Raw genomic sequence first — 69,831 nt, forward strand, 5'->3', positions numbered from 1 at the left:
GACGACCAGCGGATACCTTCCTGGATGCAGGATAGAGTTCGGATGGTCGGTCCGATCGAAGGTTATGGCAGACTCCGACCACCAGAGGAAGAGAGGTGTGGCCGACTAGGGCATGTAGACTTGGCGACATGTGACCTTCTGACGACGTTTGGAGTCGTAGGCCGTTGAGCCTCCAAAGATCATGAGACAGCCATCCGACGTTGGAAAGCCGTCGTCCTTCTCCTCGGCGTCGTCGGTAGTGGGGGTAGGTTCCTTCCCCTGCTCCCCCTTATTGGTGCTCCTGGCCAAGAACTTGCACATAAGGCCGTAGTCCTTGAGCAGATGCTTTATGGGGAAGGCATGGTTTGGGCATGGCCCCTCGAGCATTTTCTCAAAGTGGTTCGGAGCACCCTCCGTGGGCTTCCGACCACCCTTGCGGTCAGCAGCAGCCACGAGTGGGTCCTCGCGCTGTTGCTTCTTGTTTTTTCTTTTGGTGGAATGATTGGAGGTGCCTTCGTTGGCACCCTCGTCTCACCTTGCCTTGCTGTTGGAGTGGTCGAAGATTGCTCCGACCACCTCTTCTTCTGAGGCATGGCTGGTGACTATGTCCAGGAGCTCCTTGGTGGTCCGCGAGCCCTTGCATCCTAGCTTATGGACCAAAGACTCATAGGTCATCCCGGATAGGAAGGCTCTTATCACGTCGGCGTTGACGACGTTAGGGAGCTCATTGCACTGTCGGGAGAAGTGCCGGATGTACCCGCGGAGGGTTTTGCCGGCCTTTTGGTGATAGTTCTTGAGGTCCTAGGGGTTTCCAGGACATTTGTATGTGCCCTAGAAGTTCCCCACAAAGATCTCCCTTAAGTCCACCCAACCCTAGATGGCGTCGGATGAAAGGTGCTCCAACCACGCTCGTGCTGAATCAGCAAGGAACAGTGGAAGGTTGCGGATAATGAAATCATCATTATCCGCACCGTTGGCTTGACAGGCAAGCCGATAGTCTTCAAGCCAAAGTCTAGGGTTTGTCTCCCCAGAGTACTTAGGGATGTTGGTTGGTGGCTGATACCTTGGTGGGAACACAGCGTTGAGGATGTGATGGCCGAAGGCCTGAGGGCCTAGCAGGCCGAGGCTTGGGCTCCGGTCCTCGCCACTGTCGTAGCGTCCGTCGTGTCGAGGATGATAGCCGTAGCGGGCTCCTTCCCCCGGGTCACCGTGGGCGTGTCTACGGGCGTCGAGGGTGCTGCGTGCGTTGTGGTTATGGCCGAGACGTTGATGTACTGGGACTACAGCGCGCTGCCCGCCGCTCTATGGTGCTTGGTGGCCGGACGCATCCCTAGCGGGACACACCGAGGGGGTACGCTAGCTGGCATTAGGCTCGTGTCGTCGAGACATCGAGCTCTCCGCCTGCTATGCTGTAGCACGCTCATGTAGCGTGCGAATCTCACGGTGGACCCAGCGATCCTCGGGCGTCGCGGCCTCTGGAAGGCCCTGAAGTAGGGCCGTCGCGGTGGCGATGTTCTGTCTCGCACGAGCAAAGCGGGGAAGGGTTTCATCATCGGCGATGATCCTTTGGTTCACATCATGGGCCACGGCGCGTGCGTACCCTCCATCTCCGTGGCGCCTGATCTCCTCGTCGATCTTCTTGTATTCCCAAACAAGCTGCTGTCCGGTTTCATCTATTTCCCGTTTTTGGGCTTCCAGCTGCTCCACCCCTACATGAGGTGGGGCTACTGCTCCCCCTTTGGCTCCATCACCGAGGTTGCCTGCCAGGGTGACCTCCTCCTCGGAGGCGCTTTCGACATGTCTCTCGGAGGTTTCTGCCATGAAGCATTCCCGAGAGGGATGATGGCTCCCCCGATCGGAGTCAGAACCAGAGTCCGACCCCGCGCCCTCCACGAGGAGGCCGTGGAGGGATTCAGTAATGCTTTTGATCATCCCCACGAACTCGCTGTTTGTGGGAAACGGGATCGCGCGCTGGGCCACAAGGTGGCTTACGGTCGCCGTGGTGTTGCAGAGACCGAACAAAAACGCCATCAAGGCGCGCCGTGTGGAGCATTCTGGAGAGAGGGTGATGCGGTGCGAGGCCTCTCTGGACAGCTGGGGTCCAAGGGAGACGCTCGGCTAGCCCTCAAGCCTCCAGTAGCTGAAGTTGGCTGATGGGGGAGACTGGACGGCCGCGTGGGCCAGCGCCAACTCTCCTCCCAGTGTGACAATGAAGTCTAGGTCACCAAAACGCACGTGTGCACCTGGGACCCAGCTGATTGCATGGTTAGCCATCTAAGGCCTAATTTGGAACGCATAAAGGCCCTTACCTGGCGCGCCAACTGTCGGTGTTTCGAACAAACACTGGCTAGTGAATTTATAATTGATGCGCGCTAGGCCCGGATGGTGCGCTAAAGGACACAAGGTTTATACTGGTTCGGGCTAAATGTCCCTACGTCCAGTCAGTTGCTGCTTGTGTTATTAGCACTAAAAAAAGGTTCGTAGCAGGGGGTACAAACGACCGAGAGAGGGACTGGTCCCAAGTCTCTGATGGAATGATCGAAAAGGTTGCCAAGAGCTTAGTCGCTGCTTAGCTGTGTATGAAGTGTCGTGTGTGTTCAACTTATCCGTCCAGAGTTGGTCCCCTTGTTGGAGGAAGCACCTCCCCTTTTATAGATGAAGGGGGAGGCTTTACAAGTGAGAGGGAAAGGGTGCGTATGCTACCGAGCCTTGTTGTTCACGTCTACCAAGCCTTGTTGCCCATACCGGTGGATACCAGATAATGGTAGGCGTCTACAACACTATCGATGCCACTGTAGAATGTCAGGATGGCTACAGAATACTGCTCCGCGTAGGGTATGGTCTCTGGTATAGTGGTTTCGACTTATGAGCCTTGCCCTGCCTTCTTCCGCACGCCTTCTGGTTCCTACGAGCCCCGGTCGAAGGGACGCGGGGTCGGAGTCAAAAGTAGCGCTTTGGGCAAGGCCTTCCGATCGGATAGGGCATCCGGAGGCAGAAGCGAATGCTCCGATCTGGTGGGCCCAAGGGGTCATGGAGAGGGCACCGCTCCTTTGGGACCACGACATAGTGACAGTACACCCGTCATTGTAGAGGGCGCGAGTCTCTTCCTGGACCATAGTGGTTGTCGTATGTCTATGTCGGGTTCCGTATTTGAGGGCTGAAGGCGGCACCTACAATACTTTTGGACGCTGCAATGCCGGAATGGTCTAAAGCGTCCATCCCGTTATACCCTGGCGGTACTTTTCCTATCGTGGCGCAGGGCATGGTCCTTGGTACGGTGTTTGACTCGAGTGTCATGTCGTACCCTGTGCTCATCCTTATGATGGAGCAGGGTGTACTTGTAGGGTGAAGCGGAGTCTACCCTCGGCCGTCGGGCGAGGCGGAGCCTAGCCCTCGGGGGTCGGGCGAGGCGGAGCCAGTCCTCGGGGGTCGGTGAGGCGGAGCCAGCCCTCGGGGGCCGAGCGAGGCGGAGCCAATCTTTCGTCGTTCGGGCAAGAAGCGTAGTAGCGCTCTTGTCTGACCAGAAGCGCCAACGTTCAATGTTTATTAGTTCCACCTCATTGGGTACCCTAGTATTAGGCCCCCGACACATTGAAAACAGGGAATTGCACTTACAGGCCCTAAAGACAAATCTAGCCAAAGCACAGAACCGTATGAAGTTGTTGGCAGATCAGAAGAGGCAGGATTATCATTTCTCGGTTGGCGATCAAGTGTTGCTGAAACTCTAGCCATACACACAATCCTCAGTGGCTAACAGACCCTTTCCAAAACTCGCTTACAAGTACTTTGGACCATATACAGTACATGAGCGCATTGGAAATGTGGCCTATCGGCTTGAATTGCCAGAAGGATCTTTAATTCATCCTGTTTTTCACATTTCTCAGCTAAAGCCTTTCATTGCAGACTATACTCCTGTGTATGATACACTTCCAGTCACTACTAACTTGGAAGCTGTAGCGGCAAAGCCTGAAGCAATTCTGGAGCGTCGGTTGGTCAAGAAAGGCAATACGGCGATTCCTCAAGTCAAGGTCACCTGGACCGGTCTACCATCATCAGCTACGACTTGAGAAGATTACAATGTGCTCAAGAAGAGATTCCCAGATGCGCTGGCTTGGGGACAAGCGGTAGCTCAGGGGGGAGATGTCGTGCCAGGTGACATACAGTGAGCAGGGAAGCCGTGTTATGTAAACAGTTAGCGTAAAAGTATATTTACGTTTTCCAGTGAGACACTGTCGTGTGGGTCCTGATGGTCTGTAAGAGCACATAAGTGCTGCACCGTTTACTGTAACGAGGGAGACATTCATCAGAAATCAAAACACAACCAAGACAGAGGGGTTTACCCTGCCGACGTTCTCGTCACTGGTTCTTCTTGCGTGCTCACGTCGACGACGATCGCCGGCGAAGGGTGTGACAAGCCCCGTCAGTTGGGACGATGGATCTTTGAACGCACATTAATTTTTTTGAACGCACGGATCGAGCCGTTCTTGTTGAAGTGGAAACCGTAGTGGGCTTGGGCCGCACGATTGGCTCTGGTGCGCACATTGCTTTCGTCTCCTCACGTGATGTCACGCGATCATGGTTGGGTTCGGCTGTTGTACATGCACTGCTCTCGGTCTCAGTTTCTCACAAGTAGGCAGTTGGTTTTAACGGTGCTACGTCTCGAATTTTTTTATTTATATTTTCTGTTTCTTTTCAAATTTATATTTTTTATATGGATTTTGCAAATCTATACTTACACCGACGTGTACTCCAGTAGCCTTTTGACATCACCAAACAAACCAACGCTTTGAAAGCTTACCGTGTTTCTTTGGTGATACATTTGAGCATCTTAAATTGCAATCTATTACAATCTGTTTGGATTGCGGCATCGCTCTATCCACAATTTGTTCATCCATCGTGGAACGGAGCCAGGTCATGTAGCGTTTTTTGAGGAATCAACCAGTCCGTCAAATTAAGCTACCGGAGAAGATTATGAAGGATGGGTTGATGATAGATCGCTCCAACTCATGATGCAAACCAAACAACTATTCTAGGTTGGGATATAGGCTCAGATGATCCTGACAAGTGATTTTAGTTTATGCAAACGCAGGGCTCTGAGGCTTCTACATTGGCACATTGACTCAGCTGTGTTTCTTTTCACTTTTTTTTTTTAGCGTGCAACTGTGTTTTTATTTAATTTATCAGTCCGCAACTATGTAAGTGTTAGGTACACTGAAACCTGATCGATGATGCTATAGCAGGGTTACGAATGGCCATTTGTGCGTTGACCAGTGACGAGCAGTGAACATTCTGGACGAGCACGATGGGGTTGGGCAGAAACCCACCCGGGCCGGCAACCAACACACAAAAAGGAAATAGAAAAGACAGGAGGGGCCCACCAGTCAGTGTCCCCCTAGGCCAGGACGCGTCGACGACCGACATCCCCTAACAAAATCTCCTCCTCCCCACCCTCGGAATTCGGGCCGCGCTCCACTAATCCCCTCATCTCGGTCGCTAATGGCGTGCTGATCTGCCACCGTCGCATATAGCAGCAGGAGTGCAGGACGCGCTTTATTCCCCTGTGCGTGAGCTTCAGCGAAGTTAATCCCATTCCCGTGCCCGTGCCGTGCCGTCCCTATCGCGCCGGATCGCCACCCGCTGGCTGCCCCTCCACCCCCACCCCACTCCGCCCCACCTCCGCGCCTCAGATCCACCCCCAATCCGGCAACCCTAGCACCGGGTTCCTCCTCCTCGTCTCCGACCGCCGCCGCGCCGCCTCCATTGCCAGAGGTACCGCCTCGCGCTAGAAGGGATTCCGATCTACGGCCGACGCGGGGCCTTGCGGGCTGCGGATGCATCCCGTGCCGCTGCATTGTGGGAGATTTCCCATTTTATTTCGAATTTTTGTGGCCAATAATCTGAGCGACGCTGTGTTCGTGTGACCAGGTGATCGAGGGGGAGAGAGATAGAGCTTGGGTGGTCGGATTAGGGAGAGAGGGAGGGGAGGATGTCCAGAAGGTCGGTGAACCCGAGCCGGCGGGTGTCGGACGGGAGTCTGCCGTCCGTCGGCGGCCTGTTCCACCCCAAGTCACGCTCGCCTCCCGTGCTCACCTTTGCCCTCGTCGTCCTGGTAATTCTAGCTCTCTGTCTGTTACCCGACTGCTACTGCTGCTAGTTGTAATTTTCCGGATGCTGATGGTGTTATGTGCTCATGTTTGCAGGGTGTCATCCTTCTCATCGCCTACTTCAACAGCGGCTCAGGTCGGTTAAAGATTCTCGGTTAGACTCGCTCACTCAATTTTCCTGATTAATGTTGGATTATGAAAAGTCTGTGCTTGCTACTTGGCGATAGAACATGGCTTGTGACATGTACAAATCAAATTATTTGCTGTAGGGTGGCGAAAGATTTTGTAACTTTTTAAATCAAATTCATCAATTGTTTTGTAGTCAGTACATGGTCTGATAGTGGGGACACGCCAAGCATGCACAATTGCTATTTGGTTGTTAAAAAAGTAATAAATGCATATGTATTATTATGCAATTTTGAAAGCAAACTGACTTGAGTTAGTATGTATTGAATTGACAGCTATGAATTATGACCGTTCTATGTTATTGGCATGTACTGGTTTGTTCCAAAAGACCAAACTAAAGCCAATCAGTGTTTCCTTGTACTTCTAGTTTGACTCTTTCTTTAATGGCCAGGTGTAACTGTTACAAGCAGAGAGGCTGTGACCAGGTCTGAAGGTATATTTTCCCCCCTCCCTTCCACTTCTCTTTTTGGGTGTCAAATCACCTGCTGATGTTATTTCTTTAGTCATCCAAATTTCTGATTTCTCTCTTAAACTTGCTCTTCAACATGTCATTAGACTTGCAGCCTGAAATATTTTTTTTTTGTTCTCTCTGATTACAAGGTTGCACTTGCTATTGTAGTTTGCAATTAAGACGCTCAACTAGTTTTAACAATATATCTTATTCGTGGCTATGTTATTGTTATCTTAGCATTGTTTAGTAGTGCAGTTACCCTAAAATCTCACAGACACAATCTGTATGCTTATCCTTAAGAGCAATATCCTATTGAGACCCTGCATTTATGTTGTTCTGCCTCCGCTTTTGCTGCAGTTGTGTCCTATTTCGGCTGTAGCTGATTTGATGTTTGGTATTCTTCAGTAGGCTATGAAATATCTAGCGCGTGTTTAGTTCCCACCCCAAATTTCAAAAAAGTGCTACAGTAGCCATCACATCGAATCTTGCGGTACATGCATGGAGCATTAAATGTAGACGGAAAAAAAACTAATTGCACAGTTTGGTTGGAAATTGCGAGACGAACGTTTTGAGCCTAATTAGTCCATGATTGAACACTATTTGCCAAATAAAAACGAAAGTGCTACAGTAGCCAAATTTTCAACTTTCACCCAACTAACCACGCGCCTAGTAATGCATTTAATGCTAGTAACAGTAATCAACCTCATGATAAATAGGATCCCCCCCCCCCTCCTCTGAACACTGAAACTCTGCTTTGCCACTATGATTTGGTTCTCTGATTCTTGGTAACTAAACAAAACAGATTTCTTTTTTTTCACCTTTTCTTTTCTCCCATTTGATCAGGAAGATTAGTACCTAATTTTCTACATTAGGTGCATGATTTGTGAAATTGGTTATGAGCGTAATACAAGTCAAACTGCAAGTTGAGTTGCCCAATATTGCAGTGGATAGTAGAATGATTATTTAATTGCTTTATTCATCTTCACATTTTTGTTTCCCAACACGATGATGAGGGAAGTTTGTTCTCCTCTTAATCTCAGACTTTCCATCTACATCTGCAACCAGGTTCTTGCACATCAGAAGTTATGCGGGCACTTCCATATCTTAAAAAGGCATATGGCAATGCCATGCAAAAGGTTCTCCATGTAGGCCCTGATAGCTGTACAGTAGTTTCTAATTTGTTGAAAGAAGGAAAAGTTGAAGCTTGGGGAGTGGAGCCTTATGATTTGGAGGATACTGACAGTACTTGCAAAAGCCTCGTGCGCAAGGGCTTTGTCCGTATGTCTGATATTAAGTTCCCCCTTCCATACCGTCCAGATTCTTTTAATCTTGTTGTTGTGTCAGATGCTTTAGATTATCTGACCCCAAGGTATCTGAACAAAACGCTTCCGGATTTAGCAAGGGTTTCCACAGATGGCCTTGTTATTTTTGCTGGTATGTGTTTTTTCTTGAAATGTTTACTGCCTCCTCTTTTTCTGGGAAAACCCTCATTTGACCTACACATACCAATTGTTGTACCTTTGTGTGGTAAATACCTTTTTTTTTAATAAGTGGCCATCCATTCTTTTTTACTATCGGCAATAAAACACTACTGATTGATTATATTTCTTTGGTTGCTGTTATATTTGAAACAAACCATCTTTTACTTGAAATATTCTTGATGCTGTTTTTCCACGTGTCTTTCTTTAACTGTATTAAGAACTCCATGTATCTTAGCTGTGTGTCTTGAACTAATTGGATTTTCTTTCCAAGTGGAAACAATAAAAAGAAAACATATGGTTGAACCTTAAAGAAGTATGTGTTTCTATCTTAAGATAACAGATTTAAATATGTGATAGCACAACATCAGATGATACAAGGATGAACCTTAAAAGTACTATGTGTTTCTGTCTTAAGATGTCAGATTTAAATCTGGGGTAGTGCAACATCAGATGATACTAACGTCTTGGAGATCAAAGTGTTATCAACTTTTAAGGTGTGGTCTCTGGAGTAGGTAGTTAGGTACATGATTGAACTCTTGTGGTGGGTACTGGAGCTGAAACTTTTCTGCTCAAACAGATCTATATTCCTTTTTGAGTAGTCATTCAAAGTTGGCAATCTGCTAGTAATATCCACCTAGGCCCTGAATAATGCTCTACTCCTGTACTCTTTTTTATACCATTATTTACCAAATGTTTAAACATAACTTTTTGTGGTATACGTGGATGGTCTAGATCATCTGAGAAATGTTTGTTTCATTTCTTTACAGGCAATCCGGGTCAGCAGAAAGCTAAGGTCTCAGAACTACCAAAATTTGGAAGACCGGTATGCATAGATGGTTTCTATTGATAGCATGCAAATTTGTTTTGCATATGACTTAACTACAAGATGTCCAATTTACTAAGCCAAACTTATTGTTCTACGTATTTCCTGTTCATGATACAGCAACACTGTATAAACACTGATGGTCTAGAAATTACTGCTCTAGTAATATTGTTTATATGGCATATTTCAGCATGGATGTTTGACATCTCAAAATTAGATTAGATCTATTATATTGACTAAGGATGTATTATGACGTAATTTGATACACATGTTACCTATTGCCAAGTCTGTTAGTGTCATTGAATATTGATTGCAGGTATTGTTTAGAGCCTTTTGCTTTAGCAGTTTTGTCGTGTTATGGTTTTATTTTATTTTTTGTTGGTTCCACACCGTAGTAGGATACTGTTAGTGCTATTGATGGTTGGTGACTTGGTGTTGATCAGAGACTGTTGGTTGTGCTATTTTTTTGTCTAATCCAAGTATGTCTGTTCCACACCATAATGGAATATACTATGCATACTGAAGGCCATAATCTTTTTGGGTGAAGATTTTTCATGACCGGCAAATTAGATTCATTCACTGAAAAAATCTACCTTGTTTGTCTTCAGGCAAAATTGCGGAGTTCTTCATGGTGGACACGATACTTTGTCCAGACTGGCTTGACAGAGAACGAAGGGCCACTGAAGAAATTTGAAGAGGCTACATCCAAGAACAAATACAAACCAGACTGTCAGATCTTCCACCTAAGTTCGCCAAGGTGATGCGCATCCACAGCACCTGGGATTGTTGTCACACCAGTTTTGTAAGCAACATCTTTGCTTACCCCCCGTTGACTTGCTCATCTTTCATGTGGAGGAATCGTCACACAAACAGAGACAGCCACCAGCAATAGGTTAGCTTATGTAGAGAGAGAGAGGCTTCGACACTTGTTGCTAGAAATTCATTCTGGAAACTAAATTATGTGTTACCAATGATTGCAAATTGGAGCCCGCTGGGTTATATATATGTAAGGACTTTACGCTGTTGTACTACTCTGCTATCCATGGTGTGTCAGGTGTTCACCGAGCCTGTAGCAGTTTTGTTTTTATTTGGCAATTAGTGTCTAATTATGGACTAATTAGGTTCGAAAGTTTCGTCTCGCGATTTCTCACCTAACTGTGCAATTAGTTTTTTTTTCGTCTACATTTAGTACTCTATGCATGTGCCGCAAGATTCGATGTGATGGGTACTGCACAAAAAATTTTGGGAACTAAATAGGCCCTAAGTTCTTGATGATCCAGGAGGGGGCTATTTGGCCACTAGCTCCTTGTCTGCACCTAGATAGACTTAGTAGGATGTCATTTTCAGTAAGCTGGATGATGCTTCAAGTTGACCCATTCTTTCAGATACGAGAGAAAGATGGTCTACCAAATTCCGGATTAAACCTCAATTTGTTGGCCCAATGATAAGTTTTATGGTGAAGTTTCAATCGCAAGTTTCACCTAACGGACAAAGGAACGGATACATGAATGCATAACAAACATCACTAGAATTTGTCCTAACGTCAGGTAATTTGTCCCTTGTCCGTCCCCAACCTGAATATATGTGATGCATACATATATGTATGCATCTTTTTCTGTGGCCCTCCTTTTATTTCTTCAGCGAGAAGCCCATTGGTGCGGTTGTTTAGGCTGCGTTTAGTTCGTGAAATGAAAATTTTTGGATGTCACATCAGATATTTTGGGATGTCGGAAGAGGTTTTCGGATACTAATAAAAAAAACTAATTATATAGCTCGTCTGAAAACTACGAGACGAATTTATTAAGCCTAATTAATTCATCATTAGCGCATGTTAGTTACTGTAGCACTTATGGCTAATCATGGACTAATTAGTCTTAAAACATTCGTCTCGCGATTTCCAACAAACTGTGTAATTAGTTTTTTTCGTCTATATTTAATACTCCATGCATATGCCGTAAGATTCGATGTAATAATTTAGGGTAAAAATTTTTAGAAACTAAACCGGGCCTTGTATACGGAGGATTGGATTGGTCTTCCTCGTCTGTCCTCTCCCCAAGACCAGAATCTGAAACCCAGAGCAACACCGGATTTGCCACCAGCAGGGAGCAGGCAGCAGGTACCAAAAAAAAAAAATCATTTGTCCCCACCAACTGAGCTGTTCCCACAACCAATATTCCAGGCTACTGCCTAAACTACTCCATCCTGTATCCCTGTGCCTCCTGATAAATATCAGTTTCCTGACCTTCAGCTTCAGCTCGTCCAGGCACATATTATCCATTCCTCTTCTTCCAGATGCTCTGATTGACCATTTCCCTCGTGTTCGCTTCAACTTATCAGCCGGTTTATCAGCTAGAATTTATAGTATTTTTCTCTCATAACAAAACAATTTCAGCAAACCGACTTTAATATCAGCCGAACATATCTTAGGCTGTATTCAATCCGGTTGTTCTCCCATACTTCCTCTGATCGAATTGATTAGTCAAAAAAGTCCAGAGCACATCTCTGTCTCGCTAACGCTAATCAATCGCCTTTATAAACCCCTCGCAGAGTCGAAGCTGCACTTGCACCAGGCCAACCAAACACAGGGGGGAACAGAACAGTAGTCGTTGGCCTGTTGCCTTGGTTTTGGAGTTGTTTGGTGAGCCACAGAGCGGAATCATGGAGGGCCTGCTGCCGTTCCTGTACCGGGCCATCCTCCACCTCGCCAACGGCGGGCAGACGCCCATCGGCAACCCCTTCCGCAACGAGTCGCCGCCGGAGTCGCCAGCGCCCTACTACGTCCGCCTTGCCGGCGCCGACGTGCCGGGCTTCCTCTCCTCCGCGGCGCGCGGCTACTACGATCGCTGGTGAGCCCGATCAAATCATCGGCCGGCTGATGGGTCCGATACGATACGAGGCGTGCGAAGAAGAAGAATTCTCGTGAGCTCCTTCCTTTAGTTGCGTGCTGAGTATGTGAGTCCTCGTTGATTCTCCTCCCTCTTCTTCTTGGCTTCTTGGAGATTCTCCCCCATCCTTTGCTCTTTGGAATAAAGGCATGGTGGATGGATGGATGAGGTCCAGCCGTCCAGGGGGCCTTTGTGAAGTTTGCTCCTCTGCATCTTGTATATACGTGATCAGTTGGGTGCTTGCCAAATTGCAGGCTCTCAGCCATGGCGAATATGAAACTGCTACTGATATGTACATGTTTGATTGTTTGTGATAGCAATTTGCAATATATCAGATCAATTAGCCAAGGCTTTGTGAAGTTCTTGTCCTCCTGTGTATGATCTTCTGCTACTGATTGGTCCTTTTAATCCGAGGCCTACTTTTCTTTTCTTTTTTGTCGCGGGGGAATTGGGGGAGGAGAGTTTTCCCCACCTGAATTTTGTTTGCCCCTCGCGGTCCGCGGTAATGTTTACAAGATGTTTACATTTCTATAATTGCTTTGTAAGGTAATTTTCTTTTTCTTGTTCTGCAAATCGATATATCATTTGATCAGAAGTTTTTTTTAGAACAAAGACCTTTGGTTCTGCTTATATTGAAAGCAAAACGGGTACTGCTAGGGTTCCAGCTTACGATAACAGTGTGAACTTCATAGCCACTCAAAACCTCTCATCCTCCCAGAGAAAGCAAAATACCAGAAAGAACTACAGAAAACAACAACAACAATAACAACGTAGCCTTTCAGTCCCAAATAAATTGGGGTAGGCTAGAGTTGAAATCCATCAAGAGCCCCAAGTCACGGTTCATGCATTTTAATAGTTGCTTTCCAAGTACTCCTATTTAAATATAGATCTCTGGGTATATTTCAAGCTTTCAAATCTTTTTTTATTGCCTCTCTCATGTCAATTTCGGTCTTCCTTTACCTCTACTCATATTATTAGCTTGGCTTAGGACTCCATAATGCACTGGTGCCTCTGGAGGTCTCATTTGGACAAACCTCAACCGATATTGGACAAGCTTTTCTTCAATTGGTGCTACCTCTAGGCGATCACGTATATCATCGTTCTAAACTCGGTACATTCTTGTGTGACCGCAAATCCATCGCAACATACGCATTTCTGCAACATTCAGTTGTTGAACTTGTCAAATATTTGTAGGTCAACATTCTGCTCCGTACAACATAGCCGGTCTAATCGTCGTTCTATAAAACTTGCCTTTTAGCTTTTGTGGTACCCTCTTGTCACAGAGAATGTCAGAAGCTTGTCGCCACTTGATCAACCCTGCTTTGATTCTATGGCTAACGTCCGCATCAATATCTCCATCCCTCTGTAGCATCGATCCCAAATACCGAAAGGTACTCTTCTTAGGCACTAATGGACCTTCCAAACTCACGTCTCCCTCCTTATGTACAACTCCGTCAAAGTTGCATCTCATGTATTCGGTTTTAGTTCTGCTCAATCTAAAACATTTAGACTCAAGGGTCTGCCGCCATAACTCTAGTTTCTTATTTACTCTGGCCTGACTTTCGTCCACTAACACTATATCATCAGCGAACAACATACACCAAGGGATATCCCCTTGTATGTTCCTGGTAACCTCATCTATTACCAAGGCAAAGAGATACGGGCTTAAGGCTGACCCTTGATGAAGTCTAATTTTAATCGGGAAGTAATCTGTATTACCATCGTTTGTTCGAACACTAGTCATAATATTGTTGTACATGTCCTTGATGAGGGTCACGTACTTTAATGGGACTTTATGTTTGTTCAAAGATCACTACATAATATTTCTTGGTATCTTGTCATAAGCCTTCTTCAAGTCAATGAAAACCAAGTGGAGGTCCTTCTTCTGCTCTCTAAACCGCTCCATAACCTGTCTTATTAAGAAGATCGCTTTTGTGGTTGGCCTTCCGGGCATGAAACCAAATTGGTTTGTTGATACTGCGTCGTTCCTCGCAGGCACTGCTCGATGACTCTCTCCCATAGCTTTATAGTGTGGCTCATCAACTTAATTCTCCGATAATTAGTATAACTTTGGATATCTCACTTGTTCTTGTAGATTGGTACCAATACGTTTCTTCTCCACTCCTCAGGCATCTTGTTCGATCGAAAGATATTGTTGAACATCTTGGTTAGCCATACTATAGCTATATCCCCGAGACATCTCCACACCTTGATTGGGATACCATCAGGGCCCATCGCTTTGCCCCCTTTCATCATTTTTAAGGCTTCTCTGACCTCCGATTCTTGAATCCTCCGCACAAAGCGCCTGTTAGTGTCAATTTGGGTTTCATCTCCATTAAAGTGGCTAAGTTTTTATATTGGCTCGTCACACCTAACATAACCCTCCTCCTTTATCAGAGCTTATGACCTGCTATACTGGGACACCAAAGACACCCCATCATAGGTGGAGTTACATAAAACAAAAACATAAAAAGAGAGCCTGCCACGCTCGCCTAACATGGAACAGCAACGTTAGTAGCTCTTGATCACCACGCTCGTAGTCCCTCCTAAAGTTTCAGCAGCGTGTCCTCTAACTCCATCTGGTCCTTGACCTTGAGCATCTTCTTCCACTGTTTTCAGAAGTGCCAGAACTTTATAAGCAATGGATTTAGGAGATTTGATTAACTTGCTATTGAACACCCAATCATTCCTGTCTTCCAAATACACCAGGCAACACTAGCCAAAATGAAAAAAATCACGCTCTTAGATCTCTCAACCTCTCCCGAGTTAAGCATATCCTGAAAGTTAGTCATCGAAATAGGTCTTTGCCCCCATCTTAAACTAACTCTAATCCAGACCCAAATGACCTGGGTTATATGGCAATTATAGAAAAGATGATCTCTAGTTTCCAACCGTCCACAATATTTACAAAATTCTGAATGCTTGCTTTTCCTTATCTTCGGTTGCTCTCCTGTCTGAACCCTGTCATGCCACAGCATCCACATGAAAACTTTGATCTTCAAAGGCAATTTAACCTCCCACAAATCTCTCATTCTTGTATCCACCTTTCCAGGGTTGACCATCAGTCTATATAAGGATTTACTAGAGAATTTACCTGAAGGTTCCAGAGTCCAAATTACGAGTCGCGGTCTCCTCGCATTGCCCAGGCGAGGGTACGACTTGCCACTGACACCCTTTTCCAGACCCTGCATAGAGCAGGCGCTCTCTGCACTGGGTATGCCCTTTTGTTCCAGAGCCCAAATTAACCTGTCATCCTCTTCTGTAATCTGCACAGCCTCTAACACCTCTTACATCTCACTTAGTTCAGCTATTTCCTCAGGGCCTAGATTCCTTCTAAGATCCAGCTCCCAGCCTACCTCAAACATCTTAGCCTCACTGAGCTCCTCCTAGATAACCTCTTAAAGCTTATTGGTAACCCAAGGTACTTCACTGGGAAGTTGCCAATTTTGCAAATGAAAGCACTAGCAATTCTTATTGTGTCCTCTCCTATTCCAATTGTGAAAACCTCAGACTTATGATAGTTGATCTTCGTACCAGAGATCTCCTCATAACAGAATAAGAGGAACTTAAGATTAGCAATATTGCTCTCTGTGTTTTGAATGAAAAGCACCGTATGATCTCCTCATAACAGAATAAGAGGAACTTAAGATTAGCAATATTGCTCTCTGTGTTTTGAATGAAAAGCACCGTATCATCCGCATATTGCAAATGTGTAAGCCCACCTTGTACCAGGTGAGGGGTGACCCCACTTATGACACCTCCGTTCGCGTGCTCTTAAACCCGGTTTGATCCGCTTCTTTTTTCATCCGGAGCAGTGTTTTTCTCTCACAAATTCTTCCAGCATTCTTCCAAACCATTCAAATTTCTCCAGAATTCCTCCAAACGAACAGTCCTAAGGGCTCTTCTTGTCTGAGCCCCTTATAGCTTCTAAAGTACTGACCCAGCTCACCATTAAGGTTTACCGCAACTCTCACCCCCACAAACAGATTTCAAAACCCACTCAATCCACCTCTCATCAAATCCTTTGTTTCTCAACACCTCTTCCAGAAACCTCCAACTGACTTTATCATAGGCTTTCTCAAAGTCCAGTTTCAGATTAATACCACTGTGTTTATTTCTTGCCATCTCTCGTGCAGAACTTCATGTATCACAACAACCCCATCTAAAATGTATCTACCAGGGACAAAAGCAGACATTTGATCAGAAGTTCGCACTTCAGAGCATATCATTTGAAAAGTAAACCAGCATGGATTGTGCCTGATGGAAGCTGCTGGCAGCACTACACGAAAAAGAAGAGAAAGAGAAAGAAACATCCCGTCGATTCCAACTCCAGATACATGGTTCCCATATAAAACCTTTTGAAGACCCAGATCATTTTCCTTAATAAGGACCAAAAGCTCAACTTTCAGAAGTCGAATTCCCATACGAAAGTTGTTCACTTTCTTGAAAGATTCTCAACAATTTTTTTGGCTTTCGAGTTACACTAATTCAGTTCTTCTACCAAATTTACAAACACCGTCTCACTGACGTGTTTGTACTGTCACTTCTCACTGACGTGTGGGCCACACAAACCGGCAGCCCATGCGCATTCTGCTTCTGCCCAAGCAATAAAGCCGTCCAATCCAAAACCCAAAGCAAACCCCTGCTCGGCTTCTACTCCCTCTTCCTCGTCTTATCCCCTCCTGCGTCACTCACCTACACCGCCATGGCCTTCGTCTCCGCAACCGCCGCCGCCTCCGCCTCCGCCACCCTCTTCCTCTCCGTCCTGTCCCCAGATCGCAGCGTTGGCGCGTGCGTCTGCCCGCGGCGCCGGCAGCCGTTCTCAGCTCCGCTTCACGCGGCGAAGGGCCCCAACTTGGCGCCGGTGGTGTTGGAGAGCAAGGCTAAGGGAAAGAAGAAGAAGGGGTCCGGCGCCGGAAACCTCGCCGGAGCCCTCGACGTCGAGATCAGGGAGGCGCAAGAGTACCTCGACAGCGACGAGCAGGTGACTGTGGGCCCCTCGTGCTTTGCGACTTGAATTGTTCAGTTTCCGTCGAATTATGTGGTAAACGTAAGTAGTGGGGATTTCGCGAGTAGAAGAATTGTATTGGGCCGTATTACGGTATTAGAGAGAAATTTGTGATGGAGAGAGATGGCAACTTTACTGAAATTTGTCATGTGTTATGAATGTCTGCGAATGATAGGTAGGAATTTATCGCTTCTGCTCACTGAGCTCAATACTCGTGCTAGCTACTAATTTACCACTACTTTGAAGATCCATCTATAATTTGGTGTGTTAGGAAAGAGCTCAATTCACAACAGGACCTAACAGCCTTTTTTTGTGGGTAATCTGACCACTTAATGCTGGCATAAACGGTTTGATTAATAATAACACCGAGAGTTTTCTAGTGACTTATGTACTATACAAATGGAGGAGGTTTATCTCCTGAAAGGAAATTTTAATACCTTGGTGGTAGTGGATTAAACAATTTCGTGTTCTTACATGGATAATATTTCCATCTGCACAACTCGGTATCAAAATTCTGCAGTCGTGGTATCTATATTCTGTTAGTGGAAATCATACTGCAAATATGCTATATGAGTCAGTCAGTGTTCAGAGCTGTTTTGTTCCTTGCATCTGTTATTCACTGTGTTCAATCATCCAGATTCCTGACTTTCTTGCATTTGTTTTTTCTCGGATGTTGACATGAATATCCACTGAAGAGTCTAATTATATAAGTAAACCATCTTGTCTTAGGTATTTTCTTTTCCTGTGTTTCATGAACATATACATGACCAATAAAGCATGCTGCTGGTACTTCTTTGAATGAGACTGGCTCGATACCATGTTGCCTCTTCATTGTATAATGCAAAAGAAGCCCGCATATATTTTTTTTATCATTCTTCTTCTGAACAGCTGCAATCATTCAGCTGATGTCAAATCACCCAATCATTCTAATGATTTTTAGGGACTGTGACTTCACAATTAGTGGGACCAAAGACCAATGATTGAATTTGTTGAGAATTCGGCTTCAAGTTTTGAACTACTTTGAGGCTCCACGTGAGAGCAATGTTCAAACTGACATTGAGGTTGACTGCTTATCGGGTGATGCACAGTCCTGAAAAGACTTTGGGCAGATGTTACTTTCTGCAACATTTGACATTTAACATAAAATTCTCTTTTCTGGTTCCACCCTACTTTGGGTCCTTGATTTTGCAAATATATAAGGTTGTTAGCTTAGCTATATTCATTTTTTCCTTCTTTTGTCAGGAACCTGTTCCAGACAACTTCCCATTTGAAATAATTGATGAAGATGGTATGAGCGTGGTTATTTTGAGAAGGGACTACAAGGATGAGAAGATTGAGGTTACTGTCAGCATGCCTAATTTAGAAGGAGGCCCTGAATTTGATGATGAGGATGGTGAGGGCGATGGTGAGAGTTCTGCCAAGGATGATGAAGAAGCAAAAGAAGATGATGAGAGTGCCGGAGATAGCAGCATTTCTCTTAAGGTGGTAGTTTCCACAGACTCTGGCCCAAAGCTTGAGTTCACATGCACAGCCTTTCGTGAGGAGATCACCATTGATGATATGCTAATAGTAGAGAGAACAGACGATGATGGAGAAGAGAAGTTCCCTTATGAGGGCCCTGAGTTCACGTAAGCAATATCAGTTTTTGCGTGCATTTAAGTCCTGTAATAATGAAATGCAAGATACTAATCCACTCATTTACTGGTTTGTTTGTATTGCAGCGAGCTCCCTGTGAATGTTCAGAAAGGCCTGTTCAAATACTTGGAGCAAAGGGGGGTAACGCTGTCGGCTACCAACTATATGCACAACTACATGGTGACTAAGCAGGCTCAGGAGTACATCCGGTGGATGACTAAGCTGAAGGATTTCGTCAAGCAATGAGGAACGACAGTTTTGGTAGAGCCTAGCCTTAGCATGTGTTACAGGCTTACAGCCTTACAGGAATACTATGATTACACGAAATTGGTTGCACTCCAAAAAGGAGAATCGTATCTGCCTCAATGTATTTGTATCAGCTGGCAAAACAGGAGCAAGTAGATTTCCAGTAATGTTTAGTGGTGGCAGTTAGGTATTACGATACATATCTGTCTTCCTGTTAGGCGTGTGCTCTGAAGAGCTTTATCCTTTAGTGTCTACGCTAGTTGGTTTTACCTGTTTTCTTGTTGTTTAGCAAGGGTTGCTGTTGCTGTAATGCGTGAGTGTTAACTGGTATCCCCAGTTGTAAAACTCTTAGGCCCTGTTTGGTTGGGCTTTTGGCTTTGGCTTTTGGCCCCAAAAGCCAAAAGCCCAACCAAAGGGGCTGTTTTTGGAGGGTGCTTTTTCAGAAGCAGCTGCTTTTCCGTAGTTCATTTTTGAAAGCTGGTTTGACCCTGCTTTTGGCTTTTGGCTTTCTGCTTTTCGAAATTGGTGGAATAAAAAGCTCTTCCATAGTTGTTTCAAGAGAGATAAAGATAAAAGGTATATTTTATACTTGTTTAACCAAACAGCTTTCAGCTTTTCTACAGCCCACAGCAGTTTTTCCACAGCTCACAGTCCACAGCAGCTTTTTCCCACGGCCACAGCTCAACCAAACAGGGCCTTATATGCTTTCTTAAAAGCAGATGTAATCTCCTTTCCCAAAAAAAAAAACTAGATGTATGTTGGTCCTGTTCGCTTGTTTTATGAGCCGTACTATTTTAACGAACGAATGGTGTTTTTCTCTCACGACAAATCAGTGAACAGTACTTTTAGCCGGGACTTTTCAGCCAAGCGAACAGACCGTTGTCGAATTCTGGTGGCTGCGACAGTGCGATGAGCCTGTCGTTGTGCAGAAATGAGGGCATTCTAAATCTTGCTTAAGATATCTGTTTTGTTTGAATAGTGTGGTGAGCTTGAGCATATACTTACTTCTGGTTTCCGAGGTCATACAAGTTCGAAATCCAGTCAAATTCGTTGTTCAAAAACCTGTACACGTACACATGATAACTGTGACGACTTCTTTGATTGGCACTTGACAGAAACCAGACATACTTTGGACTCTCAAAACTTCAATTTATTCTTAGTTTTTTTTTAAAAAAAACTGATTTTTTAAGATGCTAAAACAAATCTGAAACATCAGTTCTTTCTTGTTTCCCAAGAAGTACAGCCTGGGCGTAAATCATGGAATGGGAGACTAGACATCAAACCGACAGATGGGTCCCACCACCGCTTCTTCTTAAGCCACCCCGCGCCTTTACAAAACTCCCGGCTCCTGACCCCTAAAACCCAGAAAACCCTAGTAGGCCTTCACACGCCGCCACCGCCGCCTCCTCCTCCTTCGCCATGGCCCTCTTCGCCGCCGCCCGCCGCGCCGCGGCCTCCTCCGTGCCCATCCTCCTCCGCGCCTCCGCCTCCTCGGGGTCCCACCGCAGCGCCGCCCTGCACCGGCCCCTCGCTGCCGCCGTGGCGCGGCCGAAGCCCCGCGCGATGCCGTTCTCCTCGGCGCCCGCGACGAGACCCAGCTCCGACGCCGAGCTACTCAGCGTCATCCACTCCGAGATCAAGTACGCCGAGGACTGCGACGACCACGACAGGGTAAACGAGCAGATTCCCCTATCTATAATGTGTGCATGTCTATTTTGCGATCTTAGAGTAAAAATCAATCCTTGTTTGTTGCACCCAGATCCATTGTCACTGTAAATTCAGACACGCGACCGGGCATATTATGACCTGTTATTAGGTAGATTATTTGATGACCTGTCATTTATTCTGTTGCACCTGCTGTGAATTGGAATCTGATGGGTCCTCCAAAACGGAGGACCTTAGGTAGTATTGTTGTGTTTCTATTTTTGGTCAAATCTATATGCTCATTCTGTGATTGGTAGCGTTGATCCTGTACTCCTGTTTCCACTTTATTCAATGCTCGTAATTCTTCTGCACTGAGGCAGAATTTGGGCTGTGACATGCCAGTTTCCATCTTCAAATTGTGATACTTTTGGCACACATAATCTGTTATTCTTAAATGCCCTTATGATTTTAATTTATTTCGATGCCTTTGTTTATTCAGTGACTATATAAATATAATATACCCATCCTATAGTGTTTTGTACACTTGGGCAGTTGGACCTCGTCCTAAGAAAGTTTTTTTTCCTGTAGCTTCACTGCCTTGAGTGCCTGGTTTCTTTAGATTCATCTGCCGCTTGTCCTTTGTTAATTTGTTGTTATACTGGGTTTCTGTTTAGGGAAGCTGATGCATGCTTGCCACTACTTGGAGTGGTTGTGTATCAGTATGAGCAGTGTGGTTGGCCTTGTGGTTCCAATCTAAGCATCCATGCGACCATGGCGGCTGAATTAGTATTACTCTCTGGTTGCAAGGGAGCAGAAAAATAGATAAATTAGATGCCACTTTACCCATTTACAATACTCTCCTTTTCAAATTGTAAGTCATTTGGCTTTTCTAGGTACACTGCTTTTGCTATGCATCTATCTATATGCTATGTCTAGATACATAACAAAAACTATGTAGCTATAAAACCAAAATTGATTTACAATTTGGAATAGAGGGAGTACTTTAGAATGCTTAGAATATTTTTATTTTTGTTTGATTTGATACTATTTGTTATTTCTAATAGCTACATGGTAGGATAGAAGAGGAGTCAGCCTTTGTAATGCAATGCCTTACTGGTTTAATTCAGCCATATATGATTTCTGGTAATCAAAGATGAAATGGAGTTTGATGTGTGAGCCATCCTGTGTGAATACAACATGATGGCAAACATGTTGGGGATCAATCAGCCTGTTCTTATCTTGTGTAGAGAACATTGTCTTGTCTGCCTGTTCATTTTAGTAGATTTGTTTTGTGGTTAGGCTCTCATCAGTTCATTTCAAAACAGGTTGAGGAGATTCCAGATAACTTCCCTTTCAAAATCAGCGACGAGAAGGGGACGAATGTAGTTACCCTTAAAAGAACATATCAGGGTGAGCAGATTGAGGTCGTGGCTCACATGCCCAGCCTCGTCACTGGAGATGAGCCTGATCATGACCGTGATGGTGAGGACGAGGGTGAGGACAAGGAGGGAGATGACAATGAGGAAGACGAAGGCCAGAAGCCCGAACAGTCCAGCGTTCCTCTCACAGTCACTATCTCCAAGGGTGATGGCCCGGTCCTTGAATTCACCTGCACTGCCTATCCTGACGAGGTCCTCATCGACTCCTTGTCCGTGACACAGCCCTCAGGGGATGATGAACATGACATGATTGCATATGGGGGTCCTGATTTCAAGTAAGAAGAAATACCTAAGCCAACTCATTTTTCGTTTTTTGAGTGTTCAAATGCTTTAGCAAATCGTTTTATGGCGCTGACAATCTACATTTTCTTGGATGTGCAGTGACCTTGATGAGAACCTGCAGAGGGCATTCCACAAGTACCTGGAGCTGCGTGGCATTTCACCAATGACCACAAACTTCTTGCACGAGTACATGATCAACAAGGACAGCCGTGAGTACCTGCTCTGGCTGAGGAAGCTGAAGGATTACTTCAAGCAGTAGAGATCTACACCATCGCTATCAATTCCCAGGCATCAAATGTTCTTTGCACATTGAAATTAGAGCTCAGGATTAATTTTAGATAAATATGAAAGATGCTTGTGCACTTACATGAACTTCTTAAGTTCGTTTTTTTGGCTATGGTTTTAGTGGTATGATAACGACCGGTTCATCTGCAAGTTGGAACCAGTATGTTTTGGAAAGGTTAAGTAGGATTGGAAGTCCAGTTTCTCAGCTGTCTCTAATGTCAGACATGAAATCTTGGTGAGGGGGTGGTGCCCGCGTGATTGAAACCGTGTGATTGCCGAGCAGAACTCAGCACGTAATGCGAATGCGTGTTCACTTTGTGGGCTCGTACATTTGTGAGTGATTCAGGTGAATTTGCGTGACCTGAAAACGTCAATACCGTGCTGGCCTAATGCTTGTCCAATGCATGCGTTGGCAACTTCTACTAGTTGATTAATACGCCCTCTATTTTTGAAAAATAATGAAACAAGTACCAAGTCTTCTACAACTTAAAAAAATAAAACATGAATATTTTTTAGGCGCAACATTTTTTTTGATGTAACATTTATTTTGGTTCGTCCGTATGTTCATGCCTGCAATCCCGCACCCGTCGCTCTCTGGGTCTGTCTTCCCCTGCGATCACCGCGAGTCCACGCCGCACAAAAGGAAACCGCTCCTGTGATTCCTCCGCCTGCCTCCCCATCGTCGCCCACCCGCAGCTGGCCGCGCCGCCGCCGCACCCGCCCGCAGCTCGCCGCGACGCAGCCCACGCCCGCCCGGAGCTGGCCGTGACGCCGGCCGCGCCCACCCTCCTTGCGAGTCCAAAGCTCCCCACGACGGCACGGCCCCGTGGCCGGATCCAGATCGGAGGTACTCCCCACTTCCCCTGCTTCTTCGCGTCACAAGCGACCCCGGACCCCTCACCGGATTGGATCTCGCGCTTCGTCGGTGCCGGTGCCGGAGATGATGTCGTCATCGTCGGATGCGGCCGTGGCGCTGGAGCTGCAGGAGTCCGAGTGGGAGGAGCTGCGGCGTGAGGCGCGCAAGCTGGAGGGCGACCTCGACGTGAAGCTCTCCTACGCGCGCCTCGCCCGCGACGAGTTGGACGCCCTGGGTGTCGGGTTCCGCCACCTGGTCATGCGCACCGACGTCGTCGCCACGCTTGGCACCGGCCGCCCGCCCATTGTCGTGCTCCGGGCCGACATGGACGCGCTGCCCATCCAGGTATGTGCCTGCGTGGTGCGTGTGCCAACATGTACGTGTTGCTCGTGCTACTCATCATTGAACTAATCTTTTCGATTTCTCTCTTCGTCTGATTCAAATCCGTTTCCAAAATTTTAGGCGTGCTAACAAAAGATTATTACTACATAGTACCATAAATTATTCCAAGCGTGACAAATTATTAATTTCCTGACGATTCATCCGCGGAGGTGCTTGTTTAATTTTGCCAATTTGTTTTCTTGTCCGTGATAGCATTTTTACTTCAAACATGGTGGCCGTATCTTTTAATCTGTGTGCTTATAAGCCAAGAATGGAAAGACACCGCCCATTGCAGTAGTTGTTTGCATTGTTTCTTGTGTAGGATGAGCAGGGAGATTAGGTTTAGTGTATCTAAACCTGGGAACTGCCATGGAGTTGGGTTTTTGACAAATTTATTAATCTGCGAGATACGGAATTGCATGCCCTTTTAATTCTTCCCATTCTGTTCATTTCCAGGAGCCCAATTGAGCCTACAGTGCACTTGTATTGTCTTTTCGGCACCTCTGTGACATGAGCATGGCCTACTGCGCCTGTATTATCTTTTCGGCATAAAAAAAAGAAAAACATGACGCATTAAGTGAGATGTGATCTCTATTTGCTGTTTTGGAGGCCAAGATATCATACCATGCACTTGTATTTTCCGTGTCTTATTCTGTGGTCAGTATCGTAGTTACTGTAATTTTAACCAAGGATCTATTTCTCATCTTATTTCAGCGAGCAGTACTCTAGTGAGTTATCAAAGCCATCGGCATACTGTGCTCATGCTCTTCATGCAAAGGCCGAAAAGTGAGTTTTCTCCTCTTCTTCAAAATCACCACATATTTATCCGAGCTTTGAGGATTGAACCAATAGAACATGAGTTGCAGGTTGTTTCACCTTACTACTTTGAGGTAAATGCTGGGAGTACCAAAAAATCACCCATCCGACTACTTTTTGCTGGAAAATGGAAATAGTCTGCATGATGTATTGAGGGCATGGACAAATGCTACATTAGACATGTTGTGGTCTGCAATACGGAAGGTACAAAATGCTACATTAGACATGTTGCGGTCTGCAATACGGAAGGCAAAAGGCCCAGCACCTCAAAAGAGAACATTCAGATGCAAAGCCTGCAAAAGTTTGTTATTCCTCCCCTCATCCATACCTTGCTCAGCTTGCTTAATTGCTTTATCTTGCACACTCCGCATTGGGAAATTTGCTTTGTTTTGTGATTCGTGTCTTGAGTCCATGGGGCTGAGAATAATAGCAGGTAACCTTTGTAACAGATATGTCCATTCCATTTTTATTAAATTGAAATATTTTTTGTTGTTTGATTTATATTACCAGATATCGCTGTAGTGTTAGCATGGGCGATATACTATACATTTTCCAAATTTCCTGACCATGTGGCCGCATAGAGTGTTCCGTTTTTTAAATTTATTGTTTGGTATGATCTTGCAGAAACTGACTTTATTTGTACAGTTCCATAAATCCATTCACATGTTAGATAATAGTAGAACAATTTTGTAGCACCATTTTCCATGTCTATCATCACTGCACTTTTCAACTGAGCACCTAGACTTGACACAACTTTGATAACAAGTATGCCACTTTGAGTTATGATAATTACTATGTTAATTTACGAGATTATATATATATATATATATATATATATATAGAGAGAGAGAGAGAGAGAGAGAGCTTGAAACTTGAAGAGCTTGAATTGAATCCATAGTTCAATTTGATGCAGTGATGCAGTTGTCAGTGGAGGATTTTGAGAATAAAATTCAAGTAAACTCTGCTTCTCCTGACCGCTGCCATTGGCATTTCCCCCTTCTGCTTCCCAGTTGTGAGAGCCCAGAGTTTGTTTTCTTGTGCTTTGAAAAAAATGATGCTTTCACCTGGTTTTAGTCGAGAAGTTGATCCCTCTATCTCTCCATGCAGGTCTTTGGTCCGAACATTTGTGCTTTCCTTAATATACGCGTGCCTCTGCTGGCCCACCCTGTTCGACGGCGGCACGATGGTATTTTGTTTTTAGAAATTTCCAACAACAGGAATGCTTTAGATGATAATTTGGAAAAATAAAAAGTTGGATCAGTTATGTCTTTCGATGTTTGATGCCTTCAATAATGTTTGTTCTGGGAGTATCTTTTTGTCTGCGATGGTCTTACTAAAACTAGTTATTTGAGTAGGAATTTTGGATCGAGAAGAACAAGGGAGGTTTACATATTCTCTACCTGGGTTGACCGGATAATGCATTCCATATTTAGCTATCAGTTTTCCTTATAACATGTTTTGTACATAGGCCAGAGGCTCATCTTTAGCAGATAACACTGATAACCGTCTAATATAAAGACGACAATTCCATTTGGCACTAATGCTTCATATCAGTATATGAGGATGAAAGGAGATTTTGGACGAAAGTGTCTGTGGACTATTGTCCTTACAGTAGTAGGGTAACAGGTTCAATTGTTTGTTGTTATATCTTGCATGAGTATTTTTTTTTGGAATTATTGCTCAAGATATGGAAGTGTCAGTTTTCTGCTTGTTCTATACACCCTTGCAGTTATTAACTTGCACTGGTAGGATTGTGCCTCTTCCCCTGTAACTCAGAACAAGACGAGAAAGTGCTGACATCATTTCTTCTTCTTGCTCGACACATTCAGGTACTGGAGGTTTCGCAACAGGTCATTGGAGTTCAGGAACACCTTGTTTGGCTGTGGCTGAAATCGTGTGAGAGATCTCCTTACACCTTCAATCTGCTTCAGGGCAAGGAAGCCAGGGTTGTTTGCTATGGGCTTCACCAATCAGCTCGGCACTCTTAGGCTCTCCCTGTTCATAACAATCTTTCTAGGACACTAGATGATTCCCCATGGTCTTGCAATCACACAATTAGCAATGTACTCAGTTCTAAGTCCCCCAGGTTAATTATGATTTAGCATTTTTGCAGCGCTTTGGTTGCTGGTGCCTGTTGGTCCTTATATTCTAAGCCTCCTAGCAAGGAAATTAAAGCCAGAACAACATCTTGGGCGGGGAACACATGATCTGTTTTTTCCTTGGAAAGTGTTTTGAGATATTGTATGCTTTCATAATCAAAGATGGATGCATATCTGAGTTAAAAGATGTATGCATATCTGGCGGCTAAAAGCTAGACTTTTGGCCAAACCAACAAGGAATCTGTACTGGAATCATCGTTAGTACCTGTTTACAGATGTTTGAATTGCTTTGATTCTATTTTGGTTTGGCTGTGGATTTATTTTATTAGAGCTTTATCTCTCGACCATATATGAGATGGATACTTCTTTTTATCCCCTTCAAATGCACAGTTCCACTAAAAGAATGCATTGGTACTCTATTTCTTCAGTAATAGTCAGCTAATGTTTGATTTTCAGTAAAAATTGACATAATCTGCTCATGTTTGATTCCTTGCCGGTTGTTATTATTTTTAATTCCTTAATCACCCGTGCCTCTTCATCTCTTGTGTCTTCGTTTGGTTGTTTTCATAAGCATATCTGAAATGCCGTTACGGCGTACTGTATGCTTTGTTACCGATGCATTTTTTTTTAATGTTTGATTTGTACTATCAAAGGTCGCCATTGCATTAGCACGAGTATTTAATTTTACAGTATTATTATTTTATTGTGCGATCCATGTATTTTTAGTATAAAAGTTTAGTTGTCCTATACCAACGTACGGACACACTACTTACTACAGTATACGAACAAAAAAAAAAGGTAGGGATCGGAGGAGATAGGAAAAACGCCTCGTGAAGATCTACCAGTAGAAGTCGATAACAGTGTTGAAATTTTTTACGAAAGGGATGGAAACAGGAGACGGCGTGCTTCACGTTACCGTCCTTTTTTCTTATCCTCCACATCCATCACGAAAGGGATGGAAACACACGTTACCGTACTTTTTTCTTATTCTCCACATCCATCACGAAAGGGATGGAAACAGAAGGAGACGGCGTGCTTCACGTTACCGTACTTTTTTCTTATTCTCCACATCCATCTCCCTGCACTAGGAAAGGTAGCCGGGCCTTGTTTAGATTGCTTAAAGTTCTAAGTTTTTTCACTCTCTTTTCATCATATCGAATCTAGGATACATGCATGTAGCAGTAAATGTAGATAAAAAAATAACTAATTACACAGTTTAATTGTAAATTACGAGATGAATCTTTTGAGCCTAGTTAGTCCATGATTGGACAATAATTGTCAAATACAAACGAAAGTGCTACAGTGCCAAAATTTTCTAACTCTTGCAATCTAAACAAGGCCCCGATTCAGAAACGAGGGCACCGTTTAGTTCGGCCGAAACTTTGCATTTGCACGTGTTTGATGTGATGGCAAACACTGTAGTACTTTCGTTTGTATTTGTGAATTATTGTCTAAACATTGACTAATTAGGCTCAAAAGATTCGTCTCGCAAAGTTCAACCAAACTGTGCCTTTAGTTTTTTATTTCATCTATATTTAGTACTCCATATATGTACCATAATTTTGATGTAATAAGGAATCTTCTTTTTGCGTATTGTGAGTTTGGGGAACTAAACAGGGCGTGATCGTCGTGGAGTGCCAACGTGGTTACGTTACCCACAGGCCACAGACACCACACAGCCGGCCGGCAACATCATGGCGAGGATTCTCCGGGTTGTGGCGCCGCTCCTCCTCCTCCTGCTCCCCACTGGCCTCCGGGAGCTCCTCTCGCCCACGACGACGATCGACCACCAGCCGTCGGAGGGTGCTGCCAACGGCGGCGGAACAACGACCGGCGGCGGCGAGGTCCTCCTCCACCCGCTGGTGCTGGTTCCCGGGCTGACCTGCAGCGAGCTAGAGGCGCGGCTCACGGACGCCTACCGCCCCTCCGTGCCGCGGTGCGGCGCGATGAAGGGGAAGGGCTGGTTCGGGCTCTGGGCCAACTGCTCCGACCTGCCCGCGCACCACTACGTGCAGTGCTTCATCGAGCAGATGACCCTCGTCTACGACCCCGCCGCCAACGACTACCGGAACCTCCCCGGCGTCGAGACGCGCGTGCGCGGCTTCGGCTCCTCCCGAGGCTTCCAGAGGAACCCGGAGCACACAACCTGGTGCTTTGAGGTCCTTAGACACGAGCTCGAAAAGGCCGGGTACCGCGACGGCGACACCCTGTTCGCCGCCCAGTACGACCTCCGCTACGCCCCGCCGGTGCCCGGCCAGTCATCGGAGGTCTTCTCGCGCTACTTCCGGCGGCTGACGAGGCTCATCGAGGACGCGAACCAGAAGAACGAGAACAAGAAGGTGATCCTCTTCGGGCACAGCTTCGGGGGGATGGTGGCGCTGGAGTTCGTGCGGAGCACGCCCATGTCGTGGCGAGACAGGTACATCAAGCACCTCATCCTCGTCGCTCCGGTGCCGGCGGAAGGGCTCGTGCAGACGCTGCACTACTTCGTCTCCGGGTCCGACCTGATGTACATCCCCACGGTCGCCCAGCTCGCGCTGACTCTGAGGCCCATGTGGAGGAGCTTCGAGTCCTCCATCGTCAACATCCCGTCCCCGGCGGTGTTCGGGGACAGGCCGCTCGTGGTCACCGCGCGGAGGAACTACTCCGCCTACGACGTGGAGGACCTCCTGGCCGACATCGGCTTCGGCGCCGGCGTGGAGCCTTTCACGAGACGAGCGGTCCCGAAGATGAGCTCCTTCCAGGCCCCCATGGTGCCGACGACGTGCATCAACGGAGTGGGCAATAACGACACGCCGGAGCAGCTGGTTTACTGGGACGGCGACTTCGACGCGGAACCCGAGATAGTGTATGGCGACGGAGACAATGCCATCAATTTGATCAGCATGTTGGCGTTCGACGAGAAGATGCGTCGGCAGCCGGAGCAGAACAAGCTGTACAAGTCCATCAAACTTCATGGGGCTGAGCACGGTACTATTGTGACAGAGGACTGGGCGCTCAAGCGGGTCATGCAAGAAATCCTCGAAGCCAATCGTATTTGATTAATTTACTTATTTATTATAGTATAAGACTCAAGTGATTTTTTAAATGCATTTGTTCCTTAATAATGTCGACTTATATGAACATTTAAGTATATCAGATGATACTGTGTGCATTGCTGCGGTAATTTTATAACGCTATTAAGAAGCATGGTTCATGGATTGAGAAATAGCAAAAGCACAATCCGCACACATGTTAATTTGAATCTTCATGGGAACAAACTGAATTTATCTCTTACTCTCTGCAACTAAAAAGAACGAGGAGGAGCTCCCCTCGCTCCGCCCTTCTCTCCCGCAGACCCCGGTCTCGATCCCTCTCCACTGCGCCTCTCCCCTCGCTCTGCCCTTGCGCTCGTCACGCCGTCGCCCTCGCCCGCGCCGTCGCTCTCGCCGCAGGAAATTGGGCCGGGGCGCCTATCTGCACCGCCGCACGTCGCCGACGCCGCCGTGCCCCGTTCCGCTCTGCCGCGCCGCCGCCACAAGGCCGAGCCACCGCCGCAAGGCCATCCTCGACCTATGCCGCCACCTTCGCCCATGCCCGACCCGCACCTGTCATTCCCTTCTCCTAGGACGGAGCACTGAGGAGGAGAAGATGCCGTCGCCGCACGCAAGGTACTCAGGTCTACATCGGGCCCTTCGTCGGCGACGAGCACCCAATAGGTATGCCCACTCTTCTCTTACCTCCGCCTCCTCTTCCTCGCGGCCCTCCTGACGCTCGCCCGCTCCCTACCGCCGCCACGTCTCGGCGTCCGCCGCGGTAGGCCTCAACGACACCATAGCTCCTCTGCTACCCCGCTCCCACTCCGATCCATGACATCTGATGGTGTCCTTTATCTGAAGTTCTGAACAGGGGGTGATTTTCTTGTGGATTCCGGCGGATTCGTGCGGGGATACGGTGGGCGTCCGTGTCCTTTAGCTCGAGCACCGGCTTGTGCGCCGGCGTGGACATCGACACCTGCACCGAGCTTGTGCGCCCCATCGCCAGGATGACACCTGGGATTGGCGGCTTCAGCGGCCTCCTCGCCTTGGATAATCACGGGCATCACTTCATTGCTTTATCCTCTATTTTTGGTAAAAAAAAAATTAAAGAATGGTCGTGGTGAAGACTTAAGCCCTTGTTGTGTGATTTAAGTATAAATTAAATATTGATTTTAGCTTGTGAAACATGCAAATTTAATGTTCTTGTTTGCTGGAAACATGTCTATGCAACAATTGTAGAAGTATGCACCATGTAGTTGGTTGGTTTATTTGCTGCTTCTCACTCGATGCAGCGATAATATCAATTCCGTGATCCTTGGGCTGCACTTTCTGAAACATTGCTTTCCTGGGACGATTTTCTTGTTACTAGCACTGACGGACTGGGGACAAAGCTGAAGCTTGCTTTCGAAATTGGTATTTATGATATAGTCGGCATTGACCTTGTAAGTGGTTAGCTGCAATGTAGGTTGTTTTCCTTATCTCTATCACAAGTTGACTGAACTGAATGAATTTAGGCCATTTTGGCAGGTGGCAATGTGCGTCAATAACATCATAACTTGAGCTGAAAAACCGTTGTTCTTCCTAGATTACTATGCAACAAGCAAGCTTGATGTTGATCTTGCAGAGAAGGTGCAGCCACTTTATTTTCTCACAAACAAAATAAAATTTTCCCTTCTCGTACTTATTTTCTTGGTTTCTGCTCATGGGACATTTCAATATTACCTATAAGTACTTCATAAATTATATGTATCAATGGGATTGTGGATGGGTGCGAACAATCAGGCTGCGCTGACTACAAACAACAAAAAAAGCAATCAGATTTTGCTGTCCTAGGAGGGGAGGTAAAATATTCTGAATTAAATTACCATGACTTAGCAATTCAACGCTGCAGTATTATCCTTATAATAAGTCACAATAGTTGTATATGAACTGATCAAACATCTTGCACTGCTAGTCTTTGATTGCTGCATATTTATTGTTATAATTGTTTACTTGATTATTATCTGAATTTTACTAAAGCAAAATTTAAATGTTTGTGATTGGTAACCTGATTAATAATAATACCAGTGTAACAAAATATTCTGATATTTTTTTTGCTTTGTATACCTTTAATTTCTTACAAACTCAAATTAATCCACCTAAAGCATTACATATGTACGCGTTTTTATGAAAAATCCAAAAACATATGAACTGATAATTGATCATTGCAGACAGCAGAAATGTCTGGTTTCTACATAGAGGGTGAATATGATCTTAGTGGTTTTGCTGTGGGTATTGTGAAAAAGATAAAGTCATTGATGGAAAAAAAAAACATTGTTCATGGAGATGTCCTGATAGGTCTGCCTTCCAGATTTATGAATTATCTATATTTTTATCTCTTTGTATTGTTGGGCATTATATGTATCTTGTTAGTGATGGCTGAAAATCCTTAATTTTCAAGAGTACTGGAGAAAAGCGGACTTTCCTTGAGTGACCAGCTCCCAAGAAATGATGGCATAACAACTACTATTGGTGAAGCTCTATTGGCACCAACTGTTATCTATGTTAAATAGGTTGGTTTTGCTGATGTGTATCTATATTTCGTATTTTCTTCAGAATTTTATGGAACTTTTAATCGAAATTGTTTGAAATGAAAAAAGGGTGCTTGAGATTCTTAGCAAGGGTGGTGTGAAAGGACTAGCCCACATTACTGGTGGTGGATTTACTGACAATATTCCAAGAGTATTTCCATCTGGACTCAGGGCAAAAAAGTTTTACTGGGTCATGGAAAGTGCCTCCTATCTTCAACTAGCTTCAACAGGCAAGCACAAATGGCCCACGAGATTCAACTATGATTTCTAGCATCTGCATGGCTCTGGATCTCTGCCTAGATCTAGATACCTTTTAACATATTAACATTATATATTCTGTAGGTTGGAAACATTGATGATGCAGCGATGCGGCGAACATTCATGGGCATCAGAATGGTTCTTGTGGTAAGCAGAGAGTCTGCGGACAGAATTATTGAAGACACCCATGGAGCAAAGCCTACTTATGGCATTGGAGATGTGATCCATGGTGAGGGGGTACAGTACGTCTGACTCTTTATGCCTTGACTGCTTGACTCATCGCTGGCTATTGTAAGTGTGAGCTGGTGCAGAATGCGCGCGAGCTGTTTGATAAAATGATGGCAAGGAATCTCATGGCTTGGACGGCGATGATTAATGGTAATGAACAGACTGGGCGGCCGAAGGCGGCACTGGCATGAAATTTCACAAGTTTATTTTCCCTAGCCTGTCTAATTGCACTGCACTCTTTTGTCATTTCTTTAGAATGGATTTTGTTGGTTGCTTTGAGTAGAGGGCCATACTGTTGTTATCTAGCTAAGATGTGCTTCTCTGCTAGTTCCTTTTCGGGTGTCATATTTTGGTGCACGATTTATGGCAGTGGTTATTGAATGAATATATGCTGATGCAGTGCTTCCTAGAGTTTCCTATTTGAAAAGGATGCAGTGCATTTCTTTTACATCAATCAATTGAAGCGCAACAGTTGTTTGGTTTCAGTCAGACCGGTGACAGAGATGGCGACTGGGGAGGCGTGTCAAGAGTGCTGGTGCTGCCCAACGATTGAAGCACGATAGAAAACTGGTTTTTGAGGCCTCCTCTTAGGGAAAGGCTCCAATGATTAGATCATTCTCAAAAGGCCTAGCGAACAGTCAGCTTAGGTGTTGAATCACGGTAGCACTTTGTTATGTTTCAGTATTTTGTAATTGTAATCACGAAGCATCTTGCAATAAAAAATTAATTTGAAAAAGAAAATTTTGATTGTGGTAGTCTTGTTCAATCTTAAGAGTTCACTAAAAACATTGCATGGAAACATATAGACATGAACCATCATCTTGATTGTGTTAGTTTTGTTGCTCCCGTTACAATGTGTGGGCATGAAACCAAAACCAATCGTGCTCAATCACAGGCACCGTCATCGTGTGAAAAAATCCCTCTGGTCATCGGTCTACCGAATCCTGCCATCCTTCCTCCCCACGATCGCTCGGATTTGAGTCTTGAATTGCTTGTAGTTTTCCTTCTGGTCTCGCGCCTCGCTGTGCTGCCCCTCCCTCTAATTTTTCTTTCCAAAAATAAATCTCTAAAAACAAAAAATAATCACATTACGTATTGGTTGTGGCGATTATCTCCTTTTCAATCATGCGTGATTCCTTCTTTCCCTATAGCGAACAACTCTACAAAAGCAAGGTAGACGAGGAAGCATTTAGAAACCCGCAAAGATAGTATGGAGATGTGATAGAACTTATTTGTAGATTTATTGGCGCACGAAAGAAATAGATATAGGAGATTTTTTCCTGCCGATATAAAATATTATCTTAGCCGCATCACGAAAAGGTCTATACAGTAGAGTTTAGTGAGCATGTGACGCCGCTACTCAACGTGACTGTGTTAATTTCATGAACTTTATTTTTTTGATATTAAATATCACTTTAACGTCGGTATTTAATTTCATAGTATTGTTATCTTATCGTGCGATCTGTGTGTTTTTAGTACAAAAGTTTAGTTGTCCCGTAGCAACGCACGGGCACGCTAACTAGTCAAATGTCTAATACATGTACACTTTATCTATTTTAAACATCTCTAACTTAACTAAGTTTTGGAAAAAAATAGAACTACACCATATGATATGAAATAGGTATCTCTTTGAATAGACATCTCTACAAGATGTCTCTCTAAATAGACGCTTCATGCTTTGAATAGACATCTTCACGAGTTATCTCATCAAGAGTTCAAGACTAGAGTATCTCTAAATAGAGACAGCTTTGAATAGACATGTTTTCAAGATGTCTCTCCAAATAGATACTTATTCACGAGTGATCTCATCAAAACCAGAGTATATTAGTGTTTGTAGCACGGGGTTACCATAACCACCAAAAGGGCATCGATTTAAAAAAAACTCGATCCGCGGTGGCTAGACAGCCCTCAGGTATTCTGGCTTAAGAAGAAGATTTTCTCGCGTAGATTGAGAAAATCCCCGAACCCCTAGCCCACCCATACACAACGGCATCACAACTCCGTAAGATGAGCTGTCCACAGACCTGTGCTTTGCATGTGGGACAGATGAGAGAGTTTTTTTTCACCTTGGTTACCCTTGGAACTCAACTCTGATTACCCCAAGGGGAGGTACTGAAAAAGGGCATCCATTTGAAGCTTGAGATTGTACGTGGCTGATCTACCTTTTTTGCTATGTGATCCATACATGAATCTGCTAAATAAAACATGAACTAGTACCTTCAAGTAGTTGTTAATGTTGGATATCTTTGGTGCTTGTTTTACCTGCAACTTGTGTGTCAGTTCATCGTATTTCGCAATCTGATATTAAAGCAACCATACAACTAGTGTTAGTGGCTTTGGCAACTTCCAATTAATGATCCCATATTTGTGTGAAAAAATCTTTTGACCCACATTAGTTAGTTCTATAACACATTAGGTTAGTTCTATAACACATTAAAGTAACTTGTCAATACATTATATGAGTTCAAGAGGTAACTAGTTAATACATGATATGTAAGGAAAACTTCAGTAATATATATGACATGCAGAAGTAACTTGTCTCTATTTATGTGAATATGGAACTGAAGTAATCTATGAATAATTTTCATGACAAAGAAGTAACTTGTCACTAATTTGCACAACGGAGGAAGTAACTTCTCAATACAATAGTCATCACAGGGATAGTAACCATCTCTAACTGAGTGACATGGTAGAGAAAGTAACTTGTCACTATCTCACATGACAAAGTAAATAACTTGTCACTAATTTATATGATATAAGAAGTAACTTATCAATATACTACATAATATAGGAACTAGGAAGTATCCTCCCATAAATCTGTATTTATATAATGTAACTATTCATAACCTGAAGTAGTTTCAAGTGACTTAACACTGATTTACTGTTATTCTATCTTCTTTTATTCCTAACACCTATATATGGAAAATATATATTTATTTTTACTTGTGAAGTTTAGCTCAACTTATTCAACAGATAAAATATGCTTGAACTATCTATTGGTTTGGGCATTTGGCTTCTCATGAAGCCTACCAATTTTGTGCAAGGATATGTGGCCCGTGAGATGTAATGCCCAACTTTTATTTACTTTGTTGGTGTTTTTTGTTATGCTATGAGATTTTCAAAATAAATGATGACGTCTATTGTTTCTTTGTTCTGTTCATAACTGCAACTAATTATAGTCATTAGCCTAAGTTTAACAATGGAGGTAGGGAGCTATGAGCAAGTTTTCTTCTGACCAAAGTCTTTATTCTTCATTTCAATCAAGGGACATTTTTTTGGTATAGCTTTATGTACCTAGTCAACATAAAAAATGTGTTGTTTTTATCCGTGGATGCTTAGGGGGTGTTTGGTTTGGGCTGCTAAACTTTAGCCAACTAAACTTTAGCTCATTTAGTCACTTTTTATCCAAACACATGGACTAAATGGGACTAAAAGGGGAGCTAAAGTTTAGTCACCAAGGAGGACCTAAACTGGACTAAACCCAACTTTAGACAGGGGGTGCCCCTCATTATTGTCCGCTGCCCGTCCCACCCCAACCCTATCCCGAGCTCGCTCTATCACTCTACAGCTCGCTCGCTCTCCTCTGCTCTCCCTGCCGCCGCCCTCACTGTTGCTCACGCCGCTGCCGGCCCCCCTCCCTTGACGCATCCTCCATGGACGGTCATGGTTCCCAGTCGTCTTCTTCGATGGACTTCTTCTCCCAGTCCTCTTCTCCGGTGGATCGCATGGCCTCTGGCCCATCTTTCGCCCCCAACACCGGTGACTTCGGCCTCTTCTCCCAGGCTAAAAGGTCCTAATAACTAGAGGGGGGGGGTGAATAGCCTATTAAAAATTTCTACAACAACACTAAGACAAATGATTAGTCAATAAGATGGCGAAGCGAATTTTGCGTTAGCACTATACTTGGGGTTGCAAGCCACCTACCCAATTCTATTTTCTATGATCTCTAGTATATCACAATAAAGCTATGTCACTAATATACACCTAGGTGATCAACCTAGTGAGAGTAATACAATTAAATGATACAATATCTAGTCTTAACTACCACTAGCTCTATCCAAGTGAATGCATAATGAAATACAAGAGAGTGGTAGAGAGGTATACCGCCGTGTTAAGTGGACCAATGAGTGAATACCAATGAATACCAAGGAGACAATCAAGACACAATGATTTTTCCTCCGAGGTTCACTTGCTTGCCGGCAAGCTAGTCCCCATTGTGGCGATTCACTTACTTAGAGGTTCACGTGCTAATTGGCATCACACGCCAAACCCTCAATGGGGTGCCACACAACCAACATAAGATGAGGATCACACAAGCCATGAGCAATTTACTAGAGTACCTTTTGGCTCTCTGCTGGAGAAAGGTCAAGAACCCCTCACAATCACCATGCTCGGAGCCGGAGACAATCACCAACCTCCACTCGATGATCCTCGCTGCTTCAAGCCATTTAGGTGGCGGCAACCTATCAAGAGTAACAAGCGAATCCCACAGCGAAACACAAACACCAAGTGCCTCTAGATGCAAACACTCAAGCAATGCACTTAGATTCTCTCCCAATCTCACAAAGATGATGAATCAATGATGGAGATGAGTGGGAAGGACTTTGGCTAAGCTCACAAGGTTGCTATGTCAATGCAAATGGCCAAGAGCGTGAGCTAGAGTCGGCCAAACGATATTTATACACACACCCAAACAATAGAGCCATTGGCTCAATTATTGGGCTGACTACGGGACGACCGGACGCGCCGGTCGTGTGCACCGGACGCATCTGGTCACTGCTAGACCGCTATGTTTCCCATTCAAATGAAGTAACCATTGCCGCCCAACATCCCTCTCTGACACGCTCTGACACGATGCATCAGATGCACTGCAGCGAAGCGATCGAACGTAGGAGGGGCAGCGTCCGGTCGAGTCCAAAGAGCTCCCAGAGCCGCTCAACTACGACAGGACGTGTCTGATGTGGCCGACCGGACATAGGAGGGGCAGTGTCCAGTTGAGTCCAGAGAGCTCCTAGAGCTGCTCAACTATGATCGGACGCGTCCAGTGTGGCCGACCGGACATAGGAGGGGCAGTGTCCGATCGAGTCCAGAGAGCTCCTAGAGCTGGTCAGCTACGACCGGACGCGTCCGGTGTGGCTGACCGGACATGCCCCTACGTCTGGTTCTCTCTAGACCAACACCCGCACCCCACATCACCATGACCTAACGCTAAACAGTGATTGCTCAGTGTCCAGTCGCTGCTACGAGCTAGAGTCTGGTCACCTCGGCAACTCTTCCCGCACCTAGCCAGAATACCGGACGCGTCCGGTATCGATATTGGACATGTCCGGTCATGTCGAAAACACTATCGTCTGAGACAGATCCCAGACACGTCCGGTACGCATGTCGGACGTATCCGGTCACCCCATGACCAGCACATTCAACTCCTTTTCTTCACCAGCTTCTTCTCCTTTGCAAATGTGCCAACACCACCAAGTGTACAACACCTTGTGCACATGTGTTAGTTTTTCACAAATATTTTTCAAGGAGTTAACCACTCAACTAGATCCTAAATACATATGCAATGAGTTAGAGCATCTAGTGGCACTTTGATAGCCGCATTTTTATACGAGATTCACCCATCTTAATAGTATGGCTATCGATTCTAAATGTGATCACACCCACTAAGTGCCTTGATCACTAAAAAGAAAAAGTTCCTATGATGTTTCACCTTTGCCTTGAGCTTTTTGATTTTCTCTTTCTTCTTTTCCAAATCTAAGCATTTGATCATCACCTATGCCATCATCATCATCATCATGATTTTTACCATTGCTTCATCACTTGGAGTAGTGCTACCTATCTTATAATCACTTTGATAAACTAGGTTAGCACTTAGGGTTTCATTAATTTATCAAAACCAAACTAGAGCTTTCAATCTCCCCCTTTTTGGTAATTGATGACAACCCTTTCACAAAGATATGAATTGAAATTCAATTGAATCCATGTTGCTTGCCCAAGCATATTTACCATGTGTAAAAGGATATGGACAAGTTTTATGAATCCCATATGGTAGCAATTGCCCCCCTATATATGTGCTAAGAGTTTGGATTGTAGCTTGCATATATGCTTAGATAGGAAATATAGAAGACAATGTCTACCAAATGATGCTAAGGTATAAAAGATAGACCTTTGAAGCGTGATACCAATCGGAGTGTACTATTATACCATCCTTAGCACCATTAGTAACTAGACATACATAAAAACTAGAATATCCCCCGTGAGATCAACATTAGAAGCAAGGGTCTAGTTTTCATAATATGAGCATGAGTCTAGTTACTTAACCTATGCATGCTAGTTTTTCATTTTATCATTCAAACCTACAACTAGCATACACCACATAAGCATGGATATTGAAATTTAAAACTTGTGCCATGCAAGCAAACATATGAAATGCACATTCAAATGCATCAATCAAGTTTATGAGCTTGCTCCCCCTACTTATGTGCTCAAAATTTAATTGATCCCCTTACTTTGTCATATCTCTCCCAAATTTAATTGATCCTCTTACTTTGTCATATCTCTCCCCCTATATCAATTTCTCACTATTTCTCCCCCTATCACTTATATCTTTGTTTTTCTCCTCCTTTGTCATCAATGACCACAAAGGCTTAAATTATAGATAGGTTAGGAATTATCAATGTCAATCAATGGGGTGAAGATCATTTTCCCAAATATGGTCCAATCTAGATCATTTGCCAAAGATATTTAACTCGGTTTGATCCAAGGACAAGCTTCTTCACACCTCTAAATAAGGGTTATCTTGTACCATGTTGAGTTAAACACGTAGAGCTCATTTTCTAGATCAAACACTAGGTTTCCAAGCCCACAAACATGTCATATGCTACCACTAGACCAAATTAAGCATAGAAGCAATAGTGGTACCATACAAACATCAAGATAATTTGATTTTCATGAATGAGCCTATTAAATGTGAAAGATGACTGGATGCACTAAATATGTCCTTAGCAAGGATGTATGCCATGCCAATCAACTTTTACCTTGGATTGCTCGAAGGAGAGGCATGTCATATAAGTGGAGGGTGCATCAACACATATTTGAGAAATCCAATATGTTCAACTCATTCCTTAGCTTGCAAAACTCTTTTCTCATCTAATGGCTTGGTGAATATATCGGCAAGTTGATCTTCAGTGTCTACACTCTCAATACAAATGTCCCCTTTTTTGTTGGTGATCTCTTATGAAATGGTGGCGGACATCAATGTGTTTTGTTCTTGCATGTTGAACAGGATTGTTGGTTAACTTGATTGCACTCTCATTGTCACATAGCAATGACATTTTCTTGAACTTGATTCCAAAGTCATTTAAGGTGGTCTTCATCCAAAGTATTTGTGCACAACAACTACCGGTGGATATGTATTCAGCTTCGACGGTTGATAATGCAACACTATTTTGCTTCTTTGATGACCATGAAATAAGTGATCTTCCCAATAATTGACATGTGCCTGAGGTGCTCTTTCTTTCAATCTTGCATCCTGCATAATCCGGGTTAGAGTAACCAACTAGCTCAAACTTTGCTCCTTTGGGATACCACAAACCAACATTTTATGTATGCTTCAAGTATCTCAATATTCTCTCTGTAGCCTTCAAATGACTTTCTTTTGATGAGGCTTGAAATCTTGCACACATGCATACACTAAACATGACATCCGGCCTTGATGCTGTCACATAGAGTAGGCTTCCAATCATAGTCTGATACAATTTTTTATCCACCATATTGCCACTTGCATCACTATCCAAGTTGCCATTTGTTCCCATTTGTGTACTAATGGCTTTGCTATCACTCATGCCAAACTTTTTAAGCATGTCTTTGATGTACTTGCCTTGACTCACAAATGTATTATTCTTCAATTACTTGATTTGAAGACCAAGGAAGTAACTTAACTCTCCAATCATGGACATTTCAAACTCATTACCCATTATCTTTCCAAACTCTTTACAAAAGTCTTGATTAGTTGATCCAAATATGATGTCGTCAACATAGATTTGCAACATAAATAAGTATTTGCCAATCTTCTTGTTAAAAAGAGTGGTGTCAACCTTGCCCATCATGAACCCTTTAGAAAGTAGAAAGTCCCTCAATCTCTCATACCATGCTCTAGGTGCTTGCTTCAAGCTATACAATGTCTTCTTCAACTTGTACACATGATCGGACTTCTTATCATCTTCAAAACTGGGAGGTTGCTCAACGTATACTTCTTCATTGATGTAACCATTGAGAAATGCACTCTTGACATCCATTTGATAGAGCTTGATGTTGTGGACATAAGCATAGGCTTATAAGATTCTAATTGCTTCCAATCTAGCAACCGGGGCATATATTTCTCCAAAGTCAAGACCTTCAACTTGTGTATATCCTTGTGCTACCAATCTTGCTTTGTTTCTTACTACTATCCCATTTTCATCTTGCTTTGTTTATAAAGACCCATTTAGTTCCAATCACATTATGTCCCTTTGGTCTTTCTACCAATTTCCATACTTGATTTCTAGTGAAGTTATTCAATTCTTCATGCATAGCATTCACCCAATCAACATCCTTCAATGCTTTATCTATCTTCTTTGGTTCAATGGATGACACAAATGAGAAATGCTCACAAAATTAAGCCAATCTTGATCTAGTTTGCACACCTCTTGAAATATCACCAATGATAGTGTCCAATGGATGATCTCTTGCAATATTGGTTGGTTGGAGTATTGAAACTTGATTGCTTACACTTGCTTGATCATTGGGTTGAGATGATGCACTAGCCACTTGATCTTGTTCATTATCATGAAAGCCACTTGTACTAGTTTGATTTGTATAATCTTGCACATTTGAGTTAAAGAGCACTTGCACTTGATCATCTTCATCATCATTCACTTGTCTAGGCCTCAATTCACCAACATCCATGTTCTTCATGACATTTGAAAGTTGAATGCCTCCAACATCTTCCAAGTTATCATTCTCTTCTTATGAACCCTTACTTTCATCAAATTCAACATCATGAACTTCCTCAAGAGTACCACTATCCAAATTCTAAACTCTATATGCTTTGCTAGTAGTTGAGTATCCAAGTAGGAATCCTTCATCACATTTCTTTTCAAACTTGCCCAATCTAGTGTCTTTCTTCAAGATATAGCATTTATAACCAAAGACCAGAAAATATGTAATATTGAGCTTTCTACCATTCAAGAGCTCATACGATGCCTTCTCTTTCAATGAGTGACAATAGAGGACGGTTGCTACAATAGCAAGCCATATTGATAGCTTTGGCCCAAAAAGATTGACTCACATTATACTCACTAAGCATAGACCTTTCCATATCAATGAGTGTTCTATTCTTCCTCTCAATAAGGTCATTTGATTGTGGAGTGTACTTGGCCAAGAATTAATGTCTAATTCCAAATTCATCACACAACTTATTAATTCTAGTGTTCTTGAACTCACTACCATTGTCACTTCTAACTCTCTTGATGGTTGTTTCAAACTCATTTTGAATGCCCTTAACAAATGATTTGAATGTTGCAAACACATCACTTTTGTCCATTAGAAAGAATACCCAAGTTTATCTAGTATAATCATCCACTATTACAAAGCCATATTTGTTTCCACGAATGTTAGTGTATTGAGTTGGCCCAAACAAATCTATGTGTAATAACTCAAATGCTTTACTAGTGCTCATTATGCTTTTCCTAGGATGGATGTTTCCAACTTGTTTGCCGGCTTGGCAAGAGCTACAAAGCTTATCCTTATTAAACACAACATCTTTCAAGCCTCTAACCAAGTCATACCTAACCAATCTATTCAATTGTTTCATTCCAACATGACCAAGCCTTCTATGCCATAACCAACCCATGCTAGACTTAGTGAACAAATATGTAGATAGTTGAGCTTCACTAGCATTGAAATCAACCAAGTATAGATTCTCATATCTAAAGCATTTGAAGATCAAGTTAGAGCCATCTACACTTATGATCTCTACATCATCTACTCCAAATATGCATTTGAATCCAAGATCACACAATTAAGCTATGGATAGCAAATTGAAGTTCAAGTTATTTACTAGCAACACATTAGATATGCTCATGTCATTAGATATTATAATCTTACCAAGCCCTTTGACCTTGCCTTTGCTATTGTCACCAAATGTGATACTATCGTAATCATCATTTCCATTGGTATTGATTGAATTGAACATTCTTGCATCACCGGTCATGTGTTGAGTGCACCCACTATCAAGAACCCAATGTCTCTCTCTAGCTTTGTAATTGACCTATAAAAGAAGATCAATTTTTTAGGTACCAAACTTGCTTAGGTCCTTGAAGGTTAGTCACTAAGCTCTTTGGCACCCAAATGGCTTTTTTCTTTGAGCCCATCCATGGTGTACCAATAAACTTAGCCTTTACACCATTTGCACCCTTGGTAAGCATATAGAAAGAATCAAGCTTAATGGAGGATACATTAGCTTACGACTTCTTGTTCATGCACTTTTGCTTTACATGACCAACTTGCTTGTAACTAGTGCAAAACCGACCAATGTTCTTCACAAAACTAGTCTTGTGAGAAGTAAAGGTCGCCTTGCCTTTTTTGGGATGTAGCCCAATCCTTCTTTATAGAGAGAAGCTCTTTGGCTATCCAAGCACATAAGCAAGCTGTCCTCACCACCATAGGCCTTAGCCAAGGTGTGAGTGAGCTTATTGATCTCCTTCTTGAGAGTTTCATTCTCAACCATTAGTGATACATCACAAGTGAAACCATCACTAGTAGAAGAGGTGGAAGTGGAAGTGCTATAAGAAGGGTTAGTGGGAGCAACAATGATAGACTTATAGAAAGATTCATCAATTAGGTTACAAGTTAAGCCTACATTACATGTCTCAACATACTTCTTCTTATTTTGCTCATCAAGCAAAGAGAAATGAGCTTTTTCAAGCTTCTTGTGAGCTTTGCCAAGCTTCTCATGGGCTTCCTCTAGCCTCTCATGAGATACATTGAGCTCATCAAAGGCTTGCTTAAGGGCTTTTAGTTCTTTACGTAAGCTTTTGCATTCCCTTCTCTTAATGTCAAAGTGTTCTTTAGCATCATCTAGCATGTCAAGTAGTTCATCCTTAGTTGGTTCATCATCATCACTATCATTTTCATTTTCATTATCATGTTCCTCATCACTTTCATCATCACAAGTTTGTACCTTAGTGGCCTTAGCCATGAAGCATGATGGAGTATCAAAGAGAAGGCTTCTCATTGATAGCAATGCTTGCAAGTGCCTTCTTCTTGGTGGTCTTGTCATCATCACTTGAGGAGGCATCACTATCCCAAGTGACCACATATGAACCACCCTTCTTCTTCTTGAAGGTCATCTTGTCCTTCTTCTCTTTATTTTCCTTCTTATCCTTCTTGTTGTCATCATAACTGTTGCTATTGTATGGGCATTGAGCAACAAGATGATCCTTGCTTCCACAATTGAAGCACATTCTAGACTCTTTCTTGTTCTTGGATGAAGACTTCTTTCTTCTAGCATGATAGCCCTTCTTCATCATGAACTTGCCAAATCTTTTGACAAAGAGAGCCATCTTCTCATCATCCATCTCATCAAAGCTTAAGTCTTCATCTTCACTTGATGATTCTTGCTTTGCCTCGCTCTTTGATGATGTGGCCTTGAACGCCACACTCTTATTCTTCTCATTTTTCTTCTTATCTTTCTTCTCCTTCTTTTTTTCCTTCTCATCATCATTTCTATATGTATCATCAATTATTATATCTCCCAACACTTAGTTTGGTGTCATGGTGTCCAAACCACTCCTCATTAGAATAGTGACTAATGTATCAAATCTTGAAGGTAAGCACCTCAAGAACTTGTGGGAGAAGTTGTTGTCCTTCACCTCTTCTCCAAGTGCTTTGAGATCATTGACAAGCACTTGAAGCCTATGAAACATCTCTGACATACTCTCATCCTCCTTCATCTTGAAGCTTCCAAACTTTTCCTTGAGAATGTATGCCTTTGCACCCTTCATGGCTTGAGTGCCCTTAAATGATTCCTCCAACTTCTTCCATTCCTCAAGAGCTCTCTCAATGTTCTTAATTTGCTCAAATGTTCTCTCATAAATAGCATCATGAATGGCACTAAGAGCAATATCATTGTTTTGGAGAAGCATCTTTGGCGGCGGTGGGATTCTCCAAATCCTCTATCTCAATCTTGGTCTCCACCACCTTCCAAACTTTCCTATTAATTGACTTGATATATGTTGTCATCTTAGCCTTCCAATAGAGATAGTTTGAGCCATCAAATTGCGGTGGCTTCTTGGTGTTGTTGATTTGAGCTATTTTTACACCGAAGGTTGTTAAGCCTCAAATCACGGTGACCACGACTCTGATACCACTTGAAAGGTCCTAATGGCTAGAGGGGGGTGAATAGCCTATTAAAACTTTCTACAACAACACTAAGACAAATGATTAGTCAATAAGATGGCGAAGCGAATTTTGTGTTAGCACTAGCGTTGCAAGCCACCTACCTAATTCTATTTTCTATGATCTCTAGTATATCACAATAAAACTATATCACTAATATACACCTAGGTGATCAACCTAGTGAGAGTAATACAATTAAATGATACACTATCTAGTCTTAACTACCACTAGCTCTATCCAAGTGAATATATAATGAAATACAAGAGAGTGGTAGAGAGGTATACCGCTGTGGCAAGTGACCAATGAGTGAATACCAATGAATACCAAGGAGACAATCAAGACACAATGATTTTTTCTCCGAGGTTCACTTGCTTGCTAGCAAGCTAGTTCACGTTGTGGCGATTCACTCACTTGGAGGTGTGGCAGAACTTCCTAAGTTATAGGGCCCACATGCACCTGTCACTGTCCGACGACCTTTGACATTTATGCATATGTTTCCATTAACTTAAAAAGACTGTCGGGTGTCCTCGGGGAACCCCAAATCATCCATGATTTCTGAGCAGGATCATGTTACAGAGTCATTGTAGTATTACAACATTTATTCAAACATCAATACCAGAGTAAAAACAACGGAAGTCTTACGATAACATAGTTTACAAACCAGTTGTTTCAAACCTTACAAACTAAGTTCGATAATTATTACAAACCATAGTAGTAGTGGAGTGGCATAATTAACATATACATAACACACAAAATAAACATCCTACCCAAGGATCACATATTTACTTCTCATCATTAGAACGAATAATAGTCATGCAGCACGATCCAAAATAGATCTGCTCATGAGGCTCACCTGCAACAAGGGTCAACGAACCCTGAGTACAAAAGTACTCAACAAGACTTAACCGAAATATTAACTGATAAACTCAGGAATGCCGGCTCATGGGATTCAAGGTATGGCTTTAACAATAATCAAAGTTCTTTTGCGTAAAAGCTTTTTAACAAAATTCTTTAATTCAAGGGTAAAACTCTATAAGTACCACATATGAATCTACCATGATCTGTAGTGAGATCATGAACTTCATATCAATCTCTTTCGCAAACCTTTCTCAAGTTCTAGTTATTAATACTACGATGATGAACAGTGAGTTGAGTCTCCATAACCGAGGAGCAACGACGATTCGAACCGATTAAAACCCAGCTGGGAATTCCAAACCACACGACATATGCAGGTCCCTGACCTACATATACCAACCTGCACTCAGATCCTCTAAAACAAGAATGGGTCCGCGCCACCCGAGAACACAGTACTCCACCAATCCAGCCCATGGCCACGTGGGTACACGCTATTCCCGACATCTCTCCACTCCCAGTGCGCGAGTAGGCATTCTCGTACTAGAATCACCAAGTTAAGGCTTACCGGAGTATGTGGTTAGTACTATAAATTCTCACCTCATGCAATTCAACAACGGACGTGCCTTAATCGACACAGGCGGAAAGAACCCGCTCACAAGACCTCCATGTCTTGTGGCTCACATACACCGAGTCCGCCCGATCTAGATTTATTACTCCACATTCTTATATCACATGATAACATAAGTAACCAAGGTTCCATTTGAAACTTGCATGTGATAGTTAATCACCTGACTTCATTGTTCTACGCATAGTTAAGCAAAACTAGGCATATACGAATTTAAAACTGGTAATATGGTAAATATGGAATAACAAGGTTGGTAATGCACCAATTAGGCTCTTACTTAACTCCTAATCACTTAATGCAGTAAAAAGAAGCAAAAGCGAAATCAATTTGTAAAATACAAGGTAGGGTTGTATGTATCCGGGGCTTGCCTTCGTTGACGGAAAAGTCTGGTTCCTGTGATGTTTTATAAGTATTCGATCCGACCTCAACAGACGGATTAACCTCCTCAACAACTTGATTAACTACCATGTGTTCACCTTCATTCACTACACGTAATAACAATGCTATGTTTAATATGATGCGGAATACGAAACATGATGCTCGATGATGGATGCAAAATTTAACAATTTGAATACAACTTTCCTTCGCGGTATAGTTGCAAGTTAAACAAACTAAATCTTTTTCATAACACATACATCAATTGCCAAGGATCATTATCAACAAATAACCCAAGGTCATCACTTAATCCAAAATTTCAAACAAAACCTAAATCATTAAAAGTTACTATTTACTTTTATGAATTAATTATTTAATTCAAAATTATGAAATAAATCAACTTATTCTAATTGAGCTCAAAATTTTAGTAAATGTTCATTACATGATAAGTAAGTGGCAAAACAAATTTCATAATTTTTGGACAATTAAATAAGCCTAGAAAAATCATGGAAATCCATTTATTAATTAATTAAGCAATTTTCATCACATTCAAAAAGTACTGAAAAACATTATTTTATATTTTTTGTAAATAATATACATCATAGGGAAGTCACACAAAAATTTTCATAATTTTTGGAGCTATAAATAAATCTACACAAAAATAACAAAAACAGACACTATTCATTCAAATCTGAAAATAGAAAAAAATCCATTTGAACGCTGAGTCACTGACAACGGGTCCCACCTGTCATCCCTAACCTCGCGCGCTGACCACGGCAACGACGGCGCTGACCGGCGATATCTCGACGACGGCGAGACCAACGGCGACGGCCAAAGCACCAAAACACTCCCCTCGACTAGGCGCATCGATCTAGGGCACAAACGGGACTAGCTATGGACTGGACCGAGCACTACGCCGGCCATGGCGGGCACAATGGCATGGTAGCACTACGTCGGCGATGCAAGCACGGTAGAGGTTAAAAGCTTAGCACAGAAGGGTTCAGCACCTCACCCCAAACACGACTGAGCAACGAGCAGGGTCAGAGGAGCAACGGAGAGGTGGGTCGATGTTCCGAGCAAGCACGGCAGAGCAGATCGTCATCGGTGGCGATGTTCTGGGAGCTGTGGTGGTCAAAATGAGAAATCAATGGGTCATGGAGGACTACAGCATCAAGGCGAAGCTAAAACAAGACTCAGCAGGGGCAGAGGATCACCGTAACACGCTGGCCACGACGAAGCGCTCACGACGGGGACGCTGCCAGCCGCGAGGAAGAAGAGCGTGCACCGTGAGTTCCAGTGAAGACAAGCCACAAGGACTGGTTTGCTGGATGCACAAGGAACTAGCGGAGCTAGGACATGCTTTGCTGCGATGGCGTGGGCGCTGGTTCGATGGCAAAAGCTCAACGGAGCTTTGGCAACGGCGCCGGGAAAACAGAGGAAGGGAAACGGCGAAGAACGGCGACGGCTTAGGCCTTAAGGAGCGGCCAGAAGCGCAAGGAAGCCACGCAGGAGCCTTTCCCGTGCTAGCACGAAGCCAAGGACGTCCACGCGCGCGTCTGGAAGCGAACCGAAGGTCGCCGGCGGTGTAGCTACGGCGGTGAACACTGTTCACAGTATTTACAAGTTTGCCATTCGCCAAAATTCACAAATTACTCTCAAATTTTCATAACAACTCAAAAATATCCAAAAACAAAAGTTGTTCAAAATCAAAAGTTCTACAACTTTTCTTTTATAACCAACACCTAATTCGGTCTACATTTTGAAATGATCTTTTAAATTCAAATAGGGGATATTTAGCGAAGTACGCCTTTTTGAATTACTCCAAATTTTTCTAAACAACTTGAAAAACTCCAAAAACAAACTTTGTATAACATATCAAGCTCTACACTTTTGCTCTTGGGCTCAACCCCAAAATATGCTTAGATTTTGAAATGGATTTTCAGGGTAGGGTTTAAATATTGAAAATCAGGGTTTTCGGAATTTCAAATCAATACAAAGGTTTCAACTTGATTCAAACAATACCAAGCAATACTTAACACATAAATATAAACTTGATTAGTGTATGCATACAAAGTTTTTAATATGACCAAATGCCTTGTAATGCATATGATGACATGGCAGTTTTAGTATTTAAACACCCAGGGTGTTACAGGAGGTTCACACGCCAAACCCTTAATGGGGTGCTACACAACCAACACAAGATGAGGATCATACAAGCCATGAGCAATTTACTAGAGTACCTTTTGGCTCTCCATCGGGGAAAGGTCAAGAACCCCTCACAATAACTACGATCGGAGCCGAAGACAATCACCAACCTCCGCTCAACGATCCTTGTTGCTTCAAGCTATCTAGGTGGCGGCAACCACCAAGAGTAACAAGCGAATCCCACAATGAAACACAAACATCAAGTGCCTCTAGATTCAAACACTCAAGCAATGCACTTGGATTCTCTCCCAATCTCACAAAGATAATAAATCAATGATGGAGATGAGTGGGAGGGCTTTGACTAAGCTCACAAGGTTGCTATGTTAATGCAAATGGCTAAGAGCATGAGCTACTGTCGGTCAAATGATATTTATAGACACCCCAAATAATAGAGCTGTTGGCTCAATTATTGGGCTGACTGCGGGACGACCGGACGCACCGGTCGTGTGCACCGAACACGTTCAGTGTGGCCGACCGGATGCACCCCTGCATCCAGTTCTCTCTGGACCAACACCTACACCCCATGTCACCATGACCTGATGCTAAATAGTGATTGCTCAGCGTTCGGTCACTGCTACGAGCCAGAGTCCGGTCACCTCGGTAACTCTACCCGCACCTAGCCAGAATACCGGACGCGTACGGTTTCGATATCAGACACGTCTGGTCTCATTGGGAACACTGTCGTCTGAGACAGATACCAGATGCGTCCGATACGCATGTCGGATGCGTCTGGTCACCCTGTGACCAGCGCATTCAACTCCTTTTCTTCACCAGTTTCTTCTCCTTTGCAAATGTGCCAACACTACCAAGTGTACAACACCTTGTGCATGCATGTTAGCTTTTCACAAACATTTTTCAAGGAGTTAATCACTCAACTAGATCCTAAATGCATATGCAATGAGTTAGAGCATCTAGTGGCACTTTGATAACCGCATTTTGATATGAGTTTCACCCCTTTTAATAGTACGGCTATCGATCCTAAATGTGATCACACTCATTAAGTGTCTTGATCACTAAAACAAAAAAGCTCCTATCATGTTTCACCTTTGCCTTGAGCTTTTTGTTTTTCTCTTTCTTCTTTTCCAAGTCCAAGCATTTGATCATCACCCTGCCATCATCATCATCATGATTTTCACCATTGCTTCATCACTTGGAGTAGTGCTACCTATCAAATAATCACTTTGATTAACTAGGTTAGCACTTAGAGTTTCATTAATTTACTAAAACCAAACTAGAGCTTTCATAGGCGCCATCGTTTGGTCTAGGCTTCTCTTCTCGACACATGGGGGGCTAGATCTAAACGCCAATGTGGATGGCTACCCCCCAAATCCACTCGTACCAGGGTCTTCTCCAAACTGACGGCATTCCCGATGGCCAAGGGCTTCCACCTCTTTACATTGGCACCAGATCTAGCGCCGTCCTATTCGTTCCTTCTCGCCCAACCAAAGGAGTGAGCAGATCTAGAAAGCACCTGGCGGCGCACACCGTGGGGCGCTGCTCTAGGTCTAGTACCGGTGCTAGTCGTGCTCTAACGATGGCCAACTGTAGGATGCGTGGATCAGTTGCTGAGGAAGGCGCCGACATAATGTTTGAAGAAGATGACTTCACTATGGAAGAAGGGGTAAGCTTGTTTGATCTGCTCTGATCTGTTTTGATCTCCTTTGATTTGCTCTGTTCTGCTATGATCTGCTCTGATCTACTTTCATACTAGCTTCTACATGTCTATATTTGTTTGTTCTCCCCTGATTTGCCATGTTCTGCTATGATCTACTCAGACCTGCCTTCATACTAGCTTCTTTATGTATATATTTGTTTGATCTATTAGCTTGTACATGTCTTGGGTTGATCTAATGCTCTACCAATTTGACAAGGCCAATTTGTCCAACATCAATACATATGTGTTATGTGTTCTTGTTGTTGAGCAAAAGAGAAGTGGAAATATAACCAATAGGACAATGACAAAGAGAGGGTATGAAGCTATTCAACTCGGCTATGAAGCTAGGGCTGGTCTTAGACATGATATGAAACAATTGAGAAATACATGGAATCAACTAAAGGGGATGTATTCCTGGTTCAAGTGGGCTACCAACCAAACTGGTATTGGCTAGCTTGCAAATGGAGGAATTGATGCACCTCTCAGCTGGTGGGAATGGCACACAGAGGTACTGACAGAGCTTTGTTTATTTGTCAATTGATGCACCACTCTAGTTTCTATTTTTGTTTCTCATGAATCTTTGTTCATTTCTCAATTGCAGAAGAAACTAGAACGCAGGAAATTCATGTATGGTCTACTGTGGTACTTCCCACACATGGAGGAGCTATTCTAGAACACAGTTGTTGATGGTTCTACATCATGCATTCCTGGGTTGTCCAACTTTGATGCCCTAGGAGATGTAGAAGATGAGGAAGGAGACAATGAAGAAGGCTTTCAGATGAGCCCACCTAGTTCCAACAGCAGCCACAAAAGGCCAAGCAACCCTATAGATACTGCTTCAAGGCCAAGCAAAGGACACCCTTAAGCCAAAAGAGTTCTAGTGGCTCACATTATGCAAGGGCTAGTGGAACAATTGCAGATTGTTTCTAAAGAGGATGAGAAGGTCTTGAAAGCTATTTCAGAGAACATGGTTACACAGATCAAGCAAAGAGAAGATGAAGCAAAGCAAGCCAAGCAAGCCAAGATAGATCAGATTAACCACTGTCTAAAGATGGTTTTGGAGTTAGGGGTAGGCAAAAACTCAGATGAGTACTATGCAGCTACACAACTGTTTAGAAAGAGCTACAATAGACACATATTCTGCCACTATGACAACAATGAAGAGAGGTTGGGATTCCTGTAGAAAGCCTGCAAGAAGTGATCAGATGTTGGCCTTGACAGCAGTGATCTATTGATGGTCTTTTGATGTTTATCATGGGTAGCCTTAATTTTATGTTGAACTTTAAATTTGTCTAAAACTTGTAATAATTGTTGAACCTTGTAATGTTTGTGGAACCTTGGTATGTGAACTTTGAAATGTGTTTGATGTTGGCTGCTTTTAATGATGATATGTGGTGCCAATTATTTTGTTGTTGTCAGCTAGTTTTTGGATGTTGCTGTCAGATGTATTGATGATGATTCTTTGGTGCATTAGGTAACTGCTAGTGATGGGGGTTTAGCAACTGATGATGGTTCTTCAGATGATGATTCCTCTACTGATAGTGGTTCTTCAACTGATACTCTCTCACCTGATGACAATGGAGGGTTTCTTTAGGAGTTAGCTACTATTCAAGCCCTATAGTTGCATGTCCTAAGTAGTCAGCAGAAGAGAAGGAGAATTGTTACTAGTATATGCAAGCTAGGTATGTACCACTTTGACAAATACATGGACAAAGCTCCTTATAGAGTATATGTTCAAAGTGGGTATGAATGGATTGTTAGAACACTAGGAATCAGGACATAGTGTTACAACATGTTTAGGATGCACAGGGATGTGTTTGATAGCCTACATAATGTTCTTGTAGAGAGGTATGGTCTGAAGTCCACTAGAAAAATGACTTCTGTAGAGGCTCTTGCAATGTTTTTATGGATGTGTGGTGGCCAATAGTCTATGAGACAAGCAGATAATAGGTTCGAGAGATCACTAGAGACATGTAGTAGGAAGTTTGATAAAGTGTTGGAATGTGTGGTGAAGCTAGCTGCTGATATTATTAAGCCTAGGGATCTTGAGTTTAGAACTGTGCATCAAAGGTTGAGATTGCTCGGTTCTCTCCATACTTTGATAATTGTATTGGAGCCATAGATGGGACACATGTGCCTATAATTGTGCCAACTAAAAAGGTAGTTCAGTACACGGGAAGAAAAGGAATCACAACTCAGAATGTGTTGGCCATTTGTGACTTTGATATGAGGTTCACTTTTGTGGTGGTTGGATGGCCTGGCTCGGTACATGATATGAGGGTGTTCAATGATGCACTTGAGAAGTATAGTGGCAAGTTTCCATATCCACCTAAAGGTATACATGTGCTCTATGGTTTTTCATTGTCCTAGTTGGGTAATTTGGCATGATACTGATACAATGATAGTGTTGTGTAGGGAAATTTTATCTTGTTGATTTAGGATACCCAAATCGACCGGGTTATCTTGTACCTTACAAGTCTACAAAGTATCATGTCCCTGAATGGAGGCAAGGACCTGGTCCAAGAGGTAAAAAGGAGTTGTTTAACTATGCACATTCTTCATTTAGAAATGTCATAGAGAGATCTTTTGGAGTTCTAAAGATGAAGTGGAGGATTTTGTTACATTTACCAAGTTTTTCAATGGCCAAGCAAAGCAAAATAATTATGGCATGCATGGTATTACATAATTTCATTAGGCAGAGTGGTATGATGGATGACCTCTTTGACTTGTGTGATCAAGATGAAAACTTTGATCCAAACGATAAATCAACTTCTTCTATAGCAAATAGAACCAATAGACGTCATGGGGACGAAGATCAACACATGAATCAATTTCGTGATTGGATTGTTGATGGTTTGTTTAGTAGGTCATAGCTGTGGAGACTAAAATAATTTGTAATAATGAAGAATTTTGTACCCGTGGCTTGTAATAACGATTTGAACAATTTTTGTGAGTTAACTTGTTTCTGTTGAGGCAGAGAGCAGAGCAGCGAGGACAGCAGCGCGGCCAGCGTGCCAAAATGCAGCGCGTGCGGCCAGCAGATGGTTTTTAGCGCCAAAAACACAGGGGCAGGGGTTAGCATTAATTAGGGGCGTTTTGGTCATTCTACAGTGGCAGTTGTCAGGTTTAGTCCTGTTTAGCAACCCAAACCAAACAGGGGTTGCTAAAAATTAGTAGCTGCTTTAGAAATTAGCAGCTTTCAACCAAACAGGCCCTTAATTTTGTTGCATAGCTGACGATGGGGTTAACAATGTAAACATTTGTAGATCTTACTTCATGAGTTAATTCGATAGGATGTATAGTTAATTCAATAGGATGTAACATCAGTACATAAAACTCAACTAGTCATATCATAGGAAGTAATAAAAGTTACTTATCCTTATGTTTTCAGTTCTCACATACTCCCTCCATCTCAAAATAAGTGATGTTTTAGGTTTGTACTAAGTCAAACTGTTTCAAGTTTGACCAAATTTATACAAAAAAGTATAAACGTTTTTTATTTTAAATAAGTATTATTAAATTCATCATGATATATTTCATATTCTACCTATTTGGTGCCATATATATTGATGTTCTTTCCTAAAAAAATTGGTCAAACTTAAAATGGTTTGACTTAGGATAAACTAAAACATCACTTATTTTGGGACGGAGGAAGTAATTTACCTTTTTGTCTAGACTTAGTTACTTTATGAAAACTTTGACGTGAAAGTACAGTATACTGATGTAAGTTTTTCACTATCAATTTGTTGACAACCAATATTTAACTATCGATTTGTTGACATTTGATTTATCAGGCGAAGATTTCAATCGAGGCCCAAGCAATACAATGAAGTAGCTTTTGGGAAAACACACATGCATATAGACGCAACACTCTTTTCCCTTTTTTGCAGATGCAACAAACGTGATGCAGAGCTGATGATCAGGTGCTTTGGGGGAAAACACACATGTATATAGCGGCTGCTGAGTTTTATCTATAGGATGTGCGTACTCTCATTTTGCTTCACTAGTTAATTATTAGTTTTTTTTTTGGTCTGCTTCATGTATGTTGATCGGATTTCAAAGCATCTCTGTGTTGGTTGAAAAGGATCCTCAGCTATACCTATACCTCGAGGATCTCTATGTTGATGCCCCCTAGGCATATTCTTCTATCTCTGTTTCTCTTCTGTTGATCCCCATTATGCTGCTTTCTTCCATGTTTTCCTTTTTTTTCGTCTTGATTTATGCCTGGACGTGGACGCGCTGGCAGTGCTACAATGGTAGATGGGAATAGACATCATGCTACAGCGATGTCTATAGATGAAGTGTTTTAGGACCTGTAAATTATTGTATGACCATCGGGCCATTTTTACTTTTGTGGGCCTCTTTTATCTTTCTTTTGTCTTTTTTTTTTTTTTGCTTCTTCTCTGGTTCATGGCTCGACTCTTCCGCACATTTTTATTGGCGAACTTCACGCGGCGCGGAAGCATGCAAACTTCCGAGAAACTGCATCTTTTGTCAATTTGCATGTTGACCGAAACAAGTAACTGACAGTGCTGCTAAAAATAGAAGCCGAGGGGGTCCAACGGCATAGCTCGATGCAGCTGGAGCATTATTTAACTCGGTGAACAATGAAAAAAATCTAGGGACAATTGTCTGGACATCAAAGTGACGGTCCTTTACTGGCGGACATCTACTTTAGAGCATTTTGACAGAAGACACTCTGGTTCGGTGAAATTAGGCCACAGGACACCGTGGACCAGTTGTAGCCGGTTAAGGAGAGAGAACAACGGTGAAATAGCATTCTTGCCCCTACGGCGACACAGCCATGGGAGGCGGTGGTGCCTCGCTGGAGTTCGGCAAAGACTGCGCTGAGGGGTTCGGCCAGCGTGAGCTCACCGGAGATCGGCGTCGCGGGACTACGGCGCACGGCGGTCCAAGGCGAGGGCACGGGCAGGTGCGGCTCGGTCTCGCGATCTCGCTGTGAGGGTTTACGGCTGCCGAAGTTGGCCGAAGACGGCAGCGCACGCGGCAGAGCGGAGCAGCGGTGGCGGCGCTACAACGACGAGGGTGCGCGGGCACGCGGAAGCGAGGGAGAGGGCGGGAAGGGCACCAGCGGATAGCTCACCTCGAGGCGAAGCTCGCGGCGACAGTCTCGTCGGTGGAGACACGGTGGCCACGGAGATCGACGGCGGCGGCTCCGAGCTTGGGGCGGCGGCTATGGCGGCGCGGCTAGGGTTAGGGGTCTAGGCGGTGGCGACGGCTCTGCTGGGTTTCAAAGGGGGCACGGTGCTTAGGGCAAGCCCTTTATAGGCCGCGACCATCCTCGGGTTGAGCGCACGGGCGGATCGACGGCGGCACGGGCGTCCGCGTGATGCGGAGCGGGGAAGACGACGGCCTTCCACTGACGTGTGGGGCCGAGGCATCAGCGGCTCGGCGCGGCTGGTAGGCGGGGCCCACTTGGCGGCATCATGGGCGGCGAAGGAAGAGAAAGCGGCAGGGCAAGAAATTTGTAGTTTCTTTCTCAACCGGCTGCACCGGTCGGGTGTCTTGCCTAATCGAACCCTTCTGGCAAAGCTCAAAGTGCGTCCGTAAATAATGACCATCACTGTGTCAACAGACAACAAAATCTAGATGCAACCGCGGCCACCCGCATTGCCCGCCCGCAAAATGACTTGTTGACAATGCAGTAACCTGTTCAGTGTGAGTTCAAGCAGACTAGCCTGCTAAGCCCAGCGGGCGGTCATACATGGCCTGCGAAATCCCGCATACACCCGCATTGCCGGCGCCGCCCCCCCCCCCCCCCCCCCCCCCCCATCGTCGCTAGTCGCTACCGTAGCCTTCCGGCGAGCGTGAGGCACGTCTCATGTGCTGACCACAATCACGAATCATGTCGTCACCTATCTCCTAGCAGGAGGTACTCGATGAACTTCCGGAGATCAATCATGTCGTCGCTCATCTCCTGGCCAGAGGTAGTCGATGAAGTTACAAAGTTATTCTTGTAGCCATACTGCTAGAGACGTTGACCATCATGGAAGGCGTTGCACTGCGGGGCCTGAATCCAGGACCTCCCGCCCCCTCTCTGTGGCGCTCGCAGCACGACGGGATGGCGAGGCCGCGCTGGTTCACAGTGACTCCATGTTGGCCATGCAGTTCGGGTCTTCGTTAAGAGCCTGTTTAGATGGTAAATTTTTTGCAAAATGCACTGTAGCACTTCCGTTGTTATTTGGCAATTAGTGTCCAATCATAGCGAATTAGAATTAAAGATTATCTCGTTGGAATTTCGTATAAACGTGTATTAGTTTTTATTTTTTTATTATATTTAAGTTTTATGCAGGGTCCAAAGATCAATGTGATGGAGAATCTTAAAAAATTTAGCAAAATTTTTTGGAACTAAACTGGACCTAAGAACGGTGTCGCGAACAGCAGGTCCGTTGTCTGCACGCCACTGCTTGGACGAGGAGGTGAAGGATGCCATCGAACCAGGTTACGTCTTTGCCATAAAGACATGCGGGCTCTGCTAGGCTTGCCTTGCAGGATCCACTGTCAAGGATAAGCCATGATTGAAAGTATTGTTAACTGATTTGTTGTAAGAAAAAAACACTATTCTAATTAAAAAAAATAAATTAAAAACTACGGATTATAAGATAAACGGACCAAGCCTGCAAAAGCATGCGGGCTTGTTTGCTTTAGCAAGTGGACACCCGCTAAACCCGCAAAGTTAAGTTGCGGCCAGAGCGGCGACGTACGAGCTGTTAGCATCCCGCCCCGCTTGCATCCCTCCTGAGCAAATCTCCCTCACAGGATGCCGTGGGGGCTGCTAGGGTCCAGGGACCCTACGCTCGTGCCGGTCGGCAAATTATCAATGGCGCGTGGGACGGAAGTCCACGTTGTTCGGCACGCGAGCTGAGCATTGATTGGAGGCCGGACATGGCCTACCGGCCCTTGGCGCCGTGTTCGGGGCTGGTATATTGTGATGAAAACGGATTCGAAACGGACTAATATCATCGATATTATATTTATTTTTATATTTCTGTTCGGATTCGAATACGGATACTAACTATGTCGGATATGATATGATTGGATATCGACATCATAAATATACGATTTGAGTATTCGGATACGAATACGGTATCGGATGTTGGATATCCGGACTCGGATACAGACAGATCTTAACCCCTCTAAACGGATTCGATTTCGAATACGGTCGGAAAATATCCGTACCGTTTTCATCCCTACTTGTATAGCTGATAAGCTATAACTGAGAGTATTATTGACTGATTTAGTGTGAGAGAAATATACTATTCGTTGACTGAAAAAATACGACTTCCAAGCTAAACAAACTCAAACGAACGTGGATTCGTCGGCTGGTTTTAAGAGACATGAGTGAATAAAGAAAGAGATAAAATGAGTAGCTGCACATTATAGGCAAAGTAGGCTAAGGCCTTGTTTAATTTCTCCTCTAAAGTTACTTTTTATCTCATCAAATATTTGAACCTATGTATAAAGTATTAAATATAAATTAAAATTTAACTAATTACATAGTTTACGACTAATTTACGAGATAAATCTTTTAAGTCTAATTAATTTATGATTTGATAATGTGGTGCTATGGTAACACACGTGCTAATGATGAATTGATTAGACTTAATAAATTCATGAATTACTAGCGGATTCTATAATTTATTTTTTTATTAGTATTCAAATCCTCTATGTGATACCTCCACGTAACATCCGATGTGATACCAAAACTTTACGTACTTAATTTAAAAGGCCTAAACGGTCTTGGGTGTTTTCTCGACAGACGTGCGAGCGTACTACTTGCACACTGTAGAGAGTTTATTTCTACATTTTCTCTTTTAAGTGAAATAAAATACAATGCTAGCTATTTAGATAGTTGTTGGAAACGCCCTAACGTCTTCTCGTCGACGCATTGCACTTTCTTTCCTTGGACCTTCTTAGCCACACGATATAGATGTCCTAAATAGGTTCATTGTAAAAAAATATATTCTATCACCTTGATAATACTTAATTGATTTCATAAATATTAAATATATTTTATATAGATTTGATTTCAACTCAAAATTATTGACTCCTTAATAAAAAAAATCATGTTTTTTCGAGCGAGTAAACAGTGTGTCGATAGGGGTAGTAGTACCTTTTTACGTGGGTCAGTTGCCTTGGCATCGTCCTGTCCCGTCTAACAGTACTTCACACCAGTCGCTTGCCTGTTCCTTCTTCCACGTGCTACACTTCGGGTCTCCTCAGGTCTTTTATTATTTTTTTGGAAGCACTCCTCGTTTACTCCGGATGCCACGGGACACGGGGCTTTGCAGTTCAGCTAACTTCTGCCTGCACGAACGGGTGCATTCTCTTCCTCTCTGGCCGGTGGAGGTGAGACATGCTGCGCAAGCCGACGTCGCTCCACCAGGCGAGGTACACCAGTTTCTTGACTGTTACCTCGTCTTGATCTCAAGCAAAAAAAACCTCGCCTTGATCGTTTGTTCTTGAAATCCAGTCGGTGATGAGTCCGATGCCTCTAGTTCTTGAAGCGCAATGCGTTAGCTAGGCTAGGATTCGACGCTCCCCTTTCACTAGCAACTGTAACTGATGAACCTGGATAGCGCAGTAACTTGAATCGGCGGTTTATTTTTACCGCCGCATGAATTTTTTTAGTATAGAAAGGCTCGTCTCTGGTTTTGGTGTCTCTCTCTGTCTCTGCGACTCTCTAGCTCTATGCTGATCTGTTAACGGTGTTATGTTCTTTGTTCTCCTGCAGCTCAGGGTTAGGGATGACGACAAGCTTGAGCCCCCATGCCGCCGGAATGCGTGGTCCATCACAAGGTCAAGGTGCCTTCACCCCGTTGTCTCAGTTAACCCTCGGATACCACGGTTGGAGGAGCAGAGTCCGGGTGCGCGTCTCCAGGATTTGGGTGGCCTCCAATCCAAATACTGGCGAGGAATACAGTCTCCGCTGCCTCCTGATCGACAGCGAGGTGAGCCAGTCCATTCCCCAAATTAAAGTTCTTTAACTAAACCCATTGGTCATCGAAGTAGCACACTCTAGTGCCTGATTTTTCAGTATCAGCACACTTATTTTTTTTTTCTCCCTGGTGATTTGTAATTTTGTAGGGTGTAGTTATGCAAGCGTGTGCGCGTCCCTGGGACATGGAGCGACTCAAACACCAGCTAGTTGAAGGGAAGGTCTACGCCTTGTCGAATTTCGGAGTACGCGAAAAACTGGACAAGTACATGGCCTGTAGCAATGGTTTAGTAATTAGCATGGGAGCACAGACAGTGGTGAATGAGACAACCGATCATACCGGTTCTTCGATACCTCTCCATGGCTTCGAGTTTGTTGATTTTGGTGATCTTCCATCTAGGAACAATGACAGGAGCTTGCTTACAGGTAGATGTTTTGGGAACTGAGTATAATTGCAATGAATTTTGCTGTTTGCACATGTCTGAGTTGACCCTTTAACTTGCTTGTTTGGTAGATGTCATTGGCCAGATAGTTTCCATTGAAGATGAGGGGTGGACTTGGAAGTGGGGTACTTTGGGTAACATATATTTTCGCAACATACATCTGCGCGATTTGTGGTGATGGTTTACTAATCTTCCTTCCAAATCATCATTTTACTTTTGTGGCAGCACCTTACTTTATGTATTACTGTTTACAGGGGAAAGCAATTGAATGTCACTCTCTTTGGAGATTTGGGTCGCAATTTTTGCAGGGATGCTTGTTGAGTAAGGCCAAAAAGTCCCAGTTGTTGCTATTTTTGCAGGGATGCTTGTTGAGTACTACAAGGGTCTGATCTATACTCTCAGTTATTTCTTTAACTGCATAATATCGTCCTTTCCCTGTTTTTCAAATCTCATCTCACCATCATGCTATTTAGAAATACGATTTATAGTTCGCTCAACATCAGCTTCAAAATACTACCTGGATTTGGATGTAGAGGAGGTGCAAAAGTTCCGTGCAAGGTGTGGACTGACTCAACTCAATCATTTATACTTGTGCAGAAATGCTGATCAAGGCTACATAAGGCCAGAGCTAATAGTTCTATGTGTATGCAGCTTGGATGGTCCACATAAACCGATCGATCGCCTCCCATGTCGGCTACAAAAGCCTGTAAAACGAACTGAGTTAGTTGATAGCTGGCGAACAATAAAACAGCTGACAAGCCTCACTGCATATGAATTACAGGTTAGGTGGCGCCGTCTGATCAGATTCAAACCATATGTCTTGCTCACTTATCTGTCCCTTTTTCTCTATAGCAGCGTACCTGGTTGTGCAGAGCCACCTTGAAAGGCATAGACTGCAATAAAGGTTGGTCATACCAGTCATGCTTTCACTGCCGTCGCTCGATCAGTTGGGGTGGAAGCAAAGTCTTGTGCATCGATGATTGTCCACTATCTGTTGAGAGGTGAGAATCTGAAAGACTATTGCTGCCATTCCCACATGGCTGCTCAGTTTGTAGTTTTCATATGCAGCACATGTTGCATTTTCCTTTTGAAAGATCTTACCATGTTGTTGTTGTTGCTAAGGTACAAGCTGCATGCGGTGATGGAAGACGAGACAGGCTCTGTGAATGTCATGATATTTGATGATGCAGCACAAAAGCTTGTAGGTGTTGCGGCAGAGGAGCTCAATGGAGCGGTCACAGGTGATGGCATCTCAGCTGTCATCAGTTCGCAACACAGACGTGCCTTCGTTGTGACCTGCGGCAATGGGTGCTTTGTGGTGAAGCACGTCCTGAACGATGATGAGCTGCAGCGGCTCAATAGTGGTTTTCACATAGAAGCTGGAGATGATAGTGATTTGTCACAGGATGAGGGCTCTTATGCATCCGATCGCTCCAGTTTACAAGTGAAGAAGGTAGAATGTGACAGCCCTTTAATTGTCTCTTCATTTTGAAAAGAAATGATACACAGTTTGCATAGTAGAAAAACTCCTAGTTTTCTGATCAAGTTGGTTTTTAATTTGCCAATTGATGTTAGGAGAAGATGGTGATCAAAGAAGAGATGGGAGCAGCCGTTGGTGGTGAAGAGCCAGAGGTTGAGAGCTCTTCTGCATCCTGCAGCCCGAGTGCTCTAAAAGTTGTTAAGAAGGTAGAAAAATGATATCCCTTTTTTATCCTTTCCTTTTGGAACGAAATGAAACGCAATTTGTAGGATGTAATGTGATCTTTAGAGGAAATTTGCATCAAATTTTCTGAAAGTAAAGTGAACTCTAGAAAGAAACTTCTGAGCCTGCTGATCAAGTATGTTCGAATTTGCCCATTGATGTTAGGAGGATATGGAGACTGAAGAAGAAAGAGAACCGAAGAGGCAGAAGACTGCCAAAGGCAATGAGGCTTAGCAGACAGATTCTGAATGTCCCATTTCTCCAGCCAACTTATCATCTCAGAAGATGTGTACATAGTTCAACAGATTATCAAATAGCTCTGTGCAGTAGTCATAAGACTATGCTATGTGAATCGTAGCTGCTTTAGTGTGTACATCGTCCTTGCAATACCTACCTGGATCCTAATATAGCAGTCTCTTGCAAACAGACTGCTAGTCTGCCAGAATTTGCAAAGCTGCAGCTGGATCAACCCTTGTGTTCACATTACATGCTTCACTGTAAATACTAGTACTAGCACTAGTTTTTATGCCGCACCGAAGGTGGCCGTTCTGGCTCCGTGCCACCGAAAAAGCACTTGGGCTTAGGCTTGGGCTTAGTAGTCCCATCGATTCAATGTAGCCATGCCATTATACCAAAAAGCAATGAGTAACTTAATGGGTGTGTATGAACTGGTAGGCAATATATGTAATTTTCATCGAAATATAAGTTGTACTATGCCACACTGCCACTAGACTGGATGTCTGTATGCATTAGGTTTCAGTAGACTTTGTGATTGTGGTCTTGTGGACCTGTGAATCTGTGGCTCTGACTGTGGTCTCTGTGTTGTGTATCTGTGACTGTGTTTGTGGTTTCAGTATATTTGTTTGTGCTCACTGATTATTCTAGAAAATGGAAATAGTCCTGCCCTCTGCAATTGCACAAATATGAGGGGAAAATGTGAAGATAAATAAACAAATGTAAATACAAGGCTCAATTTATTGGCTCCACCAAGACAATTTTTTCTCCGTCTTCTTTGGATGTAGTCGGATTTACATCAACCCACGTGTTGGGTGGATTAAAGTGTACATGAACTAAATTTCATCCTAATCTATCCCAACACATGTGGATTGATGTGAATCCAACAACATCCATACAATACCATATTTTGAAGACTTTGGCATCGCCAAAGTACAAGTTCTTCAGTCTGGTTGTTTTACAACATAGAGTTTGGACGTCTGATCGTTCGGGGGCATGTGGTTGGCCAAACCCTAAAAATTGCTCCCGTGTTGTCAGTTTTCTTTTTGAAACGACTGGCAGGAGTTTTGCCCCGCATATATTAATAGAGAAGAAGAGTAAGTTAGAAGTTCCAAATTGGAGTAAAAAAACATAAAGTCAAAGAGCTCCGCTAGAGGGCTACTCTCGAGATAATCTCCTTGAGCCTCTTCGCTCCCGCAAGGCACCAGGACCTCGCTTCCTCCTTGATTTTCGCAATTAGGCTTTCCACGGTGGAATGGTGTCGTCAGTTGCCGGAGTCTAGCTTACATCTTTTACAAGATTACCGTTTCAGCAGATGGTTGTGGGAAGGCATTGTTTCTTGGCTTGGTATACCCAGCCTCCTCCCTAGGATCCACTGCGAAAGTGTCCTTGAATGGTGGAGTGACATGGTTTGTGTTCAATGTGTGGCCGAAAAAGATGTGCGCTCCGTGACCATCTTAATGTGCTAGGTAGTGAGGAAAGAAAGAAATGTGCAAATTTTCAAACCTACCAGCGCAATGAACCAACAATATTAAACAAAATTAGAGATAAAGCGAGGCTTTGGAGTTTGGAAGGCTGCGGGAGCAAAACATTTGGTAACTCTCCTACAATTTTCCTGATCACACTATCTACACATAGATTAGCTTTGGGGGCATGGTCTCATGAACAGTGTTGTTGATAGTTATCTTAGACCTGTCTTCTTTTTAATGTAACAGACAGCTCTTGTACCAGTTGGTTTCAAGGGGAAAAAGAAGAATTAAGATGTGCACGTGGTTGAACATAAACAAATCATCAAATAGCTCTCGGCAGTAGTCACATGACTATCTTATGTGAATCAGTACCGGCTTTGCTATCTACATATTAGCAAAGCCGGTATTGATTCACATAAGATAGTCATGTGAGTGGTACTCCAAATCTGCAACCAACACTGCTCGTCCGTCAGAAATTGCAAAGCTGGAGCTGGATCAGTCCTTTTAAAGTCACATAATGGTTCGGTGTACAGTAAGTCTCACTGCTAGTTTTTATTGCATGAGATCGGGCCATGTTTGTTTCGGTGAAATTTTGGCTTATGCTGATGCTTATGCTGAAATGCTGTGAGAGAAAAACACTGTTCGTTCGCTAAAAAATACTGCTGAAGTAGTGCAATGATGAAACCATTCTGCGCCAAAACCTCAAGAAGAGGGTGGTCGGCTTAGGAGTTCTAGAACGGGCCAGGAAGAGGCAAAGTTCAAGGGTCACCAACCTAAAAGTGGGCGATGCAAATACCAAATATTTTCACTTGAAAGTCAATTCAAGGTGCAGAAAAAAGTTCATCCCACGTCTACAGAGAGATCAAGGCTCGGCAATTTCTCAAGGAGGAAAAGGAAGAAGTGGTGCTGCAACATTTCTCTTGTGTACTTGGACAGCCACCCCCACGCACCATGGATTTTTCCTGGGATGCCTTGGGGATCAGCCAAGTGGACTTTCAATCTCTTGACATGCCATTTACAGAACAGGTGGTTGTCCAAGCCATTAAGCAGATGCCTCGTGACAAAGCACCAGGACCGGATAGGTTCACCATGGCCTTTTTTGTTGCTTGTTGGGGCACTATCAGAAATGAATTTATGAGTGCAATTCAAAGTTTCTATAACCAACGCACTAATCATCTCGGCCTTCTGAATACAGCAAACATCGTGCTTCTGCCAAAGAAAGAAGGGGTTGAACAGATCTCCGACTTTAGACCCATCAGCCTAATTCATGCGGTTGCTAAAATCATCACCAATGTCCTCGCTCTACGATTATAGCCCCACATGAATCAGCTTGTATCCTACAACCAGAGTGCCTTCAACAAGAAACGTGCAATACATGACAATTTCGTCTATGTGAGGAACCTAGCAAGATTATTCCATCGTACACACATGCCATCTCTACTGTTCAAGCTTGATATTGCCAAATCTTTCGACTCCGTTCGATGGGATTACCTTCTTGATCTTCTTCAACGTCGTGGCTTCCCGTCACGCTGGAGAAATTGGTTAACCTCACTATGGGCCACCTCCACATCCTAGGTGTTGATTAATGGCGTTCCCGGGTCAACTATCCAACATGGCAAAGGACTAAGGCAGGGCGATCCTCTCTCCCCTCTCATGTTCGTCATTGCGATTGACCCCCTAGTCAAGTTACTGGACCTGACGACCCAAAATGGATGGCTAGCGCCGCTTCAAAAGCGACAAGCACACCTGAGAGTATCTCTATATGCGGATGACGCTGCAGTGTTCCTCACTCTGACACGGGAGGATGTTTCGACTCTCAGAGAAATTCTTCATCGATTTGGCTTGGTCACAAATTTGGAAAAGAGTGCGGATGCAGCCATCAGATGCGCGGGCATTAACCTACAGCAGGTATTAGCAGACTTCCCAGCAACCCGAGCAACCTTCCCTTTCAAGTACCTTGGCTTGCCTCTCACCTTAATTCGACTAAGGAAAATTGATTACCAGCCGCTGATTGATAAGGCAGTCTCCAGCCTTGCACATTGGCAAGGGAAGTTACTAACCCAGGCCGATCGAAACACTCTTGTCAAGTCGGTTCTTTCTTCGCAGCCAATTTATTTTCTCACTTCGCTCAAGCCACCGAAGGGCATCATCACTGAGCTGGATTCTCATAGACGACGTTTCCTATGGACGGGAGGCACACACATCACCGGAGGTAAATGCAAAGTTTTATGGAAGCGAGCTCTTCGCCCCACCCCACCAACCTTGGTGGGTTGGGAATTCTCGACCATCAACGTTTTTCTAGAGCACTCAGAATCAGATGGTTGTGGCTAGCTTGGACTTCTGACGACAAGCCATGGTTTGGGATGGAGGTATCCTGTACAAAGTCAGATCGCCGCCTCTTCAATGCAGCCACAAAGATCACAAATCGGCAATGGAGCAAAAGCATCCTTTTGGCACTCGGTCTGGTGGAATGGACAATGTCCAAAGGACGTGGCACCCTTGATTTTTCAAATCAGTAAGAGGAAGAACAGAACTGTGCAACAAGCTTTAACTGAAAACAATTGGGTGAGGGACATTAATATCTTGAGGTTTGATATTGTACAGCACTTCAACCAATTTACTCTCCTTTGGCAAGGACTACAGGAGGTGGAACTAAATCGGGAAATTCATGACCAAATTACATGGAAGCTCACTGCATCTGGGGAATACACAGCTCGCTCGGCATACCTGGCACAATTCATAGGTGCAGTAAACACGGATTTTGACAGGTTAATTTGGAAAACTTAGGCACCTCCAACTTACAAGTTTTATGCATGGCTAGCGATACAAAACCGACTTTGGACAGTTGATCGGTTGGCAGCTCGCGGTTGCCCCAACCAACAATATTGTCCCCTCTGCATGTACACAGATGAATCGACCATCCATCTCTTCGCCCATTGTAGATATTCAAAACGAATTTGGGAAGCAATACGCTCTTGGACCAATGGAAATTTTCCTAGCTGTGAAGGCTAGACCAACATGGACTCTCAGTGGTGGCGCATAGTTGGGACGTCAACAGGTTCTCCTGGTAAGATCGATGACACTTCTTGTCACCTAGGAGCTTTGGAGAGAGCGAAATGCACGGATTTTTGAGAATCGACACAGATTGCCGACGGTGCTGATTGCAAAGATCAAAGAAGAGGCTAGATTATGGTCGATTACGAGAAATTTTGCCTATGGTTTAGGCCGTTTGCCTCTTTGCTTCGAGGGCCTAAATCTCTCATTTGGGCCTATTATTGTTTTGTCTTTTTGACTTTTCACTCGTAATTTGATTGTTTCCTCTCCCCGATCAATATATTTGCCTGGCATAATCCTGCCAGCAGTTTTCGAAAAAAAAGAAGTAGTGCAGCAGAACAGGGCCCTTTTCGCCAATCGCATGTTATTGTATCAAAGTCACGTTAATTAATCCTCTTATGTTAGTATATTCTGAACTCTGAAGCATCTGTCTTGGAGAGGGTCTGATGCCATCAAATGTTTGTAACGTCTTCACCTAGTGGGCTTCCGGGCCTATGTTTTTCTCGCTCCGTAGAGGCCCAATAAATTTTGTGCTGGTGGGCCTCTGTAAGCAAACCTTTTGTCTACTTGCAAACCTTTTCTCGCTGCCACCCGTACCCGAATATTGAAATGAGTAGCCCTGCAAACGTGCATAGTTTCCTCAGACTACTTGCCTGCTTGGCGAGTGCTAATCGCGTTGTCGCACGGCAAGTTACGCTGCTAATCCTGATCCATTACGCATCGCATCGCACCATCTCTATTGCTTTTCCCCCTGAAGAATGTAACGTTGTGGCAGCTACGCTAGCAAGTGATGCCTGCATGTCCTCTAGTGTCTCAGGGATTCTGGTTTTCTCGACAAACTAGGGGCTGTTCCATGGTTTCGTGCTGTGTGCTGATGCTGCTGTCCTATCCTGTTGGGACTTGGGAACTTTGAAACAACTTACGCTGATGTTTATGCTATTTTGTTGTAAAAGAAAAATATTGTTTATTCGCTGAAAAATACTGCTGAAGTAGTTTAAGCGAACCATATCGCGGTGTAGCAGCGGCTTGCAGAAAATGAACAAGCTGGATGGTGTATGCATGCATTTTTTTGGTTGATTATTAAGCGGAAAATTTCTTTTAAAAAGGAATAAACGAAAGATGTTCATGCTGGGTGTTCAGCCATCCTAGGTTATGTTCGGCTAATATTAAAATCGACTAAAACTGTTTTATTATGAGAGAGAAATATTGTAGATTCTAACTGATATGCTCAAACGAACAGGCCCACACATGCCCGTTACTACATCGCCATGCTCCAGGTACATGCCAGCTCCTCATACATTGTAGTATTTACTCTAAAATTTCTAAAAAAAATAAAAAAGGTACGACCACCATAGTCTTACTGGAAACCCTACCACTTGGCCTTAGTCCCATTCGCTCCTACTCCGTACAATGCAGTACTAGTAGTAGTATTAATTAGATAATGCGCTAAACAACCTGTCGCTGCCGTGGAGTAGCTGACCAAAACTTCCATCTTTTTTATTCAAAAACATTTAGAATTTTCAGATTGCTTACTAGTACTATCTTCAATGTGCCTGGCCTTGGCATTGTCCTGGATAAATAAATTAATAAAAAATAGCTAGCTGCACGTGATCCACTTGGCTATATACTACTGTACTATAGATAGAATATACCAGTTAATTTTCTGATGAAATCATATACGAATTCGAAATCCGAGTCGGATTTGTGCCGGGTCCGAAAATTCTTCTTTTTTTTTGAAAGTAAAAAGAAAAAAAACATGGAAAGAAGAGCGACAGAGGTAGAGGGGCAGAGTAGTCGCAGAGAAACGTGCGGAGGTGGAAGCCACACCGCGCCCACCCTCGCAGCTTCGAATTCCGCTCCTCCTTCGCCCCTCGACCTCGGCGCCGCAACCCCGCGAGGCGCGTTCACACCGCCACCGCGGACCCTAGCCTTATCCGTCCGAGCGCGCGCCCGATGCAGACGGAGGCGGCAGCCGCGCAGGCGCAGCCGTGGGCCGCTGCCAGGAGCAGCGCCACATCGGCACGGCGGCGCACCTCTCCGCCGGAGGGTTCGCGGGCGCCGTCAGCAAGACGCGCACCGCGCCCCTCGTGCGGCTCACCATCCTCTTCCAGGTGGAATTTCTCCCAGCCTTAATATCTCTAATTATGAGACTTTACATTACGTTTTTATGCTATATATAAGCGTTATGGTACGGATTGGAATCGAAGAGCGGCGGGGAAGGGATTGGGGGCTTACACCATAATACGTCCACGCGCAAGAGGCGTCCTTATCTTTACCCCTTTCTTTTTTGTTTGCTGCTCTACTCTATGGGATAATTATGCCTGGAAGTTCGTCCCCTGTTTTGAGTAACAAATGGTTGGTGGACGCTAGCAGCCACATGGAGCTAATTAAGAAAGGGAAAGATATGTATATTTGTTTGTTTTTACTGGTTGATTCGCTAGTGCTTTAATGATTGTTTAGGAGGAGATTCTGCCCAAAAAGCGTTCTCCCTTTTGTGTGGCCCTGACGTTCATTATCAGTGGGTGAAAAGCAATACAATCTGTTGTTTTGAAATTCTGTTTGCTCCAAAAAAGAATGGAACTTATCTGATGTGAGATTGTGAGACTTAGGGAAATCATATCTTCTTCTTTGCGATGTTGTTAGTTCACCTTGTCGCTGCACTTCATGGTCGTTGAAAGGAATCATATGCTAAGAACAAGATACCTAGGCATTTTGCTAGTCTTAGGGATCAGAAGCTAAGAGGGGCAAGACAGCTTTTTTGCAACTGCTTTTGTTTGATTATACGTTGTATTTGCATGCACTAGATATAGATTCTCCAGAAAAGATGTATTATATAGAAGATTGAAACAAATGTTTTAAAATGTATTTTCATCTCATAGTAGAGTTAGAAGGCTTATAGGACTGAGGATACTTATAAGGCTTATAGGACTCAACCTGTATAAGGTTATTAGCAATTCAGGACAATGTTTTCTTTTTGCCATTCTAGGATTTTTGGTTTGCAGGCACTGAAGTTATCATGAATAATCATTGAATGTGTAAACTAAAAGAAAAAAAGTAGGTTTCCCTTTGTGTTAGTAGCCAGTGAGTTTACTTCATGCAATGTGATGTACACAGCATATCATGAAAGTAACTAAGCAAGCATGTT

The 69,831-nt window shown here is 43.8% G+C and overlaps 6 protein-coding genes and 2 pseudogenes across 47 annotated transcripts in view; 7 read left to right on the forward strand and 1 right to left on the reverse strand.

Annotated features, from left to right (window-relative positions):
* LOC136454338 (uncharacterized) overlaps positions 1–654 on the reverse strand; it is a 3,405-nt gene extending 2,751 nt beyond the window's left edge. The window contains exon 1 of the mRNA XM_066454790.1: positions 515–654. Coding sequence (XP_066310887.1) covers positions 515–654 — 140 coding nt within the window. The remainder of the gene's footprint in view (positions 1–514) is intronic.
* Positions 655–5,423: 4,769 nt separating this feature from the next.
* LOC136451659 (probable pectin methylesterase CGR2) lies at positions 5,424–10,073 on the forward strand. 2 transcript variants are annotated; one of them, XM_066452347.1, is made up of 7 exons: positions 5,424–5,748; positions 5,905–6,088; positions 6,180–6,237; positions 6,661–6,702; positions 7,786–8,154; positions 8,969–9,024; positions 9,633–10,073. In XM_066452347.1, the coding sequence occupies exons 2-7, from the start codon at positions 5,966–5,968 to the stop codon at positions 9,783–9,785; spliced, it is 801 nt and encodes a 266-aa protein (XP_066308444.1). In that variant the 5' UTR covers positions 5,424–5,748; positions 5,905–5,965; the 3' UTR covers positions 9,786–10,073. The 2 variants fall into 2 exon arrangements, with proteins under 2 accessions (XP_066308444.1, XP_066308447.1); XM_066452350.1 differs by having other exon boundaries at positions 5,431–5,748; positions 6,180–6,219.
* A 6,470-nt stretch (positions 10,074–16,543) lies between these two features.
* LOC136451660 (uncharacterized protein At2g39795, mitochondrial-like) lies at positions 16,544–19,246 on the forward strand. The gene is made up of 3 exons (XM_066452351.1): positions 16,544–16,893; positions 18,160–18,545; positions 18,639–19,246. Exons 1-3 carry the CDS (start codon positions 16,615–16,617, stop codon positions 18,796–18,798), a joined length of 825 nt encoding a protein of 274 aa, XP_066308448.1. The 5' UTR covers positions 16,544–16,614; the 3' UTR covers positions 18,799–19,246.
* Positions 19,247–20,130: 884 nt separating this feature from the next.
* On the forward strand, positions 20,131–22,655 carry LOC136451661 (uncharacterized protein At2g39795, mitochondrial-like). The gene is made up of 3 exons (XM_066452352.1): positions 20,131–20,469; positions 21,768–22,156; positions 22,263–22,655. Exons 1-3 carry the CDS (start codon positions 20,218–20,220, stop codon positions 22,420–22,422), a joined length of 801 nt encoding a protein of 266 aa, XP_066308449.1. The 5' UTR covers positions 20,131–20,217; the 3' UTR covers positions 22,423–22,655.
* Positions 22,656–23,024: 369 nt separating this feature from the next.
* LOC136449598 (IAA-amino acid hydrolase ILR1-like 6) lies at positions 23,025–26,785 on the forward strand. Of its 18 annotated transcripts, none has more exons than XM_066449660.1 (7): positions 23,025–23,649; positions 23,767–23,855; positions 24,400–24,471; positions 24,552–24,934; positions 25,415–25,526; positions 25,609–25,687; positions 26,331–26,785. In XM_066449660.1, exons 4-7 carry the CDS (start codon positions 24,580–24,582, stop codon positions 26,487–26,489), a joined length of 705 nt encoding a protein of 234 aa, XP_066305757.1. In that variant the 5' UTR covers positions 23,025–23,649; positions 23,767–23,855; positions 24,400–24,471; positions 24,552–24,579; the 3' UTR covers positions 26,490–26,785. The 18 variants fall into 18 exon arrangements, 16 of the variants coding, with proteins under 16 accessions (XP_066305757.1, XP_066305758.1, XP_066305761.1 ...); XM_066449661.1 differs by lacking the exon at positions 23,767–23,855 and adding an exon at positions 24,142–24,262; XM_066449664.1 differs by lacking the exon at positions 23,767–23,855 and having other exon boundaries at positions 24,552–24,705; positions 24,751–24,934.
* A 1,453-nt stretch (positions 26,786–28,238) lies between these two features.
* LOC136449600 (lecithin-cholesterol acyltransferase-like 1) lies at positions 28,239–33,402 on the forward strand. 24 transcript variants are annotated; one of them, XM_066449698.1, is made up of 9 exons: positions 28,239–30,395; positions 30,479–31,059; positions 31,132–31,246; positions 31,400–31,458; positions 31,828–31,954; positions 32,058–32,169; positions 32,257–32,417; positions 32,530–32,823; positions 33,160–33,402. In XM_066449698.1, the coding sequence occupies exon 1, from the start codon at positions 28,295–28,297 to the stop codon at positions 29,639–29,641; it is 1,347 nt and encodes a 448-aa protein (XP_066305795.1). In that variant the 5' UTR covers positions 28,239–28,294; the 3' UTR covers positions 29,642–30,395; positions 30,479–31,059; positions 31,132–31,246; positions 31,400–31,458; positions 31,828–31,954; positions 32,058–32,169; positions 32,257–32,417; positions 32,530–32,823; positions 33,160–33,402. The 24 variants fall into 24 exon arrangements, with proteins under 24 accessions (XP_066305795.1, XP_066305794.1, XP_066305788.1 ...); XM_066449697.1 differs by having other exon boundaries at positions 31,145–31,458; positions 32,530–32,674; positions 32,757–32,823; positions 33,146–33,402; XM_066449691.1 differs by having other exon boundaries at positions 31,145–31,458; positions 32,530–32,674; positions 32,757–32,823.
* Positions 33,403–59,125: 25,723 nt separating this feature from the next.
* On the forward strand, positions 59,126–62,603 carry LOC136451662 (replication protein A 70 kDa DNA-binding subunit E-like; annotated as a pseudogene).
* A 6,212-nt stretch (positions 62,604–68,815) lies between these two features.
* Positions 68,816–69,831, forward strand: part of LOC136451663 (uncharacterized) — a 3,438-nt pseudogene continuing 2,422 nt past the window's right edge.

Source organism: Miscanthus floridulus, chromosome 5, assembly GCF_019320115.1.
Source record: "Miscanthus floridulus cultivar M001 chromosome 5, ASM1932011v1, whole genome shotgun sequence".
Lineage (NCBI taxonomy): Eukaryota > Viridiplantae > Streptophyta > Magnoliopsida > Poales > Poaceae > Miscanthus > Miscanthus floridulus.

What these genes read in the sequence shown, in the direction of transcription:
- LOC136451659 (XM_066452347.1), top strand. Translation starts at nt 5,966, where the DNA reads ATGTCCAGAAGGTCGGTGAACCCGAGCCGGCGGGTGTCGGACGGGAGT. An exon ending in TGGCCTTGTTATTTTTGCTG is followed by an intron (nt 8,155 to 8,968) that starts GTATGTGTTTTT and finishes ATTTCTTTACAG; the next exon opens with GCAATCCGGGTCAGCAGAAA. An exon ending in TACCAAAATTTGGAAGACCG is followed by an intron (nt 9,025 to 9,632) that starts GTATGCATAGAT and finishes GTTTGTCTTCAG; the next exon opens with GCAAAATTGCGGAGTTCTTC.
- LOC136451660 (XM_066452351.1), top strand. Translation starts at nt 16,615, where the DNA reads ATGGCCTTCGTCTCCGCAACCGCCGCCGCCTCCGCCTCCGCCACCCTC. An exon ending in ACCTCGACAGCGACGAGCAG is followed by an intron (nt 16,894 to 18,159) that starts GTGACTGTGGGC and finishes TTCTTTTGTCAG; the next exon opens with GAACCTGTTCCAGACAACTT. An exon ending in TATGAGGGCCCTGAGTTCAC is followed by an intron (nt 18,546 to 18,638) that starts GTAAGCAATATC and finishes TTTGTATTGCAG; the next exon opens with CGAGCTCCCTGTGAATGTTC.
- LOC136451661 (XM_066452352.1), top strand. Translation starts at nt 20,218, where the DNA reads ATGGCCCTCTTCGCCGCCGCCCGCCGCGCCGCGGCCTCCTCCGTGCCC. An exon ending in ACTGCGACGACCACGACAGG is followed by an intron (nt 20,470 to 21,767) that starts GTAAACGAGCAG and finishes ATTTCAAAACAG; the next exon opens with GTTGAGGAGATTCCAGATAA. An exon ending in TATGGGGGTCCTGATTTCAA is followed by an intron (nt 22,157 to 22,262) that starts GTAAGAAGAAAT and finishes TTGGATGTGCAG; the next exon opens with TGACCTTGATGAGAACCTGC.
- LOC136449598 (XM_066449662.1), top strand. Translation starts at nt 24,580, where the DNA reads ATGCTGGGAGTACCAAAAAATCACCCATCCGACTACTTTTTGCTGGAA. An exon ending in GGGGCTGAGAATAATAGCAG is followed by an intron (nt 24,935 to 25,414) that starts GTAACCTTTGTA and finishes AATTTGATGCAG; the next exon opens with TGATGCAGTTGTCAGTGGAG. An exon ending in TGTTCGACGGCGGCACGATG is followed by an intron (nt 25,688 to 26,330) that starts GTATTTTGTTTT and finishes CGACACATTCAG; the next exon opens with GTACTGGAGGTTTCGCAACA.
- LOC136449600 (XM_066449688.1), top strand. Translation starts at nt 28,295, where the DNA reads ATGGCGAGGATTCTCCGGGTTGTGGCGCCGCTCCTCCTCCTCCTGCTC.